This window comes from Bactrocera neohumeralis, chromosome 2, assembly GCF_024586455.1.
Source record: "Bactrocera neohumeralis isolate Rockhampton chromosome 2, APGP_CSIRO_Bneo_wtdbg2-racon-allhic-juicebox.fasta_v2, whole genome shotgun sequence".
NCBI lineage: Eukaryota > Metazoa > Arthropoda > Insecta > Diptera > Tephritidae > Bactrocera > Bactrocera neohumeralis.
In genome coordinates, this window is record NC_065919.1 from 69,897,950 (window position 1) to 69,970,038 (window position 72,089).

The following is a 72,089-nucleotide window of genomic DNA, read 5'->3' on the forward strand; positions in this document are numbered from 1 at the left end:
GTAGGTATATTATGACTAATAATCGGTGGCAGACGCGAGAGACTGGTGTGTGAAACTCATCAGCTGTTAGAAGAAAACTTCAGCGGAGTGCAACGAAATCTACATAGAATGTGAACACACATAATTAAAGGGATTTGAAAAGATTTAATTTCTAATATGAGTGACAAGAGATTTGAAATAAAATGAGCATTATTCGATTAAACAAAAACTCGGCCCAAATCCGTCAATGCTTTACACGTTGGTATATGCTGAGCTAACTTTTCGATATTATTAATGACGCTGATTATCATAAGCTGTTAAAATTGCTTATTTTCCGTTGGCAATGTAAACAATTAACTACACTAAATGAGCGCCAGGTATTATGTCACTTGAAAGAAGAAACCATTTTTACTTTGGCTGCACGGAAGCTGGAATACCCTTCACAGATAGAAACTTTGCAGCAGTTAGGTAGATGATTAGCGATTATAAAATAAGAACGATCCGACTATAGAACAATCAGAGAACGACAGACCGGTCAACTCGGCTAGTAACACTGATCGTGTATATATGTATGTATACATTTCACAGAGTTTCCTTGTGTACTGTTGCAAACTTCGTCACAAACTTAATATACCCTCTGTTCAGGGTATAAAAATTAAATAATAGCGTATCTATTTCTTGGTGAACACCTACAGACATATGTACATATGTATATATATATATATGATGCCATTATAAAATTAATTTTACATCACACAACTATTTTTATGACTATAATAAACAAAGCAAATTTTACGCTACCAAACTACACACTGAAAGCGACAAACAAAGAGTCTCCCAAATAATGGCGAACAAAATCAAAAGGAGTTCGAAACACAAAAGATGAAACAAAGACATTTAACAACCTGACATACATATACATATGTATGTATAAAACTATGGCGTCGTAAGGGAAGTAGCTGGAGATGACCAAAGTGAAAAACGATAAGTTGGAAAGCAAAACATAAGTTTGCTCGATTATCAACGAAGGGATTGATGATGTTGATATCTGAACTCTCACAAAAACTTATCATACGAAGTGGATGATCGAATGTCAATTAGTCAAAATTTTGAGACAAATTTTTGAAACATTATCATTAAAGATATGTCAGATTCTTAAAAAATCGGGAGAGAAATGATTGACAAACAAAGGTCACCTCCTAACCGTTTTTTCTTAAGCGCTCTTGTGCTCAAAACATTAATATTCAAATTCAAGAAAAAAGATACACAACCCGACTGAAACTCTGAAGTTATCAGTCTTACTATTAAGTGCGCAACTAAGTTCTCACTGGTTTTTTTTTTAGCAAAACGCAATTTTATTGTAAGAAAATGGTAACAAATGAATTATTCAAAGTATTGCTCATCGTTAGTCACAACTTTTTCCTATCTTTCTGGCAAAACTCGAACGCCATTACGGTAAAACTTGTGATGATATCCAAGAATCAAGCCATTTTTCGATGTCGTCTTTTGAACGGAACTGCTTCTGAGCTAGATCATGTGCCATCAAACGGAACAAGTAACAATCGCACGGTACAATATTTGGGGAATATGGCGGGTGATGTTGGATTAAAGTGTTTCCAAGTTGGTTTTAACGGGTTTGGCGAAGTACGGCCGAGAGTTGTAATGCAGCTGAATCACTTCGTGCTTCTCCTGGTATTGAAGCCAGTGCTCATCATTCCTAGCGCATGCATTCGCTCTAAAATGGTTCACCGGGTGACTCCCAATGCTGAAGCAACCTCTTCTTGCGTTTGACTAGTCTTGTCATTTTAGAATTTAACGGGTTTTAATAATAGAAACCGTGTTTTTATATTAAAATGGTTCTCTATCCTAAATACCATTCCTAAATTGGTGTATTTTTATTCCGCATGAATGTACTTGTATGTTGAGGTCACCCATTCAGTCGCGTCCTTTTGTTTTTTTCTCCATCGTATGTGTATTCGTAGTTTTGCGATTTTATACATTCCTCAAAAGCAATAAAAAAATTTTTTATGTTCAATTTATTATGAGTAATAAAATTATTTTTTATTTTATTATCTAACTTATTCAAAGCGCTTATTAACCAATTCTCAATTTTTTACTTCTTTTCAAGCTTTTCACAATTCAGTCACGCCGCGTTTACGATCTAGATAATTTTTTTACATTTCCGTTTTGTTATGAATTGCTCTAATTTAATATTGAGTTATGCAAATTCATACGACTAATTCAAGAATTCTTATCGAAACCATGATTTTACAATCGATATTAATAATTAACCAATGCGATAATATCTTGAATTTTTTATGCTTTTGTTTTAATCGTAGAACTCGATTCGGCATGCCATTCGATTTGTTTTTCAAGGATTCTTATGTTTTCGGCTTTTTGAAGCAGTTATATAAATATGTACGGGCGCTGGTTTCTAAAAAATAGTTTTATATTTCCAAACTTTGATTATGTTCAGAATTCTTAGTACTATAGTTCAAGATGTTCTTTCTACATCACCCAAAAATGAAACATTATTTTGTTGAGTAATTTTTGGTGTCTTTTGACCAATTTTATCTAATTTCAAACAAAATTAATCAGCTCTTAATACTTTATGGAATAAAATTTTGACTTTACTTAACGAATACTTTTATTGTTACACGAGATGAGAGGAAAAATAGATAGCTTTCTCTTCTGCTTTAGCTCATTGTACGATTTAAGATCAGTGAAAAGTAAAAATTATAAATAAGTTCTGTGCAAGAAATGGAAAATAATCCAAATGTAAGCTAACCGTTAGATTATTAAGTATCTATTGCATTACATTAACATACGATTGGCTTGAAAGAAAATTATATCAAAGTCCTTAGAATCTTTCATGTTTCAAATTCGGAGGTTATCAAAGAAATCTGAACGAAAAGTTTGGATATTTCAACCGACAGTACTGTTATATTGATTTTAAAATATAACGGCGAGCTCTGTGTGGGAATGTGTACTGTAAATCCTTTCAGCTTGAAGTCAGTATATGCTGTACAATAACTGTTACTATATATACAAACATATGTACATACTTGTATATTAGTAATATTTGGTATGCTCATCTCCCCTACTTGTCTATGCGTAACACGACTAAACTCACTTTCCATGCGCTGCGCTCTGTTATCTTTTAATTCCGTGACGTAGCAGTCGTTAATAGCTGGTGCCAGTACGACGCTTAACTCGCTAAGCGGCATTTAACTCGTTGTTATTAAATTTTGGTTATAACCCATTATCATTTACATATTAAATATATACATGTAAATCTATAATTGCTGCGGCATGGCCTAGTTATTTTCCAAGACCTTGACCTATTAACTAATGACAACATATTTGAATGAAATATTTGTTGACAATTCGAAATTTGGAAATTAATGTTAAGTTTCATTTGTTGAGCGTAGGTAATTAATAATGAAACCAAATCTGTTGGGACAAACCCGCAGTCTGCAGCGTCAGACGATTTCAGTTAACAAAAAGTCAAAGTAAAGTGGGGAAATTGAAGAAGTGGAATTATAGTTGAATTTCGAAATTATTTGGAATATAATGCTTCAAATATATATGCTCTTAGATTACTAAAAGAAGGATTTTAATGAGAATGATTAGTTTTTAGTGGATCTGATCCCAATCATCCATTTCCGAAGACAGATTTGGATATCTATAACTGAAACCCTATTTTCCAGAAATACGCTTGGAATTCGAGGTAGTTTAGATATTTATTTACCACCTAAGCTTAAAGATAATGCTTCACAGATTCGAAATAAAATATTTATTATCTGAAATCTTATATACGAACATCTCTAAGGGCGAAACAGTTTCATCAGATGAGACAAATTAAAGCATTTCTTCTATAACAAAGTAAAATTTTATTCTAAAACCTTTTAGTACATGACAACAACAACTTATAATTTCTAAAATGAAATCTTTTATTTATGTATATCAAATTAATAAAAGTAAAATAAATAAATAAGTAAAACTCTTGACGTCCAAGCCTGAGTGGGTCAATATACTCATTTCCATTTGTTATAGACAATTATAATCCGCCTCTGAACAAGCAATTCACAACGCTAATTTACACATTCTTACTAAACGCCAGTCTAACTAATCATAAACACAATTTTGTTTCATTTTGTGCTTGACATTTTTTATTTATAGGTGTCTAGTATCACATGCTAATTAACATCTTTAATATATTTATCATTTGCTGGATTGGGTTTTTTCGTCGGCTTCTCAACGTTTGTCAACATTCTTGAAAAATTTGCTTTATAATTTATGACAAGACCCATAACTAAAACGATAATAATCTTGAATTTATGTTATGGTTAAGCTTCTAGGCAGCTGTAGAGTTCATGACTCAGGCGCTAGTTTGCATAATGCGCTCGAAATTTGAATTACTTTGATCTCGGATGAGAGACCATTAAAAAGGTCAGTTATAATTGGACACTAGCCTAATTAGAAGGCTTAGAGATTGAAAAACAAAAAGACATGCAGACAATGTAGTATTGAAAAAACACCAAATTCAGACAGTCTAAATTTGCCAATTTATATAAATATGTATAAAAACGGTTTTTGTTTTTGTTAATAAATAACTTTTAAAAAAGATTTGCATAAACGCGCATAATTAAACAACATAAGTATCAAGTCAAAATTAATGAAAGTGAGCAGAGTTTTAAAAAATTTAACTTACATTAGGGTGATGTTTGAATTATGAAAGAAAATTATATACTCGCATTTGATAAACGGGTTTCCAGTAAGAAAGATATGATTATTATATGAATTTCAATTTATTTTTATTATTTAAGTACAATTGATACAATTAAATTCTTATTACAACATCATTCAAATAGCCTCCATGACTTCTTTTGCAAAAACGAATTCGATCAACCCAATTTTCGAGTGCTTTTCCTACTAAATCAAGTCGATGGCATGAATACTAACTAAAGCTTTAATAGAGTCTGATTTATTGCTTAAGATCAACGACTTCATATAATCCCACAAAAAGTAGTCTTATGGCGTTGAATCACAACTTCTGAATGGCCTTCAATGTCACAATTTCTTGAAATAATTGAATTTGCAAACTTTCCTCGCAATAATTCGGTTGTCGTACGTGCTCTGTGAACGTAGCTCCGCCTTGTTGGAAACAGATGTTTCAAGATCAATTTCTTTCAACTGTGGCCAAAGAAAGTTGGTTATAATCGATCTATACCGCTCTCCATTGACAGTAATTGTGTCAACAGCTTCATTTCGAAATACATAAGTTCGGACCGATGATTTGACCAGACCAGAAACCACACCAAACGCCCAGTTTAGGTGAATGTAATGATTGTTCATGTATAATTTGTAGATTTTCTTCGCACCAGAATCGACGGTTTTGTTTAATTACCGCAGCACTCAGATGAAAGTGAGTCTGATCGGAGTAGATGATTTTCTTAAAAAAAATCATAATCGTTTTCAAGTTGTTCCAAAGGGAAATCAGCAAATTCACGACGTTAACGGTAGTCTAATGGCTTCAGTTCTTAAGTGAGAACGTTTTTATACGGATGCAAGCCCAAGACTGTCCCAGTTTTTGAGAACGTCTTGGAATCGACATATTCTTCAGCAACACTTGCCTGAACGTCAGCACTATTTTCATTATTTCCAGCGATTCTTAACCTTATTGGCACTTGAATATTATATTGTATAAAGAAAATGTACACTCGAAATTTTCAACATTTCGACGAATAGCGAGCACAGATGGACGATTATTACGACCATAAAATGACAAAAGCGCACGAAAAGTTGCAATTGGAGAACGATTGTTTTGATAATAAAATTGAATAATATGTAAACGTTGTTCTTGCGTATATCTTTGCATGATGATATTGTAAATATTACTGAATACATTATGTTAAATAAGTTCCCGGAAATTCTCATTTTAAATTTTCCAGCTCAGAATATTTCAAAAATGTTTCCCCAGGTTGGCACAACTGTCAGCCACTACTCTGCCAGTTTTTATTGCTATGTGTCATTTAGTTTGTTTACGGCGTCACTAGGAACGAGTCAACAGTTTTGTGTGCGTTACGATTTTTTTTTCGGTTTTGGCTCATTTTTGTCGCGCCATTCCGATGATTGTTGACAAATACAAATTTGAAATATTCTCAGCGGGAAAATTTAAAATGAGAATTTCCGGGTACTTATTTGAAAGAATGTAGAATAAAAAAATATCTTCGACGTCAAACTTAGCGGAACGGAATCGAGGAAACCAAAATTGCACATGTTCGGTTATTAAAATATTAGAACCAGAAACACTATTTACGTTTTCAACTAGCGGGCTGGCATTTTCGCCTATATCTTTACCTCCTTATCTTCCATTTTTGATTATGTCTGTTCTTTGGCTTGCCTCGAAATTTCAGCATAGTCTTATCAGAAATAATGCTATAATATTCAGCTTGAACTGGAAGTAGCCCTTGGAGTTAATTTCAGTGTGGTGCCGCAATACTGGACCCACAGTACTCAACGCATTATTTTGAACTATGTATGTATGTATGTGCTTTTAAGCACCGAGAGACTAGGCCGTCGACGGCAAGTATTCACGTAAATTATAACGACTGTTGTTGTCCATCTTCGACGCATTTTCGAGCAATAGCGAGTCAAGCAATTAGCGTATCTTTTGTAGCCATTTTTATATTATTTTTAAGCCTAAAATAGTACCCATTCCTCTTAGTAAATTTATTTATTTTTTATTGTTCTTTCCGACTGTCGTAAGTTTGATTGAATACAAAGCAGTGCCAGGGAATGAGAGGAGAAACATGTTACTTTTGTTTTCGAAGGACTGGCCTATTGCAACAATGTATGCATCTAGTAGTTCGAGTAGTATGTTATGTGAAATACTGCAAATATGCTGAACAAACTAAATGACATACGAATATTTATAATATAATTAAATACAATATATAATTAAAAGCACAGTGGGACGTGTCTGAAGAAAAGCTAACAAAATTTAAAAATTTTCATTTATTAACAACAAATAATACTATAATTACTGATAATAATTTTGCTTTTTAAGGAGTTTCATGGGTTTCCTCGGGTTTGTCCCATTCAAAGTATTTCTCATCTGATAATACGCTTTTTAGCCAATGCTTTTTCCGGTACAGCCTTCAAGACCACCTTCTATTAGATTTTTATCTTCTCAGTCATGTGAAAATGGTGTCCTTACATGGTCTTTTGAATTTGTGGAAAATCCAGAAATCGCGCGGAGCCAAATCAAACGGATACAATGGTTGTGGAATAATAAGAGTCTAGTTCTTGACGAAAAAGTTTGGAAGAATCAATGCACTATGCTATGTGTGATGAAGGAACTATCACTTCGTAAATGAAATTTTGACGTAAACGACGTGTTTGGCTCATATTCAATATTCTTTGTGGACAGATTGGCCTGGCGGATGAAATTCATACCGCACCACATCACGACAATCACTTCACTTTACTCTTTGATCACAGTAGTATGGTAACAAAAATTTTTTAGATTTTTGAATATGAGATGATTTAGGCAGGGTAGAGGTCCTCTTTAAAATCAAATAAAACGCGTATTCAAAACAAAAATTATATTAAAACGCGTTTTTACTGTAATGAAAATGGAAAGGTTGTATCCGTAAGAGATTAAAAAATAGGAAACGGTTAAATCATAATTCTTTCTTATTTTCTTTAAAACCATTTGAAGATTTATTTACTTTTTCAATAAATTACTTTTCACTAGGCCGTGTTAAAGGCAAACGTTTTCTTTGGAGCAAAAATTAATATTTTCCATAATCACATTAAATTTTTTTAATGCAGTGCGCACTTAAAAAAAACATTTATTATTATCTCAAGTAATTCATCTACCAAATATCTATCATATGGTAGATTACAGTATGTGTGGTTTGATGATAAAAAAATACATAAGTAAATAAATTTAAAAAAACGAGTCTTCTTAACACACTGTGCCTTGTGAACAACCAAAACACCAACACCTACAACAGACGACACTAAAATTGCAGACGACAGTCACGAGCGGCGCTAGCATTTTCGGAAAGCCACAAACACATTTGTATGCAAATAAACGAATATATAAATTGTCTACGCACACACATACAGACATGTCCCTAACGAAGGAGAAGAAAATGTTATCGGCAATTAACGTTATTTTGTTTTGATTGTGACAGCTGGCATTTAAGACAACTATAGCTTTAAATAACATATTCCTAATAGAGATCAATGTTGCAACAACAGCAACACTATGCGATGCGGCAATGAAACCGGAATATTCACATTTGCATAATTCACAAGCAAAATTGGCCTAACGCGAGGAATTCCGTAACAAAAACAAAGCAATATCACCTATGAAATACACAAACGGAGACAAAAATGTTACAACAACAAAAGTAAAATTACTTTATCACAACAATGACAATCGCCGAAAAGACGGCAAGCAGACGAGAAATTGGATGCTGACGTTAATCGGGCAGTTAAGGATTGCCAGCATATTTTTATTTAAAAAATAGAAAACTTAAATAAATCAATTGTAATTACGACTACGCAGACTTGCAGTGACTTTTGCAGTGGAGACCCTAAGGACTACATAAATGGATATTGAGACCAAAAGTAAATTTAGTCCATTTGCCCTTAATTTTGTCTGACCGTAAGTACGCATCACAGCTGATGGAAATTTTATATTTGTCCTCAGGAATCAATCCGCTATATTCTGATCTGATTTTGACTCTAAATTTTTATAAAAATTAAGTGTTTTCATATCAAAATCGAATGTGCTTTTTTCCACAAATGTAATTATTTGATGTGATATGTCTCTTCTCCATTCGGAATTCGGCGAAGTCCTAGAGAAGAGGGGCGGTGAGCCTTTAACGGATGAGTCGCAAGCGAAGGGAAGTTTGGAAAAGGTGTTCTCTGTCGAAAGTGCTCAAATAACTTTACCTTCAGGCTACCAGTCCACAATGCTTCGAAGTGCGACTCCATTTGGGGAGATGTGCACATCAGCAGAGCAGAAATACTGACCTTGCGCTCACTAAAAGTCCGTTCAAGTTTACAGGGTTTGTCCGGAAAGTAATAGGACTGAGTCGATTTAAAAAAATGTATTAAACCAATCGTAACAAAACTTTCAAAATAGGCTCCTTCTGCGCCGATGCAATGCAGCCAGCGCGATTTTCAAGCATTGAAGGCGTCCAAGGCATTCTCTGGAAAGCTTTGAAATCCGAGATGCACGCTGCTTAGATCAAAATGCTTGCCTTTCATCGGCCTTTTCAGATAAGGAAACAAAAAAGTCAGGGGGCCACATCTGGGCTGTAGGGAGGCTACACAAGCGTTGGGATGCCGGCCTTGGTTAGGTAGCTGTTTACGAGAAAGGCGGTGTAAGCCGGGACATTGACACTTCCAGAAACATGTCGCATGAAAATGTTTGTCCTCACTCGCCAGGTGTTCGGAGACCACTGACCAGTCACACGTTCGTTAGCTAGGAACGCCCTCTACCGAATCCAGTCAGTGCACGCACACTCCAAAGTATAGTCGCGGCAGAAGAAAATCAGTCCTATTACTTTCCGGAAAAACCCTGTAGTAAAAGGGTAACATCAAGTTATTCCATGTTACTATTCGTTGGCCTCTTGCATCCTATATTGGATCTGTGGGCCACTTTATGACTCAGTAGAACGTAAAGGGTCCATTGCATTATTTGCTTGGAAAGTAGTTTTAACTGAACCTCTTGGTAAGCATGTGGTGAGGGCAGCGATTTTTTACGACGCAAATATTCAAAGCTGCGCAGGTAAAGATGAGTTGAGGACACCTTAACGACTTCTCTTCCACTTTCTAGCTTTAATTATAAATAGTCATAAGAAGTACAGAAATTCAGTATTATTTACAATGTATCAAGAAATACAATCGGATTTGAATTAAAAGCTTCCTCAAACCGCGAAGCCAATATTTTCTTTTACGAACTTTTCAATATTCTCACAAAATTTCGCGAAGGTGGCAACTCTAAGCACTTACATATACTACGTATAGGTTATAACCGCTTTCACGCCCCCAACAAACTATTTCATAATTGTTTCTTCATTTATACATATGTATGTGTGTATGTAAAATATGGCGAGCATCATTAGTTGTCCCAACGCTTCGCCTCGGTTGATGTGCGAAGCTTTGACGCCGCAAAGCCACACGAATAACTGATGGCTTCGTCAATATCTGCTCACCCTGCATCACATTTATCATTTCTACCAAAAAATATTGGAAAACGTTTATTTCTTTTATAAAATTTGTCTCATTACTGTTTTGCACCATAATTTACGAACTTAGCTTAATGAATTTCTCTCAGAGTTAACAATTTTAATTATTGCCACCTTTTCAATGTTTTCATTGTGAACTAGTTTCGAGCTCTGGTTAGCTGATCGCTTCGGCATTGCATATTGTGGAAGGTTACGGACTTTCCTCTGGTTTAGTTTTAACTATTTTTAATTCATTTTTTATGTTTTCGTTTCGATTGACGTAAAAAGTTAGCAATGTTGTTTACCAATTCGAGTTTAACAGTATTTGGCTCAAATTAATATATACGGATAACATATGTCTAATAATAGCTCGCATGATTCACAAGGCTACAAACTTTATTAATTCGAAAGTATTTTATGAAAGTTTATTTAAAAATGGATGAATAAATAAAAAAATAGGGTGGTGCCGCTTTTAGTATTAATCAAATAATCTTCATCAAACTTTCTCACAAATGTGGCTCATAAATCTTTCGTAGTGATTTTGCAGATCACATCTTATCACAAACCACTTCAAAAGAAAGAGATGATCTAGATCTTCAGACGTGAGCTTAAGCCATAAAGACAAAGTTCGATGGTCCTTTTCCACTAGCAGAAGTCTCCACTTTTATTCGCATCTTCATTGTACTATAAACTCAAGCCCTTTGTAAACAATTTTTGCATACATAAATTTGAAGTGATAATAACTTAATTCAATTTTCGTAAATTTCAACCGAAATATGCAAACAATTTCGAATTCAATTCAGCTTCAAATCAATTATACGCTTCGTTATCTTCCTCCTAATGTATTGCAAAAATCAAGTTCATTGTCTAAATTTCTATAAACGGAATTTCCGCTGATCATAACAAGGGAGTCGAACAAAAACAGACATAAAATAAACACGACTTCCATCGTTGCCCTTACGCACATTTCGGCGAGGTTACCCAGCAATTCACTCAGCATTGCTGCCCTGTTGGAAAAATATTACACTACTTCAGCATTTTTTTAAATTTATTTTATTTGCTTGAAAATAACCTATCGGTCTTAAGGATAAGATTGAAGATTATATCTGGTGGAAATGAAAAGCTTGTTAGAGTACTGTAAGAATATTTTTACACAGAACAAAAAAATCAAGCCACGCCTGAAAGTTTCTCTAAAAGCTGCTACTTCGGAGTTTTTTTTTTTTAATATTGCAGAACTAATTTCTTATAAATATTAGCAATACTTTTTAGATTTTCAGTAAAAAAACAAATTTTTCATAAAAAATTAATTTCGAAAAAATATTATTAAAAATTCTTGTAATTCTCTCAATTTTTTTGTATATCAGTGTTTTATAAAATGCTTTCGATCGTATGAAATAATGCGTCAAAAATGATTATGAGTAGCACAAGCAATTAACTTTAGCACCGTCAACTTTTTCTTTATTCGCCTAGACACCGCTCTCGGTTATAACCGAGTTCACAACAGCGCGCCAGTCCTTCTTTCTTTTCGCTGATTGGCGCCAATTGATGATTCCAAGTGTAGCCAGGTCATCCTCTACTTGGTATTTCCGACGGAGTGAAGGTCTTCCTCTGGTTCTCCCGGCGGGTACTGCGTCGAATACTCTCAGAGCTGGAGTTATCCATTCAGACGACATAACCTAGCCAGCGAGGCCGGTGTCTCTTAATTCGCTGAACTGTGTCATCGTTCCAAAAGTCCATATATATTCCGCAGAACCTTTCTCTCGAAAAATTGTAATGCTGACTTATCACATGTGGTCATCGTCTGTGCCTCTGCACCATATCGCAGGACGGGGACCTTGGTCTTTGTTCGTCGATAGGCTTTACCTCTCAATTGTCTACTCAATCTGAAGTAACACCTATTGGCAAGAGTTATTCTACGTTGGATTTCGAGGTCTAAGTTGTCGTTGATGTTAATGCTGGTTCCAAGATACACAAAATTTTGTACGTCGTTTAGCACCATCAACCACCTAATAATAGCCTAAGGAAAGCTATTGTTCCGACTCATCCAAAGGTTAAAAAAAGGCAAAAGCATTCAAATATATAAATGAAGCACGCAGACAAAAAGTAATATCATGGACCAAGAAAGATCAAAAGATCTTTGGAGCAATAAAGGATAATAACGAGTGACATATAAGCTAAACGAACTTAAACAGGGTGAAAATGTAATACGCTTTATGAAATTTTCAAAGATATTTCAACCATGTGCCGAGAATGGACAACAAGAAAGCGCAGAAGAAACTTGTAGAGGCCGCACAATGCACCATTAAAGCAAGGGGAAGATAGATTGATGAATTCGAGGAAGACATGAAGAAGCTTGGCATACAAAATTGGAAAGAAACCGCTCCTCAAAAGGAGCCAAAAGATAATGATGAACTTTGACTATTGTAACTCTGGCTTCGACGTTAGGAAACAGCGGTAACGTATATCGAACAGAGTTTGTAAATATGAATAAAGAACCTAAGAATGAGAAACTCGTAGTACAAACCTTTTGTCATGCTAAGAAACTGAAAGAAAATAAGAAAATTTGCCAAACCGAATTCTGAATGCTGAAAATTCTCCAGTTTCGTAGCATTTTTTTCCAGACTTCAGAATATGAAATTAAACTCCTATAGCGGACCACGAAATTCTCCTATAAGTTCTTAACTGTGCTTAGCTTAACTTACCTCGCCTAATTATATTTTAGTTTTTGCCTACCTGAAAAATCATGAAAATAATTGACTAAGTTGGTTTAACTCACGATTCAACTCAATTTTTTTGCCGCTACGAACTTTCTACAGTCACTGCAGGCTCGTCTGCGGCTTCAAGACGGTCTGCGAGTATTTACAACAAGATTTTGTAAACGTTGCAATAAAAGCTTCAGATGGCGCTTGGAATACTGCCAAAAACCAAATTACTTAATTTTCCTCCAGGGTCATTTAAATAAATAAATATTTGTCACTTCATGCGTATAACTGTGCGATCTGAGATTATTTTTTTCGAATTTGCATTGGTAACTTTCTATGAAAAAATGTTAATCGTCTCCTTTGAACAAAGAGAATCAAGCTATTTTTATTATACTAAAATATTTTAATATTGTATCGATCGGCGTATTTTCAGTAAGATTGTCTTTGGAAACCTTCGTGCCACCAACAGCGCTACTTGTGTTTGTATTTTACACAGGTTGAATCACAATATCGAACTTACTGCTATGACGTCGATCAAGATAACGCTTGTGCAAAGCCTGAAGCGGCTTCAACGCTGGTATTTGACAACACCGAAAGCTTGTTGCATTGGAGAGCTAAATGGTATAAAGATCGCGACGCGAACGAAAACTAATCATAATCAACTCGACACTCTTTCAAAACTGTACTTACTGCTGCAAGCCTGAAGATGCGTACATTTGTGGTAGGTGTACCAAGGATACATTCAAAAGGATTCTACCAAAACAGAGTCAACGAAAAATTAAATAACTTTTTTCATTTTAAATTTGCAGGTTTTGTGCTTTGTTGCCGTCGCTTCGGCTCAATACAGCTACCCCCAGCAAGGCGCTGTCGATCTCTCCGCTCCTATTGGTGCCGCTCAACTCTCCCAACCCATTCAGCCTGTGAATGAGTACAACAAGGAGTTCTATAGCTACTCGGCACCTGAACATGAATTCGACGATGCTGGCGATGCAGGTCAACTCGCCAACTCGCTGAAGAAGAACTTGCGTGTTGTCTTCATTAAGGGACCCGAAAACACCGGACTCGAAAATGCTGCTTTGCAATTGGCTAAATCTGCTGGTGATGAACGCACCGCCATCTATGTGCTCAGCAAACAGGCTGATATCGGCGATTTGGCAAACAAATTGAACTCGATCAACCACCAAACCCAGAAACCCGAAGTACACTTCGTCAAGTACCGCACCCCAGCTGATGCTGAGAATGCACAACGCGCCATTCAGTCACAATACGACTCATTGCCCGGTCCATCCACTAGCAACAATGGCGGTGCTGCACCAGTTCTGAACTTTGCATCCCAAGCGCCAGTTGCTCCAGCCCCAGCCCCAGTGGCACCAGCCAACTCGTACATCCCACCACAAGCGTCGTATTTGCCACCCGGCAGAAGAGTCTAAGCTTTGAAACGCTCGATTTGATTGTTGATTAATTTTAAAGAATTGTTTTTTACTTAGATTATTTTTAGCTCTTAATATAAGATCACAGCAGCATCACAAAATACTAGAAAAATTTCCTGATCAATTTAGAAAATATAAACATAAAGAATTGTAAAATGTGAAGCCAAGTTGTTTCGTATTTAAAATTTATTAAGATACCAACTATGAAAGTGTGAAAGTTTCGTGGCTCCCTTACATCTTTACCAAATAAGTTACAGAGCTGATCCTCGTGACAAATGTCATGATGAAGCATACTTCCACAGCTGTTTACATCGACTATTAGTGATATCACGAACACCTTAGTATGAATCCAAAGATCTTTAAGTTAAAATGAAGCGCTTTGAGCCTATTACGAATCTGTTGAGGCGGCTTATATTAATTCGAAGTAAATGCTTAACACTGTCGGAGAAAATGTCTAGAGTCCAGTTAGAACTCCTTCAAGAGTGACTAGATGAACTTAACACTCTACTCTGTGGGTGTGTTCGTTGCTAACCAAAGTTTTTCGAAAAAAGCCAAAAGTTTCAAAGCCTTTAGATCCAGCGTTAGAGCATGACGGAAGATCGACTATTTGTTTTATATAATTTTGTAATACGGTGACTAAGTGGTCAGCAACTGCTTGCTGAGCTCATCTGGTATTATGTCCTACCGCATCAGTTAGAACTCACATATCTTCACAAGACGTAAAAGTCTGCCGAAGGCTACAGGCACAATAGGGAAGGAAACAGAATTAGGCAGAAGTAACAAGTTTTTCAAGAATTAATAATGAAATTGTTTATTCCTGTGAAAGTACATTTGATGTCATTTCGCTGGCTTTTTGCATAAACCATAGATTAGACGTAACCTCACAGGAAATACTCTAACGGCGTCAAATCGCACGACCAAGGCAGCCTGACTGGACCATTTCGTGAGAAAACACCTTCACCCAACTTGGTTTTCAATAAATCGATTGTGACATTCGCTGTGTGGTTTGTAGCACCGTCCCGTTTAAACCAACTATTGTCCAAGTCCATATTCGGGCCAAAAATATTCGATTATCATTGAGCAGTTGCGATTCTCAATCACAGTAAAAGGTCTTGTTCATCATGGCAGACGTATGGCCCAATGACGCCGCCGGCACATATGTAAACCGCACCAAACCGTAATATTTCCCGGATGCAATGTTGACTCATGGAGTACGTGTGGATTGCTACCTGACCAATAACATATATTTTATATTGATGAAGACATTCAGCCAGAAATGAGCCTCATCGCTGAAGATTATTTTTCGATGAAAAACCGGATCATTTTCATACTGTTGCTCACCCAATTCACGAACATACGACAATTTTGTTGGTCAAGCGGTTTCAGTTCTTGCGTTAATTTGATCTTGTAAGAATGTAGGCCAAGATCTTTTCAGAAAATTTGCCACAACGACGTCACAGGGATGCCCAACGCTTGAGAACGACGCGTGAGAGACTGATTTGGGTCTTCCTCCATCGATGCGTTAGCGGCAGCAAAATTCTCGACACTATGTGCACACTGCCTTTGGATTCAAAATTTTCCACGAGATTCTCATTTGTCTCTTAAAGTTGAGACCACTGATTCCTAATTTCGGTAGTCAATTTTAATAATTTCGATTCGTTGTTGGATTGTATATCTTTTTATAATTAAATGGCAAACCTTACTGAAGAGAAATGCCAAAAGAGCGGAAAAATACTATGACGTCATTAGCTGCCCTTTTCTTTTATAGCGTTCGTATTGAAAAACCCGTTATAATAAATACCATACTCTTGTATAAAGTATCTCCCATCTGTGGGCACTTGACGAGTACGCCAAAATAAGTTGACGAAAAAGGAACCTTAAATTAAAGAAAGATCAGGCGGCTTAGAAAAAAGGTATATGCAATATTTGACCAGATCATCAGAATCTTATTTTGAAGAGGAGGCGATATTCTCAATTGATTATACAAGTTTTCTTACTTCATTTTAATTTACGTTAAATTCTTAACATATTATTTTCGGAACTAGCATTAATAATATAAAAGACTCCAGACTATCCAGATTGTGATTTTTTTATGTTCAAGAACAAATCAAAATTTAAAAGTTTACATATATGAGGACTCGGTAATATATCCGACTAGTCACTATAATACACAAACAATCCCTAAACTGATCAGAGGATTATATTATATAACAACAACAAAAACTATAACAACAAACAAAAAGAGAATTGCTTGAAGCAACCCCTACGTTCGCTAGTTAACCGTGACCAATTACAACCATTTCGTGGGCTCATTTCTACGCGGTCGTAAATACATATTAGCATAATTACTTCTCTCTCATAAATAATGACTGAAAAGCATAAAATTCGTACAACTTGTCGGAATGCGCCGCCACACATAAAAAAGAAAACTCAAAGCTGACGCTTTCTTTTGATCGTGGGGTAGACGTTGGCCAAAGGGGCTTAGGTTTTCTAAAACCTCCCAACACATTGTCAGCTTAAAATGGGGAAATGTCGGTTAATGTGGTTTTTTTAAGCGTTGCTAAGACATATAAATTGACACATAAAGCAGCCCCCGCAACAGTAAAAACTAAAAATAATTTTTAAACACACACATTGGCACATCATGCTTGGAGTGCTGTGGAGTATGGTCTGAGATCGTGGAATGCGCTAATATTTGTTGTCGCTATGTTATTATGTGGTTTTTCTTGTTGTTTTAAGCGAGAAATTCCAACGCACTCATAAAAATGCAAATCAGAGCGAACAATGCAAGAGCAAGCAGCCACCATCCAGCTTTTATTTAAATGTATGTGTGCGCTAAAAGGCCGCGGGCCTAAAATATTATGCACAACAACAACCAGTAAATGTTCCAGCACTCTCGCAGCTTTTGCATAAAAACAATACCGGTAAATTAAATAAATAAGTTAAATGTTGCGGATACATATTTATTTTTTCTTTTCGAATATGATAAAATTAAGTCTAGCGATGGACAAAAGCGATCGATGAATGTCAAAAAATATTACAATTAACTAAAAATATATATTCGTACATAACCAAATTTCCTGTTCGCTCAAAGAGCGTATGAGACCAAAAACACCACCTGATATACTAAATCTGTGTTCTTAGAACCAGTCAACGCTGGAGGCGTTATTTGTATAACAGGTACCGTCATGTAACCTTAATAATTCCTCCTATTATGACTCTTTATTTTTATGTTTTTTGTTTCATGGAGAGTTGAGATCACGGTGCTGGCGATGAGATTTCCATTTTTTGTACCTACTTGTATTCTTCAAATTCCAACGAACATTTATAAGGATTGTAAGCATGCTATTTTTATTCTTCTTTGACAGATCACGAGTGAGTCGGGTCAAGTTATTTTTATTCAGTATTGTTTGGCATTTCATTATGGAACGACGTACGCTCAACTTATGGTCAACATAATCGCTCTACTGAGCCAACTATTCGCAACAAAATCACCCATCTTGAGAGCCGGCATTCATTATTGGATAATATTCGACCAAATAGACTACGTCCAGCATGCAGTGAAGAAAATATAGCAGCCAAAGCTGAGAGTGTACACTAAGGCCCTGAAGAGGCGATTCGGCGCCGTTCGCAGCCAGTCGAACTGACGTGTGGAACGACTTGGCACATTTTACGTCGAGATCTTATATTTAAAGCTTACAAAATACAGCTTGTACAAAAACTGATGGGCTCTTGAAAAGTTCCACGAAGATCTGACGTTTTCGAGCCAAATTTTGTTCAGCGATGAGGCCTATTTCTGTCTCAAAGGGTATGTAAGCAAGCAAAATTGAAAGTTTTGGGACGAAGAGCAACCTGAAGAGATTCAAGAGGTGCCATTTCATCCAGAAAAACAACGGTTTGATATGGTTTGTGGGCCATATATCTTCAAAAATGATGCCGCTGAGAACGTTATCGTCAATGGTGACCGTTATCGCGCCATGATAATCGACTATTTGAAAGCAATGAAATAGAAGCTCCTGACCTCGGCGACATTTGGTTTCAACCAGACGGTTCCACCAACGGTTCCAACACATCGCATCAACCGATGGATTTATTGAGGGAACACTTCGGTGAGCAGATAATTTCACGTTTTGGGCAGTTGATTGACCACCACGATCACACCGTTAGACTTTTTCCTGTGTAGATACGTAAAGTCTTAAATCTGTGCGAACAATCCTGTTTCGATTAAAGCCTAGAAGCAAAACATCACGTGTGTCATTCGCCAGTTTACCAGTCGAAATGCTCGAAGGAGTCATCGAAAATTGGACTCAACGGATGGACCATCTGAGACGTAGCCATGGCCAAGAAAATAATCTTCAAAAAATTAATGCCAATGAATATTCTTTCGAATAACAATAAATATTCCCCATTAAATTGTAAGTGTTTGTAATTTTTCTTTTAAAAAGTAGGGAACCTCGAAATAGATCTTTCTATACTACCCATTTTAATTACCCCATTAGTTGGTCCTGTGTTTTATACTCAAATTTCAAATTATTTTTCTTTTAAGTCTTCCTAATGGATCTAATATTTGTGTTGTTTACAGTAACTAAAAATATTTTTCTCAGCCAAATCGCGAAAATTTAAGCGCCTTTATTTTCTTCAACTTTCGCCGTGAATTAGGTCAGCAACAGTGCATCAATGAACTTAATTCAAATTTTGGCGATGAATCTCAACCAAGAACCAGTGTTTATTGATGGTATGGTCAGTTCAATTAAGTTCGTAGATGACTTCCAAATGAAATCCGTAACGATCGTCAAAATCGGTTCTTATTCCGAAAACTACTTATTTATGCTATAGAGCACTGATATTGCAGGATCGTCATGTGACTTATTTTGACAATTATAACCTTTGTCGTATTTAAATATTTACGAAATTTCTAAATCTCTCCAAAAAATGTACGATTGATGAAATTTCCTATTCGTCAGCCTTTTTATTAACACAAACAAAATTATTCCATTTTATTAGCACGGAGAATGTCGATAAATTTCAATAATCGATAACATTAATAATTTTCGATAACGATTAGCCACCACTAGTAAATAAAAATCCGCTATTGTACACACCAAATGTGGGTCAAACAAACAAATTCACCTAAATTTGATTTCAACAATAAAAACTTCACCATTTTTATCTATCTGCGATTAATTGAATATTTATAAGCCATTAACGCATCCAAGTTGTACATATGTATGTATCTATATATGTTTGGAATCATGTCGGTAGAGGTGTATGTTAAAATGACACGCTCTTGTATACATATGTTCATGTTTAGTAATTGTTTTGTTGTTGTCATTTGGAAAATCAAAAGGCATAAATATGAGCAATGAAAATACTTGGTGTTAAATTCAGCATTTTTGTTGTAATTTTATTTTATTTGAGGCTTGACGGCCGTTGAACTCATAAAACGCCGCGTAGCAGAACTCATCTGTATAAATGCTAATTTGTGTTTGTGGCTATGCACATAATTTTTAACATTGTTATAGAAAGATTTATGCAAATGAAAATCAATTTTAAACGCCTGTCATAATACATAACATTTTGCATTAGCAATTTCAGATCTTATCGCAAGCCGATTGACAAATGTTTAACTACTTCCGTTTGGCTTTGTTCAACAATTATAAATGTTTAGTAGCGAAGCTAATTATGTGTATGTAGTTGATGATTTTGTGATTTGTTTGGCATGTAGAAGCTGGCAACTAGTAGAAAAATGTATAACAAATGTAAAAAAATGTATAAAAAACCTTTTTAAGGAGAGAAATGTTAGTGCCAGTGTTGCCACTATATAAAATATCAAAACTACACTTTTATTTATGCAAGTTTAACTTGTCTCCTCGATTTGAGTGACACCAAGCATTCAGTAAGAATCGTGAAGTCATCGAAAACTTGCCTCGTGCGGATCCTTCATCCATTTCTGTTAATGAGGATAACATAGAAAAAGTTAATGAAATAGTTCTTGAAAATCGTTGTTTTGTCATCAGAGGGATAGCAGAGGATATCAACATCTCTTATGAATCAACTCAAAGGACTATTCGTCAAACGCACCATTACTGCTGACAAGGCATGGGTTTATGAATATGACGTTGAAACTATCCAACAGTCTAACGAATAGCGCTCCAAAATGAGACAAATCCAAAAAAACCAAATTTTCTGAAGGCACAGAATGCGGTTCCAGCAGATGCTTATAACACTTACTTAGTATATGTACAGAAAATGTAATTAAACGTTGACATATCATACTTCTTTTGGCTCAGGGAATTTGAAGGCTATAGGTGTTCCACGGAAAGTGCACGTGAGTGTACCCAACTTCGCCCATATTAAACTGTACAGAGAAGACTGAAAATGTTTTGAAATAAATATTGTGCAAGCGTAGTTGGTAAGATATAACATGTGTCCAAAAATAAGAGTAGACCAAGTCAGTTCGCATACCTTCAAGTTAGGAAATATGTTCATTAGAGCCACTTATTATGGATTAAGGTTGTACTCTGTGAAACATGTTGAAATAGCAAATAACGGCAGACGCCGTGACATTGTGGAGAAAAGCATAAGAAACTTGTGTTCGATCTTAGACCCCACCACATAAAAAAAGCGCAATATCGATTACCTCTCGGCAGACAAGAGCATATTCGTGGAGTGTCTGTTTGACGACGCATCTACGATAAGGGAAAGAGGTCCATTGTGAAACCGTGGGACTAAAATTCCATTAACATGTTGTTTTCTCTCTGAACCATTCCATACTTTTGAAGAAGCTCACCACTACAAAAATTTTTCTCTGTGCAACTTCAGAGACCGTCGACGGATAATTGCGATTCCTTTCCTATAGAAAGCTTTACACTCACATTGAAAATTTATTATAGTCTTATTTTCTACCTCCTGACAGCTTCTCATTATATAGTGTTCCATGTCTGCTATTTACATAGTGACCACTTCCACTAGAGTTTTTAAAACATTCCTTTGAGTTTTAACAATCGGCATGTGCGGCCAATTTCATTTCATGCCACATTTGCTTGCTTGTTGAATAAGTTAGGGCTTGACTTCACCGACTCTGTTATACTCATATTTGTCGATTAATTACCCATAAACAGCCAAAGGCATATACATTTTCTGGAGTCTAATTATAGGGTGGTGCCTGTTCTTGCTAATACTTCTGCTTTATAGCCATAAGAAAGCTTATAATAAACCCCAGTAATCGTCCGTTGACAAAGACATATGATCGACTGATGAGACAGCACTTATCTTGACAGAATGTAATTGTTTTTACAAAAGGATACACAACAAAAGCAATGAAAAATTGTAAGAATTCAACAGCACATCAAGTAATGGAATCCCTGTAAGGTGCCAAACTATTCAACAGTGTGATATAACCGTACTACAAATTTCCTCAAAAGGTAGGGTAAACGTAGAACAGATCAAAAAACTTCAACTTTTAAGCAAAGGGAAAGAAAGGAATCATTACGGTGCATTTGCTCTAAAGGTCCCTAGCAACTATACACATGGTAAAGACAGCAGAATATGGAGCATGTTTTGATTATGACGAATTATTGAGCATTGTCTTTATGACTATCCTGTTTTCAGCCGATTGCCTTATTAGCCTTACATGATGGTGTATTAGATTAAAAGGCTCATCAAATCCAGCGAGTTTTTATATAGAGTTTTTAATGCCACTTCCACTCCTAAAGGCACAACCGACAAAATAAAAGTGATTTAAAATCTTTCTCTTATGCGATAGTCAAAGACTGAGGCATCATCAGTAATCGCCTCTCAATTATAAACTAAAAATCTGAATACACACAGCCGTCATATACTTATGTATAATACAAAATATTCGAAGAAAAATATATTAAATGACCGTCTTTGGAATTCGCTTCATTCATTTGCATGTGTAAATAAAAATTTCGTTTTCCTCTTTCATAGGTATTTTGACCAAATCCGCCCACCATTGTTGCATAAATTTGCACCCGATTTAAGATGCAACTTATTCAATATAACCGAATATTAATGAAGTGTTGTGGTTTTGTCAATCAAAGTTATGGCGATGACGAATGCAGACAAACGTCCAAAGAGAGAAAAATGAGTCCAAATGCAAATTTTGACGCCAAATTTGAATGGTTCCGTCTCTTGATGACGGCACTTGAGCGCTCAACAACTTACAACACAATAAACTGCGCATATTCAAGAAAACATATCTAAAACGCTGGGCGACCTTTAAAGGCAGTTCGTGTATCGGATGTACATACATATATGTATATAAATAGATATTAGTTTGAATACATTTTTTTTATTTATACTCTGCATTATTGTTTCAAAAGAATTTTGGAATTTTCTCTTTTCGGTTATGATTGGGTATTTTTGGCAATTTGGATCATAAAACCTTAATTACATTTTGAACACTTTTGCATATTTTCCCACAACTTGGTTTTGGTATATAATTGTCTGTAGAATCATTGACAGCAACAGAAAAGACTAGACTTTCAAACTGTAACAACCATCAACCGAAACAAACTACAAAATGCGTGTATTTTTGGTAAGAGACTTGAAGGTTACAACCACAACAAAAAAACACTCATTGGCAATATTTACAGGTACTGTGCTCCGTCATCTCAGCGACATACGCAGCCAGTCTCGGCTACAACTATGGTCCAGCGCTTGGTGGTGGATTAAGCGGTGGCCAAACTAGCGGCCCAAGCTACGGTGGTCAAGCTCTGGGTGGCCCGAGCTATGGCGGTCAAGCTCTAGGCGGTCCGAGTTATGGTGCTCCCAGTTATGGTGGTCCCAGTTATGGCGGACAAGCACTAGGTGGTCCCAGCTTTGGCGGCTTTGCTCCTGCTGCCCCAAGCTACAGTGCTCCTGCTCCCGCTTCCGTTGAGGTTAACAAGGAATTCTACACCTACACAGCACCCGAGCATGAATTCAGTGATATCGGCAATGCCGGTGACATCGCTAACGCCTTGAAGAAAAACTTGCGTGTTATCTTCATTAAGGGACCTGAAAACTCTGGACTCGAGAATGCTGCCGTACAATTGGCTAAATTGGCTGGAGAAGAGCGTACCGCCATCTACGTACTCAACAAACAAGCTGACATCGGCGATTTGGCTAACAAACTCAACTCGCTCAACAATCAACACGCCCACAAACCCGAAGTACACTTCGTCAAGTACCGTACCCCAGCCGATGCTGAGAATGCCAAGCAAGCTATTCAATCTCAATATGATGGTTTGGGCGGTAATACTAGCCGTTACAATGGCGGTGTTGCACCAGTGTTGGACTTCGCCTCAAAGGCACCCGCACCAGTCGGTAGCATAGAGAACACCTACTTGCCACCAAACTAAGTAGTGTAAATATTCGTGTTGATCATTTACCTTTTGGTTTGTTGAATGTTATTTAGTTCTTAAAGTTCCTGTTCATTTGTTGTTAATTCTAACCAAAAATACATAAATAAAATACATAAATTAAAAGTTTAATAAGTCTCGTGCAACTCAATTTAAAAAGAAATTAGAATTTCGTATGAAATCGGAAAGTGTTTGAAAACAGTCTGTCAGATGAAGGGAAGTGAGTAATTTGAGTGACTAAAAACAAATTGAATGGATTTAAGGTAAAAAAAAAGATCTACAACTCTTAAAGGTTTTCGTCTAATATATTTGAACGTATGATATAACGTCTCGTAAAAGCATCCTTCGATAACTTGCTTGCCCCAATAGACTTTTAAAGCTTCTCATGAGTCGACCTTTTTACAAGAAAAATCATTTCACATACACAAAAACAAGTAGTAGTAGGTCCGGACTATATGGTGGATGCGTAAGAACTTCCCTTCTCGAGACATACAGGAGCATTGCGAAGGGCTGGTCACGTTTGGGCGATTGCTGGCTCATAATTGGCCATAACAACCGCGCCGTTAGTTCTGCTTTCTGCAGGTTAGACAAAGAAGCGAAGCAAATTTTTCTGGTTCTGAACGAGGGCAAGACGAAATATCTCCTGCCATCAAACAAACAGTCGATGCATTTGCGACTTGGCTCCCACCTCACTGCTCACAGTCATAACTTCAAACTTGTAGATAATTTCGTCTATTTTGAAACCAGCACTAACACCAACAGCAACGCCAGCCTTGAAATATATCGCAGAATATGTCTTACCAACAGGTGCTACTTCGGAATGAGTAGGCAATTGAGAAGGAAAGTCCTATCTCGACGAACAAAAACAAAACCCTATAAGTCACTCATCATCCCCGTCTTGCTATATGGTGCAGAGACATGGGTGATGACAACATCTGATGAGTTGGCATTACAAGTTTTCGAGAGAAAGGTTTTGCGGAAAATCTATGGTCCTTTACGCATTGGCAACGGCGAATACCGCAGTCTATGGAACGATGAATTGTACGCGATATACGACGTTGTTGACATAGTTCAGCGAATTAAGAGACAGCGGCTGCTCGGGGTAGCTCATATCATCCAAATGGATGTACACACTTCAGCTCTGATAGAATTGGAAGCAGTAGCCGTTGGAGAAAGCGAAGGAAGTTGAAGATCGCTACTCAGTTGGAAAGACCAGGTGAAGAAGGACCGAGCCAAACTGTGAAAAGGAAAACTGACTGGCCCAGTCATTTTTCCTTTAGCCGCATAAAGGGTGTATACGCCAATAAAGAAGAAGAAGAATGTTTAGCTCTAAGACTGTGGTGCTTCTATGAGACTAAAACTACCGAAACGGAAGCGACTAAACCAAATTTCGCGATATCAAGTCTGTAAACGCTATTCACTTTTTCAAGTAATAGCAAAACTTTCTGAGAAGATTTTTTCTGACTTATAGCACTACCGGAATATGAAACTCGCAGCTTAATACCCCGTTCTTTAAGTCCAATGAGGACTCCGTTGCTTAGAAGCCTAGGTCGCTACATTAACCACCGAGCTTGAACTGCTAACAAACCACAAATTAGTTAAACGCAATCAAACTAATTTACAGATTGTGTAAGCTACCGAACTAAAAAAACGCCTACACTCGCTGCCGATGATGCGTTCGCTTCAATAGCCAATCGCTAGATGCAGGGAGAACGAGCTCGACGTGAGCACATATATGATATAAATATATAATATGTAAATCCAAGCCAAAACTAAAAATAACTGTGTAGGGATGAAATTTGGTTATGAAAACAATTACTTTTTATTATTTTACATATTTGGCACCAAATAAACCGCGAATATTTACATCTGATATTTTATATAAACATATTGGAATAGGTTTTGAAGATTTCTCTGCTTGTGGTTTTCTTTGCAAAAAATATTCGTCTGCCGAACGAGTTCGCTCAACCGATTAGTGCCAAATTTGAATTGTTTCACTTTCGAATAGCATTCGCGCATTTGAGCATTTACAATCGAATAATGCAAAAATCGCGGAATGTATTTAATATTTATATTTTAAAGAGTGTGACAAATAACAAAATATGCAAACTGCTCGATTTTACCGCCGAAGACACGACCTTCAATAGGTAGTCGCTCATAAGTGAATTTTTAATGCGAATTTCGCATTCATATTTTCATAATTTTTGCAAATATTTCATAACTTTTCATTATACTTGAGTTCAAATATCATTAAAATACCAAATTTCTCGCAAATAACTTTTTTTATTTTTGCAAAAAATTCGCATTTTTGCACAGAAGCAAAATTTGTATAAATTTGTCGAAAAATTTGGAGAGATCAACAGTAAGCAACTGATTCGCAAACTGAAGCCACAACCAAATCTAAGCTACGAAATGCGTGCCTTTATTGTAAGTCAGAAAAGTGTTTCGACCTCTGGACCAAGCTAATCCGCACTGTTCAATAATTTTACAATTCCAGATCCTGTGCTCAGTCGTGTCTGCGACCTACGCAGCCAGTCTCGGCTACAACTATGAGATCAGCAATGGTCCAGCACTCGGTGGTGGATTAAGCGGTGGCCAAATTGGCGGTCCAAGCTACGGTGGTCAAGCTCTAGGCGGTCCCAGTTACGGTGGTCAAGCTCTGGGTGGCCCCAGTTATGGCGGTCAAGCTCTAGGTGGTCCAAGTTACGGCGGACAAGCTCTTGGTGGTCCCAGTCTCGGTGGTCATGGTGCTTCGGGTCCAAGTTTAGGTGGTCACGGTGCTGTGGGTCCAAGTTTCGGCAATGTGGGACACGCTGGTCCAAGCTACAATGCACCCGCTGAGGTTAACAAGGAGTTCTTCACCTACACTGCACCCGAACATGAATTCAATGATGCTGGTGATGCCGGTGATCACGCCAACTCATTGAAGAAAAACTTGCGCGTTATCTTCATTAAGGGACCTGAGAACTCTGGACTTGAGAATGCTGCTTTGCAATTGGCCAAATCGGCTGGGGAAGAACGCACTGCCATCTATGTGCTCAGCAAACAGGCTGACATCGGTGATTTGGCCAACAAATTGCATTCACTCAACCACCAAAACGCACACAAACCCGAAGTACACTTCGTCAAGTACCGTACCCCAGCCGATGCTGAGAATGCCAAGCAAGCTATTCAATCGCAATACGAAGGTTTGGGCGGTCACACTAGCAGCCACAATGGTGGTGTTGCACCAGTGTTGGACTTCGCCTCGAAGGCACCCGCACCAGCACCAGTTGCTCAGCACTATGGTGGATCACCAGTCGGTGGTGTGGAGAACACCTACCTGCCACCAAACAAAGTCTAACGCTTTGTTGGATGAGGGCGGCACGCCATTTCTGTCAATAGTTAGGTTGTTGAATATTTTCTAAGCTCCAGTGTTCCTTACTGATTACATTTATATTTGTACGTAGTTATGTAACTGCAAAAAATCAAAAACCAAAAACCAAAAATAAATGTTACTAAAATTTTAAGTATAATTCGAAATAACGTCATTTTATTTCTATGGACGATCGATTTTCTATCATTCAGCGATCAATCACCTATCAATCAGCGATGAAGGCATACTTTACATACTTTTAGGCTGAACAAAATGCAATTTGGTGTTAACACAAGTAAGATTACTATGAGTAATCGGTTGCCAGAAAGAAGTCATAGAATATTTTATATAAGGAAAAATTAGGTTCTCTGTGAAATTGGAATTAAAGGATTGTGAAACATTTTAGATGCTGGAGGAAAAGTATTGTTATAGATGACCGATTTCGAGACCATGGAATGATGTAATGGTTGAATTAGTCTAACATTAGTTTATTAAGAGTATGTAGATGTAAGATAATTTCATATTGATATCTCACAATAAGATTTAAAATTCATTATTAATTCAGACGCAGTATTAGAAAGTTTTGGGAAATTTTTACACTCCTAAGGATATACTTATTTGAAATCTTACAAATCACATAGTATACATATGTAGGTGATATCAGCCAAGTTGTTTCTAAGTTAAGATATTTATACCAATTCCTTTGATATAATTTCAGCTGTTTTGAGATATCGTACATTAAACTTAATTGAGCTCATGCTACTCATTTTATTGTGGCTCTTTATATAAATCTTAAGTTACTATTGAATAAAGCAAAGATTTGTTTTGATTCCGGATAGAATAACAGATATTGAATAAAGAATAAATAGGGAAAATGGAGTAAAGGTATTTTGAGCATAACATTTTGTAAAGAAATGGAAGAGTAGAGAATTATATGTTCGGCAAGATTTTTTTTAGCTTTCTATTGAAAATTCCGTAGCTTCTGAAATTATTAAATGGGCAAGGCTTATACATCTGATCGGTTGTGTGTTTACAAACCAAATCGAGTGAGATGCCCTACGTACAATGAAGTAGTTATCTACAGGTACATATTGGTATATCTAACTTAACAAGGCTTAGAGAAGAAGAAAAATTTTCACAGGAACAGAACATAGTACTAGAGTACGGATAGTTTGTAGATATACATAGGTATACAAGGTGTGTTTAAAAAAATAGATATTAATTCGTCTACATTAATATTGTTGCCTTCAGAATAGTAGTCATTTGATATTATGCTTATGCCAAAGCTACTTGCAATCGTCGAAACTCTTCTCAAACTCAATTTATGGGATAGACACAAAATTTAGCTCTTTTTGCGATTTTCCATCCATGTATCTGTCCTTTAAGGTTCTCTTTATTTTAAGATATAATAAAAGGCCACACGGAGCCATGCCAAACAAGCTTTTTACAAATGTGTCCAACCTTAACGGATGGTACAGACAAAGTAAACAGTGACTATACCAAAGACGAAAAATTTATCGTACTTCAGTGGCCTCTAGGGATGACGTGATTTTGACAGCTCGTGGCGTCCATGTTTTTTACGGATTTGTGTCAAATTTTTTCAATGTTTTTGGTATAATTTGCCATTACATCACGCCATGTTAAACCTTCGAACAACGCTGGGAATAGGTCCAAGATGATTTTCCGGCGGCACATATAGGAGCTATTCGTGTCAAACACGCTCTTCTCAGATGAGGCTCATTACTAGATTGATGGATTCCTCAGCAAACAAAAATGTCGCTATTGCAGTGAATCACATTTTCATGTGGTTCAGGAAACACAATTCGATCCCCAAAAAATTATCGTTTGGCCATAGATTGTGATAAGGCGGCATCATTGGCCCTCATTTATTGCGAAATGAGACAGGAAAAGTCAATCTATTAAATAGCGAGAACGATTTTTCACTGAAATTTGGTGGAATTTACAACAAGATGGTGCGCCGTCTCAGAGTATAAAACGGTTTGAATGGGAATAGAAATATATATTTAGGAATAAGAAAAGGAAACATGACACCTTCTTTCTTAAAAGGAATGGAGATGATGTTAGGGAGGGATAGGGAATAAAAATCATTGAAAAATAGGAACAGGAATGAGAATAAGAATATTAATATAAATAGGAAAAGAAATAGGAAGAGGAAAAGGAAATGGAAAAGGAAAGGAAAAGAAAAAGGGAAAGGAAAAGGGAAATGAAAAGGTAATGATAATGTGAAGGGGAAAGGAAACGGAAACGAAAAGGGAAAGAGAAATATAAAGACAATAGGGAAAATGAGTATGAATAGCGAGAAAGTTAGGGACAAATATAAGGAATAATCATAGTGATAGGGACAGTAATATTGTTAGAAAAAAGAGATATAAATGGGGGTACGAAACGAAAAAAACCTGATGGTTGAGAAAAGGGATTGAAAAAATATCACTCGAAATGGTTGCAGGAAAAATAACAGTAAAATGAAAATTTGCATATATTTTATTGGAATGATGACTCCCTTATATTGAATTAAGTAGACCAAACTCTACAGTAATTACTAAATTAAGACAACCCGATCGAACTGTTCCAATTACTTCCGCATATAATTTCCAAAAAAAAAATTAACTGAAAAATTCGTACACCATTTTCCTACTGAGAGTGTCAGGATAGGTCGGTATCTGGACCAAAAAATATTACTTGCTACAAATACTCTTTTCAGTACTACTTCCCCTCTTTATGTGTTCATGTCAACAGTCAAACACCATCTAAGTCTTCGCGAGCGTTTAAACTGTATTTATATACCCCGATTTAATTAAAAGACAAACCAATAAAAACATTATAAAATAAGCATTCAGTAAACAAGGATGATATAATATAATACACACGTTTTCAAATTAATATCTCTAATACATTCTCCATCTCTGTGCGCATAAATTGGCAATCTATTTTGCATTGCAATAGTGACCTGAAAACAATGTTGAAAACTACTTTTTTCTTTGTTTTATTCATTAATTGGCAACGCGTGAATATATGCTTTGTTGTTGACAAATTTGTATAATCAAGTCAGATGTCCAAAACTAAACTAAGTCAACGCATCTGCGAACGACTGATTAAAGCCAAATATGAATGGTTTCACTTTGAAATTCATTCGGACGTTTAACGACTTACAGCGACGATCGTACAATGAATATTTATAACGCCTAACGAGGTTCAGTGCAGATAAACAAGTATACAGATGGTTGTCTATGCGACAGTTTGACACGGAGATGCGACCTTGAGCCGATGGTTTTTTGGAAACAGTCCAGTGCGAATTTCGCATATTTGTTATCAAATATATTTACAGAATATTTGACGTTTATGTTTCCGTTATGATGATTTTTATACTCAATTTGCAAACTAGTTCAAAAGTGTATCGTTGCATTTCAAAATATTTTGCTTTCCTACACGAAACTATTTTCGTATAAAATTGACTGCAGTTTGGCTGAAACAAACAGAAAGCAACTGAGTTGCAAGCTAAAACGATACCAAACTACAATATGCGTTCATTTTTGGTGAGATAACTTCAAATAATACCCATCATAAAAGAAACGGCTAACACTCATTTTTCTCTCGTTTGCAGATCCTTTGCTCCGTCGTCGCTGTCGCCAACGCAGCCAGTCTCGGCTACAACTATGAGGCCAACAGCAGTCCAGCGCTCGGTGGTGGACTAAGCGGCCCAAGCTATGGAGGTCCCAGCTATGGTGGACCAGCATTAAGTGTGCCCAGTTATGGTGGACAAGGCCTTGCTGGCCCCAGCTATAGCGGCCCTTCGGCTGCTGGTCCCAGCTACAGTGGCCCTTCGGCTGCTGGCCCAAGCTCTTTCGGCGGCCTAGCTCCTTCTGGCCCTAGTTACAGCGCTCCCGCTGCTGCTCCCGCTCCCGTTGAGGTTAACAAGGAATTCTTCACCTACACTGCACCCGAACATGAGTTCAATGATGCTGGTGATGCAGGTGATCACGCCAATTCATTGAAGAAGAACTTGCGTGTTATCTTCATTAAGGGACCTGAAAACTCTGGACTCGAGAATGCTGCTTTGCAATTGGCTAAATCCGCTGGCGAAGAACGCACTGCCATCTATGTGCTCAGCAAACAGGCTGACATCGGTGACTTGGCCAACAAATTGCAATCACTCAACCACCGCAATTCCAACAAGCCCGAAGTGCACTTCGTCAAGTACCGTACCCCAGCCGATGCTGAGAATGCCAAGCAAGCTATTCAATCGCAATACGATGGTTTGGGCGGTAACACTAGCAGCCACAATGGTGGTGTTGCACCAGTGTTGGACTTTGCCTCGAAGGCACCAGCTGCACCAGCTGCTCAGCAATATGGAGCCGCACCAGTTGGTGGCGCTGAAAATGCTTACTTGCCACCCAACAAGCGCGTGTAAATGAATGTGTTGGAAGAATTTTCTAGAACTAATTTGTTAAATATTGATTAAGCTTTAATGTTCCTGCGCAATTCTTTTGTGCAAATTGTTACCAAAAACAAAACAACAATGTTAAATTGTAAATAAATGTCGGAGTGCCGAGCTCCAAAATAATTGAAAGTAACATCTTTTAATTTCGAATATTTCCTTCCAGATACTTTTGAGTTTCTTGTTATTGCTTTTATATTATATGGACATTTCGAATTAGTTGGCTCTTTGATAACTTCAAAAGTAGATCTCAAATTATGTTTGGTGATATTTAAATGGAATTATGATCATAAATGATGCTACCCTTGGGTTCTAATTCTGGCAAAGCAACCATTCGTAAGTGGATTGCTAACTACAATACAATGACGTCGAAGCCTATGGACAGTGGACGTCCAAAAGAAATAATTATGGATAAAAAGGTTAATACATGACTTTAGATTACCTTAAAATAGGGGATGTTATCAGAGGAACATGTTGAACATAGCGTTCTGGAAAATTTTGGTAAGCGAAAGCCCTCTGCAGGTGGGTGTTACGTGAGCTCATAACCGACGGATTCCTCACGTTATAAATCAATGAATTTGATTTTAAACTACTACCGCGTACACTATATTCTCGAGATCTGATCCTCTGCGACTTTATGCTATTCTCAGTCTTTAAGGGGTTCCTCGAGTATAAAACAGCCTTATTTTAACAATTTTTTTCTCATATAAAACTTTATTAGAGTTTTTTATTATTACAAACGTACACTATTAGCAAAGAAATTCCGATATTTTTCCAAAACAATATTTAAACTCGGCCATTACGACACCATTTCCGGTGACCCCTCGCAAAAAGGATGCGCCCGCGTTGACATGACAACTCCTTATAGGATCATCTAAAGTGAAAAATTCGTGTTTTAGTTAAAACCTTAACTGAGAACTTCGACGAAGGAAAAAACAAAAACTGAAAATTGGATTTTTGACAGTCATTTTTTCAAAAATATGAAAACTTCAGTGAAAATTTCGCGACTTTTTTCTTTCAAATAATAGCAATTGAAAAAACATTCCTTCATTCAAGTCTTTAAGAATTGTATCTCAAAGACCAGCGGAAAATTTCATGAAGAACGGTTGAGTAGTTCTAGAGAAATCATGCCAACCGACTTCAAAAATACAGTTTCGAGAAAAACGCGCTTAAAGACGGCGCCAAGCCTAGCCTAGCCTCGAGCGAACAAGTTCTCAAGGCTGTATCTTCGAAATTATTACTCGGATCAACTTGAAAAATTAGGATAACCCTAGACTATATTGTAAAATTTAATAAGACAATAAAAAGGTTCATTTTTTGAAACCGATAAAAAATGCTCTCTGTATAGAAATCGCCGAGACGGAGACTTTTACATAGTTGTCATGTATAAGTTGTAAATTGGAAGGTGGTTCTTCCATGATATCACTTATATTGATCGCAGAATCGGGTCTTGCAAATAATTTTTTTTTATAAATAAAATGGGATTTTCGTTAAAATGTGACAACCCTGCGAGATATGTATATAATAATACCATACCACTTCCGATTAAAGAATCTTTGTTGACAAGAGGACGTCCGTTCTGATCTTACTAGAAAAGCCGTAGTTTCTAAATAAGTAACTTTTGTCCCGAAAGTGGCCGATTCTTGGTAGAGAAAATAAAATCTAAAAATAATGAAATATAAGAATGAACCATGGACATTTCAGTCCAATTTTGGATATGGATAAAAATTTTATAAAGAATTCCCAAACTAATCGGAAATCTGAAAATCATCTTATTGTTACAGTTGAATTTATATTAAGAAGAAATAACAACTGCTAAATAATCAGGGTAGCGTTTGGCATCGGAAAAGATCGGGATCTATATCCAACCGAAAGCTGTTATTTTTACAGAGATATTCAATAAATAGTAAGACTTTTTAATTAAAATTTATATCGAAAATCCATTCGTCGAAAGATTTTTTTTGTTGGTATGGCTGTCAGTGACATCTACATGTATGCCAAGTGTCATATCAAAGTAATCTTTAGTGTTTAGTGTATGCTTGTCTTTCTGAAGTACATAAAGTGCATTCGGCGATTTCTACGTTGAGTGAAATTATTCCATAAAGAAGTTCTATTAAATTTTGTGTGCGAAATCAAATTTCTGATGCCGAAATGTTCAGAATGTTGGAAAAGGCCTTCGGTGATCATTGTTTGTCGCGAAAAGGTGTTTTGGATTGGTACAAAGTATTCAAAGAGGGTCGAGACGGAGAACCCCGTCTAGGACGCCCATAAACATCAATTGAAGATCAACACGTCAGTAAAATAAAGAAATTAGTGTTTGAGATATCGTTGGAATATCGGAAGGATCAGTGAAAACCATTTTGAAAGATCATTTGGGCCTAAGAAAAGTGAAGGCACGATTGGTTCAAAATCACTTAATTTTTTCTAAAAACACCCTCTCGTTAAGATCTGTGAAACATTGCTTTCCGACTACCAGGATGTCACGAAACATATTATTACTGGCGATGAGTCTTGGATATATGCTTACGACCCGGAAACAGACAATCAATCGACCTCATATCGTAGCAAAAGTGAGCTGAAGCCGAAAAACCGCGTTGAAGCAATTGAAAAATCAAAGTTATGTTGACATTTCTCTTCGATTATCGAGATGTGGTGCACTTTGAATTCCTTCCGACCAACCAAACTGCTGAGTCGATTAAGTATATATATACTCGAAATAGTCCCTTAGTTTTTGAGATACCGTATTTTCATACATATTCCCCTCAAAAAACTACAAAATTGGCCCATATCGGCAAATAGATGCCATGCAAACTGAATCATCAAAATGAACTAAAAGTATGATGTTTTATATTTCACAAGACATCTTCATGAAATTGGGAAAGAATTGTTAGTACAATATCCGAAGAAATCGTTTAGATCAGAACACTAACGTATAGCGCTACCATACAAACTTATCGGTGCAACCGTTGTTAACTTTTTTTCTTGGTGACTCGGCTACATTACCTCAATAAAGAGAAACCAAATATACCAAATACAACACATAAATGGACCAATTTTCACGCTTAATATACTTATTTTATAATGTTTTAATACTAACAAATAACAATACTAATTATAAACAACAACAATAATACTAAAGTAACATATGTATGACACTTAAACGAACAAAAAGTAAACGGCACTGACGCTTGCGCAATAAGTCAATTAATCAAATCGCCATGGCGCTAAACCAATTTATTCAAGAAATTGATTCGCTCCGGTTTTATGATGAACACAAATTGATTTATGGTGTAAGCTTTGTCCAATTGATCGCGCATTTGATAGAGCGCTCGTGCGTTGGTCGGGTTTCTGGCATCTGTAAATAAATTACATCAACAAGTAATTAAAATAAGTGAGATTACAACAGTTTCGCTTGTGTGCTGCTACAACAAACCTTTGGCCAACGGCGCTGGTATGATGTAGGCGTTCTTCTGCGATTTCAAGATCAAAACATCGGTGCTGTTGAGCTTATTTGGCAGTTCCAAGGCGCTGGGATTCGACAGCGGCGCCAGGCCAGGTGTTTCTAGCGGCGCTTCACCATTGGCTTCCAATAGGGTGGATGCTAAAATACGCGCTGCCTCCAAGGTGAGATTTTGACTAGGCGTCAGCAGGGACGATGTGGGCTCTTCGACCATGAGCAACGGTGTATTGGCGAGTGGCAGATCGCTGGTTAATTGCTTCGTATAATCAGTGTATAACGATTGCTGTTGTTTTTGTAGCTGCTGTTGCTGCTGTTGTTGTTGCCGTTGTTGTAGCTGTTGCATTTGCATTTGCGTTGGCGTTTGTGCAGCTGGTGAGAGGTGCTCCACCAAGGACTTGGGAAAGAGCGTGGGCAACGGAACTTGATTGGCGGCCAGCGGTTGCGAGTATAAAAATGGTGCCGAGCCGGAGGCCGGTGCTGCATATGAAGTGTAGAGATTTTTTGTGGCTTGCTGTGTGTTACTTAAGTTTTTGCTGGCAAACTGTTGTGTTGGCTGGTGGATTTTGTTCGCTTGCTGTGTTTGGTATGTGGTAGGTGGTCGGATTGTGTTGGAACTGTAGTTGATGGATTTCTCAACTGAAATGTAGAATGAATGAAATGTATTTTTTTACAATTAAAATAACTCGTGTTGGAGCAAAGATAGTTCTGGTAATGAAAAGTTAAAAACAAGTGAAGAACTTAGCATCACAAAGCTTCTACGGCATAGCAGAAAAATGAAGGGAAAAATTAATAAAAATAGAACTGTTATAAATTTTTCGGGAATAATTCCAATTTAGTAATAATGAAATCAGTTTAATTTTTTCAATAGGTGGCAACTCTGTCCGAAAATATATCTGCATTCAGCATCTGTGAGCTTTATCTGAATGATTCTCGTCAATATTTTCCACACATTTGCCAATAATTTGCTCAGTTCTAATTTTTGGGCAATGTGGCAACTCTATTTCAATCTATGTGTTAATTAAAAGCGAAAGCTTTTTAAAAAGCTGTCTCATCGCCCTATGTTTGGTACACATTTTAATTTTTTCGGTTTAAAGTTTTCAATAGATGGCTACACTAAATTTTAATTTAAGTTTCTTTAAATAAAGCTGTCTTCGATTCTCAAATCGCTACTCTTCAGCGAATCGAACAAACTATACCAGATACTCAAACAAATGGACAGCACTTGGAATGCAATCCTGCGCCAAAATATCCTATTATGATTCTTGACGATCTTGAGATCCAGTATTCATTTTTGGGTATTACTCGACCGAACAGACAAAGACCAACACACAGTGAAGAAAATACACCAGTTGTGGCTGAGAGTGTACACGAAGACCGTGGAGACTTGGACTGATATATTGAACGACTTGACGCAGTTTATGCCGAGATCTAAAATCGAAAGTGTACAAAATACTGCTTGTGCAAGAACTGAAGCGGCTCGACCTTCCTAAGCCAAGAAGATTTGACGTTTTCGAGACAAATTTTGTTCAGTGGGTCTCATTTCTAGCTCAATTGCCGCATTTGGGACGAAGAAAAACTTGAAGACATTCAGGAGATGTCATTTCATCCAGAAAAATAACGAATTGGTGAGGTTTGTGGGCTGGAGGACATCGATATTTCTTCAAAAATGTTTCGGCGGCATTTGGTTTCAAAAAGACGGCGCCACCTCCCACATCTCACATCAATCATTGGATTTATTGAGAGAGCAGATACTGAGCAGATAATGTCACGTTTTGGGCCGATCGATTGGCCACCAAAATCGCATGATATCACACCGTTATACTTTTTCCTGTGGATATACATATGTATACTCTAAAGTCTATGTGGAGTCTCACGCGTGTCATTCGCAGTTATTATTCGAAATGCTCGAAAGAGTCATCGGAAATTGGACTCAACGCATAGACCATCCACGTATCCGCGGCCAACATTTGAAAGAGATAAACTTCAAAATATAAAAGCCAAAGAATCTTATTTCGAGTGATAATAAACATTAAATCCAATCCACTAAATTTGGAGTTTGTGTGCGTTTACCTTAAAAAAGTAGGGAATCTCGAAATGGATCACCCTTTACAACTTTTCATTTAGCAATAGGTGACAACCTAAGCTAATGATCTTTCAAATTTGCATCTAGCATTCTTAAAATAATATACTTTCTTAGACTTCTTTAAAAAGTGCCTGTGGTGCTACATATAAAATTGCAAACATAAGTATCAAGGGCCCATTAAGATTTCATGTAGTATCCTTGAAGTCGAAAGTTCTATGCTCATTATACATATATCAATACAGTTATAATCGACAACTACGATTTTGAAAGATGTTTGAACAATTTTTTCGTACTATTTGCTTTCTACGGCTAGAAAATTATCAGAACAGCTAAGGGTGTGGGAAATTTTGATCATAATAGAAAAGTTTTAGAAAGCCGTACAACATACTGTACTCAGAAAAAATATCGCAATTTGTAAGGGCTATTCTTTTAATTTCAAATATTGCTAAATAATTGAAGCCGACTACCGATTGAATTATGGTTATTTTGGTTATTGTTTAAAACGAATGACTTTTTCACTGAATTTTATTCCTAGGGAATGGATAATCTCTGTTACTTAAACTTCTCCAAATCACTTCACAAACTTTTTGCAACCAAAATTTCAGTTCAAACTCACCAATATTTTCCGCCTCCGTCGTGAAGGGTGGTAGATATTCATTATTTCTTTGTTGCGATTTCACAGGATGACTTATTCGCAGAGGAGAAAGTGTAGCGCCATAAGTAATCCATAAATTCTGGTAGCACAGACACATAAACAGTAAAGCTTGCACAAGAGTGGCCTAAAAGGATATTATTATTACTAATTTTTTTATTATATTTTGAAATATTTTTTATTTATTTCTTTACCATTTTAGCGGAGGATTAAAAATTTATTTGTAACTATTTTTTTCTTAATTTTTTGAAAAAGCACTTTCGTATTCAAAGGAAATAACTGTATCAACAAACAACGTAAACAGCACACGCGACCGAACCATAAATCATACTAAACAAATTTCCAATAATTACAAAGGTTTATAAAACAAACAGAATCGATGCGCCAACGCTCATTAATCTGGTTAGAGGAACTGTGGCCAAGAGGCGCGTTCACTGTATCGACAACTGAGAAAAATGATCTTCATCTGTCACTTACACAGTCGCCTTGTCCGGCACCACTTAACTCGAGGTAAAGCAGCAATTACCGCTGTTGCAGTACAGCAACAGCAACAACAACAATGGCATAGGGTTAGTAATGTTTGTGGATCGAACACTTAAACCAAAAGTTAATAAAGCAATTGCACTCGTCTACGCCAAGATCATTAAAAACAATGAAAGAAATAATCAAACGAACGCAAATAGATCAAGCAACGCAATGCTACAGTAGCTGTGAGGTAGCAACAAAAACGGCACCAAAGTGTAACTTTTACGGCCCTGGCATCCATTCATCATACCAACGTACATGTTATACTACAACTGGCTTACCAAGAAAAGCTCATCAGCGGCTAGTTAGCGAAGCATGCGGTGGAGACTTTACGTACTTAGGTATGTGTGTAAATACATACATACATACAGGTATCCAAACTATTCAATTTAAGCGAAGTTCGACCGCGAAGACGAGCAACTGCGGCGTTGCGAGGCAGCGGCTTTTGCGGACGTTCATTGATCTCACTTGAAGCGCCGCATGCAGTAATCGAGATGCTTGTATTACTTGTACATTAGTAATTGAAACACTATCTTAATATTTTTTTCACTGCTGGAGTGTATAGTGACCTAGCGTTGGTGAACAGTTTGTAGAGCGCACGCGTAAACACATCATTAATAGCAATCAGTCAACGGCTTAATGTATTCATGGCGCGAGACTCAAATGCGCCACAACACAATTGCTTGTCTAAGGCTAAGTACACAGCGGAGCACAGGGCAATCATTATAAAATATTTGATTAAAAAAAGAAGAGAATAAAACTCTATTTAAAGCTGACTATACACTAGCTTGGGTTGAGGTTACAGGGAGCCAAAAACAATGGAAAAATCACGTATGCGTGAAATTTTCTATTGATCATCATGAACAACTTTGCATAAGAGACTATGGTTCTAAAATCGATTTCAAACCAGCGATTTTTAAGACGAAGATATTTAGGGATCATAAAAATTTGTTCGCCCGTTTTTGAGATATCGGAATGAAATTTAGTCCGTAGGTGCATTTTTCTATTCTATTGATCATTTATCGGAATCAATCGTATCACGCTACCATATCACATGTCTCTCATACAACCACTCGTTTAAATTTTTAAACTTCGCCTTAAAAATTGGTGACTGAAAATCGGGTTTAGATCCATAGTTTATTAGGTAGAATTGTTCAGAATGATCCGTAGAACATTTGATGCGTACGAAATTTTATGAAAAAAAAACGACCCGCTGTATTAACCAAGCTTGTCAGTTTTTTTTCATCTCCACTCAGCTTAGAGTAATCATAAGAAACTTCTTCCATCAGTCTGTTTCTAGCGTAATTATGTCCAGGTCACATCAATACGCATGCGTTTATTGTTGGCAGCTAAACGTTTGTATTGTTTTGCCTTCAGCACTGGCTGCTTAACTCAATTGATTGAAGTGTGCCTTCAGAAGAAAGAGAAAGTATAACTTAAGTCAAAAAGAAGAAAACACGTTGACTTCTGCTGCACTGCAGCTATAATACCCTTCACAGGTATATTGCTTATACTTACTAAATACATATATAATTTAATTTGAAAATGTAACCGTCTTATTTTATTTCATACATTTAACCGGTAATTGTAAATAAAACGCAAAATATTCAATTATTCATCAATATTTATTTTGTCGTCTTCAAAGAAATCCCCACCGGATGCAATACACTTATGGCACTGATTTACAGTCCTCAAAACACTTTTTGGGATGCTCTTCAACACCTTAAGCGAATTTTGTTTATCTTTTCGCTCTACTAAACACGAGTTCAATATCAGTTGGGGGAACAAGAAAAAATCAAACGGAGCCAAATCTGGTGATTATGGTGGTTGATCGATGGTATTCATTGCGTTTTTGGCTTTAAATTCGGGCACAGTTGTGGCTCGATGCGATAGTGTATTATCATCGTGTAAAATCAAGAATTTTTTTCCGCAATTCTGGCTGTTTTCGGCTTATGTTCTCACGCAAACTCCTCAGTACGGCCAAATAGAGCTCCTTATAGACGGTCTGTCGCTCCGAAACAAATTCATGATGCACCGAACCACGAACATCGAAAAAAAACAATGGGAATCACCTTGATTATTCAGCGGCTTTGGAATTGACTTCTTTGCATATCGAACTCATAAATCCATGTCTCATCGGCAGTTATACTGCTCTTCATAAATGTGGGATAGGTTTTCGCACGGTCAAGCATCATTTGAACGGACTCGCAAGAGATGTCGAGCTCTCTTGCCATCTCTCTAACTCTTGCCTGACGATTTTCATGCACCAGTTGAAGTGGTCGATGGTCATCCAGAACGAGCAAGTCTTCAATGATCTTTCGACCGTCTTTGAACCACTCGAAATCTTGTGTTTTTGATAAAACTGAATCACTGTAAGCCTTTTCCAACATTCGCAACAATTCCGCATATGAAATTTTGTTAGAAAAAAAGTCATTGCTTTTTTGAATTATTTGAATAACATTTCCAAAAATAAACGGCTCGAAAGGATTTTTTTTGGCCACTTGAATTGGATTCGTATGTATAATATGTATGTAGATATGCATTGCTGAACATTATAATTACATTCATTGAATTGTTTCGTGAGTCATTATCGTTAGAGTGGAGCAAACAGCATTATTACCTTGCACATATTTACTCAACCTTGATAGAGAAGGGGAAAAAACAAAATATTTGTGAATAAGAAAAACCCCCTTGGCAGTTTTTGGATTATTGATAACATAACATAATATTGACGGGTCTTTCCAACAGTGAGAGTTCTAGACAGAAGCAATGTGATGAACTTTGTACTAGCCTAAATCTAATTTTTTAACGCACATTTTATAGTCATTAAAATAGTCATTGAAACAGTTAGCAAAATGTGAAGCGTCAGCTAACCCAAATGAACCGAAAATATTTAACAATCTCGCTGATTATACATAACACTTTATATAGTGCAGTTGGAGCGAGTCTAATAAAACTCTAAAAAAACGGCTCTGTACTAATTTTCGCCTGAATTTTGATCGATACCAAAGCAAAAGCATACAATGAAAAAGCATAATTAAATTAAAGGCAAAACAAAAGCAAAAGCAATATGCTTGTTTTCTACGGACCTAAAGCCAAAGTGTAGCCGGCGGCCGACAATACAGAAGACTCCGCGCATTAATTAGTGCCAAAAGCGTTTCAATTTAAACAAAACTAGTAGGTTTTTTAATTAGAAAATGAACACGAAGAACACGAAAAATAAACTACAAACCAGACTCGTAAAACTATTTTTGTTTTAATTTTCGCAACTTTAATGAAACACAAATCATGCACTAAACAATGAAACATGTTGATCAACATGAAATCTACATTTTAATGTTGCATTATGAGCAGCTGAACGAACAACTTTAGTCATTAGTACATATGTACATAAATCGGTTGCTAATTTGTTTGCGGGTATAAAATGAAGCTTTGATGTCTGGAGGCGTCTTAGTTGGCGGTGAATTGGTGCTTGGTGATAAGTGTGATAACAATTATATAATAGCAAAATGAAATCCGCAGTGGTAAGTGGAATATTTATTTTTGGAATAATTATGTGTTCCATAGAAGAAAGTTTTTAAATTCGGAAAAAATGCTTTAAAAGAATAGAATTTTGCGAAAAATGTGTCAGTGGGTCAAAATGTGGGAAAGATTTCAACCAAACAAGTTTGAATTACATAATTAATTTTGAGAAGTTTTTCTTGCAAAGTGTTGAAGTAATGTGTATTACCCAACCCTAAGCTCTTGAAAAAATTTAGTTGAAGAATTTTACTAGTAAAGAGTTTTCGAGTTTCAAGATTAAAGATTGTAATTTTCTCAGTCAACCAGCATTTTTTTTTCTGTAGTATAATTTGATAATTTTTATTAAGAAAAAAACAGGTATACAAGTTTCTCTGACTTCAGTCTATCTATCTATGTATATACTATTTCTATACTGTCTTTACTTATCTATCCGCCCCAATTTTCCAACCGAAGTAGCTGTTTTAGCTAATAAGTACGACACCTTACGCCATGTCAATCTCTATAATCGGCTAGTAAGGGATCTCAACTTGGAGATTCAGGAAATGGTAAACCAACATAAGCGGACAAAATGAATAGAGCATCTGAAGTCGTGTAAACTCTTCACTGTATGAGTAAGCTTTGGACTACTACCAAGGCATTGTCAAATACGAAGAAACATGGCGACCGATTTGAGATTCAATTTAATGGTCATGCCTCCTCGGATCCGAAGAAGTGTGCCAGATAATTTAACCGGCTGTCAAACGATGTTTTACTCGACGGCTGCTCAAGATGCCGAAAGACTGTGCACCACTTACTTTTACCGATGAGGAGGTTCGGAGTGTCATCAACTATGCAAAATCTTCCAAATCCATTAGTCGAGATGATACATTATAAACATGCTAATCCTAAAGAATCTATGCTCGACATGAGAAAGCTTCCTAACCATGGTCCTCAACCTGTCGCTGTCCATTCTTCAAATACCCGATATGTGGAAAGCTACTCCTGACATTCACTCATGTGCTAAGTTTAGCGCGCAGCATGAATAATCATATTTCTAATTAGAATCTTAGTACTGGCTTGGAGCGATATTCATTTTTAAAGAAGATCTTATCATTTTCCATTACCATTCTTTCCTGAGAAAGTTACGCTTTTATTTCTTTAACTTTAAGAATAATTCAACAGAGCTGACAATACGAATTAACCTTCAAGTTGATGGTGGAAAATCAACGATTGCACGTTATTAATAACTTTTGGCAAAATTTCAGCTCAAACTAATATTCGAAATTTGAGATGCAACCCACCATCAATTTTTGGTACTCGCTTCTACAAAAAGTTAGTGACCTACCAAAAAAGTATTTCTGTCTTCAGATTATTAGAGTCGAAATGGTTCTTACCCAGTACAATGGGTCATTTACTTCTTTTATGACGATGTATATGAAATCAGCAACATATTTCAATGCTTGCTTAAAAATACTAAGCGAAAAACTAAATTCAATATTCTCTAGCTCATCTTCGCAATCTTGGCTTGCTTCGTGCTACTGACGACCGCAGCACCAGCTAATGAACCTGGCGTACAATTTCTGAAATACAGCAACGATCAGGAGCTTGAGGAACTACAAAAACAAATCATCGGTAAGTAAAATGTCCAATAATTCTCCATCATTAAATATTAAAATTATGTGGCTTATATACATAATTTGACCGCATAAATCAAAGCCGTTGTCGATATTAAAATTAACCAGCTGAAAACAACCGGTTAAGTAGATTTTTCGTTCATATATGTATATTAATTTTAATCAGATGTATAACACAAAATTATTAAAAAATATGAGCACCTCTAGTAATTATACTTGAAAATATATATATGTATACATATATTGCTTTTTTCGTTTCAGCTCAATACGAACACCTTGGAGGCACGTCGCAATTTCATCAAATTCAAAGCGCCAGCGTTGTTGATCCGGCCACTTTGAGAATCAGTATCTAAAATGTAAATTAATACAAGTGTGTATATTTATACTGTTGTTGTTGGCTTTTGGAAAATCAATAAAAGTCTGTTATACTTATGAAACAAAACATCCATTGATCAATTAAGTAACATTTCCACTATGATGCATATTATCGGTACTTTGAGTGCCAATCTTTCGAAGTAAAAACATTTAAGTTTAAAGTAGGTTTTCTACAAATTCAAACGAAAGTCGGTATTGAAAAACTTTCTGTCTCCATTGTCATACTATTAAGAAGTAAAATACTAATTTCGGATGAAAACGTATGTTTTAACGGGTGGTCCAAGTAGAGGTACTTTTTTTAATAGCCTTTTTTTAACAGATCACAGTATTGTTTGGCATTTCATTATGGAAAGACTTACGCCTGAATAACGTTTACAAATCATTCAACTTTATTTGACGTTCTGTAAAGAATGTGTTTTGCGCGCTTCTCTCTACTTATGGTCAACATAATCGGCATACTGAACGAAATATTCGCAACACCATCACCCATCTTGAGACCCAGCATTCATTAATGGATAGTATTCGACGAAAAAAATGTAGCAGCCGTACACACAAAGACTGTGGAGAGTCGATTCGGCGCCGTTTGCAGCAATTCGGACCGACCTCTGGAACCACTTGGCGCCTTTTACGTCGAGGTCTTAAACTGAAGCGTTCAAAATACAGCTTGTGCAAGAACTGCAGCCGCTTCCTTCCCTAGCGAAATTGCTTCGCTCTGTGGGCTCTTGAAAAGTTCCAAAAGGTTCCGACGTTTTCGAGCCAAATTTTGTTCAGCGATGAGGCCCATTTCTGGTTTCATTTGTTTTCAACAAGACGGCGCCACATCGCATCAATCAATGGATTTATTGAGGGAACACTTCGACAAGGAGATAATTTCACGTTTTGGGACAGTCGATTGGTCACCAAGATCGTGTGATATTATAACTTTAGACTTTTTCCTGTGGGGATATCTAAAATCTATCCATTTGAATAAATATCCATTAAATTTGAATTTTTTGAATCTTTTCGTTGAAAAAGTAGGAAACAACGAAGTGGATCACCCTTTTAAATTGATCAGCATGACGAGCTGAGTCGAGTCTGAGTCCCTCTGTCTCTCAGTTCTTGAGATATATTTTCGGAACGGCCGATATCGGACATATAGTATACCTTCCAAACACACTGAACGATTGGAATAAAGTGCTTGCATGGAAAATTTTTCATATGACGAGATGTCTAGGTTCATTATCAGATTATTTTTTTCTTATGCTTGCGGCAATTGTAATACCAGCCATTGGCTATAATAAAGAGATTAGAATATTACGGCATGCCCAATCCAATGTTACGAAAACAATTCATTAAAGAATAAGATCCTCAAAGCAAACCGAATCCATCGAGAAAAGAAAGAATAAATAATAATAAATAATTCAGTTGATACACACCTCATGATTAACAATATGCTCATCGAAAGAGTTAAAAATTTCAGGTACCTTGGTTGCAAGATCAACGAAAATTGGGATTCTCAAATACAAAACGTTTTTTAAAATACAATTTTTGTTTTGTTGTTGTTTTTGTTTGCTGCGATAATTAAAAACCTGTGATTTTTTGAATATACAATAGATATATTTAACATGTAAACATTACATTATTGTATTATTATTAATTTTATTAATATTGTACTTATTACTAAATGTTATACTTGTATGATCATCAATATTCGAATACGAATTCGCAAATAAAGAAAACAGAATTAAGTTGGACAAAATAAAAAATGTTAATTTTTCATGTTATAATATTATATTAGGAGCACTGTGCTTTTGAATTTGTCAAAGAAGACCAACCGACATTAAAAATAAATAAAATTAAATAAAAACAATACAAAAGATAGAAAATATCAAAAATACAAAAACCCACAAAATGTTATTTATTATCTTTTACTCTCTAAAGCTGCCCTCCATCCTAAATAAATACACATGTATGTATGTATGTATGTTTCACTCCATAACCGTATCTACTCGGAACAGTCATCCGATAAGAAAGCAAGCGACAGAGAATCACAAATTTGTTTACTCCACACAGTTCAGTGTTTCACTCACTACAGAAGCGCGCGGTTTGCAGATCGCTTAAGAACGTCTTTGTGCTATAGCTTTAGTCACGCTGCAGAGCTTCGCGTCAATATTTGTCCATGAAGTAACCAGGAAATGTGTTTTCAAACGGTAATTTGGTTGCTCATAACCGCAACGATTTTGAGTCAAGTAAATGCGCAAAGACGTTTCCCACCGAAGCCACCACCACCAAACGATATCTTCGAAGAATCGGTAACACGCATCAAAGACTCAACTTTTGAAGTTGACATTGTGTCTATAGTGAGGCGACCAAACGTCGGCTTTCGGCAACCAGATGGCCCATCACCAAATTTTAATCGTAGGGAAGATAATGTGAGAATAATATTTCCGGGCAATTTAGATAAGCAACCCAGCGAAAGTCGTAGATCGGAGTTCGAAAATAATAATCGCGAATTTAAACGTAATGTGGGTCAGGATCAAAGACGAAGAGAAGAAGAGCGTGAACGTGAACAAGAATTCCGTCGTAAAAACGGAAATGAACTTGAACCTGTTAACATATTTAATCAGAACGCAGAACGGAATTTTTACGGCGAAAATGTAAGCAAACCGGAAGTGTTTAATGGCGATCGTGGACAAAATAGCGAAAGTTCACAGCCACCCAATATGAATCAACAAAAGTCAGAAGTTAATAACCGACGACTCTGTGAAGTAAGTAAGTATACCTTGCAGTACACAATCGAGCAGATATTATAAGTGAGCCTTAATTATTATTTTTAACAGAGTATAATGAGTATATTGCAAACATATACAGCAATGATGCAGAGACCACGGCGGATGCGAACGATACAGAGTTCGATGGTCGTGTTTTGGCAACACCCGGTGAATACCCGCATATGGTAAGCTATGCACTTATATACCATACATTCAGATATACATGCATACATACATCACATTTATGAGCCGAAAATATCGCTCAGTGAACTAGAATTCGAGTGGAAAAAGTACCGCAGAAACAAAAATAATATGAAATCGTGGTAAATACTGATGACAGTGGAATGCAATGCCATTCAAGAGCAATCGAAAAACGCTATACGATTGTTCAAATCAAGATCAAGTAACAAAAAAAAATAAAAAAAAATATGAGACTATAGTGATTGATCAATATCAAGTCTCTACTACTATGAGCATAAAATAGTAAAACTCTTTAATTTCAATTTTGCGCGAAAAAACAATTTTTTTTTTAAATGGCAAATCCAAATAAACACTAGTGTTTAGCATAGGCTTGTCTTTCTATATGGTCCAAGACGGCCATTAACATCAAGTGATGATCAACACGTCAATAAAATAAAAAAAATTGATGAGTAACAGTCAGAGATCTTACTGACATCGTTGGAATATCGAAGGATCAGTGAAAACCATTTTGAAAAATCACTTGGGCCTAGGAAGAACGAATGCACGATTGGTTCCAAAATCACTCAACTTTTTTTTTTTAACTGTGTCGCATTAACGTCTTTGTAACAATGCTTTTTGAACCAGGATGTCATTAAACATATTATTACTGGCGCTGAGCCTTGGAGCAATGCTAAGGACCGGAAACAGGCGATCAATCGGCCGAATATCGTGACAAATGGGATCAGAAGCCGAAAAACCGCGTAGAAGTGAAAGTGAAAAATCAAGGTTAAGTTGGCATTTTTCTTCGATTATCGAGGTGTGGTGCGCTCCGAATTCCTTCCGGCGAACCATCTGTCAACAAATAATACTCTTTGAGTGTTATGCGTCGTTTGCGTGAAATTATTCGTAAAAAGTAGCCGGAATTATGGGCCGACAACTCTTGATTTTTACATCACGATAATGTACCGTCGCATACTGCATTGATTCTTCGTGAGTCTTTTGCTAAATTTCCAACCGATATCGTGCCACAACCACTGTATTCGCCGGATTGAGCTCCATGTGAATTCTGGGTATTCAGCAAACTCTTACTACTGACTTTAACAACTGTTTCGAGGTTTGGAAAAATGTTGGCACAATTGTATTTTGAGGGAAAAGACATGATTCTTAAGAATAAATTAAGAATTTTACAATTATGGTGTCTTTTTATTTTTATACAACAGCTCTAAATAGTCTAAAGGTCCCCTGGCACTGGGAAATGGAATCCATGACAATGTGCTTAACACAGATTCAGCAATGAAATTGTCACTGAGTCTCTGTTAGACAGAACCTTTAGCTCCCAATTTTTTAAGGAATTTTTTGCCAAATGTGTATATCTGTCGATTCTCTTTTGATTTCGAATTGATTTGAAGTTGCCATTAACATACCATCCTTAGAAACTACCTGTCTTCAGAGCTGATGAAATTATATGATATTATATTACCAAAATAACATGATGGTAAACAGTTAATTGAAAGCTATTTAAAACCTTAATTAGGCCTGGCTGTTCTTGTTTGAATGAGAAATAATGAAATGGAACAAAGACACTTTCTATCTTAGCATTTTAAATTCACTCATAAACCTATTGACGTAACAGTGAAGTCAATTTTGCTGACTCATTCATAAAGCACTTATCATTATCACCAATATATTTAATAGTAATAAAAGCTTGTTCGACCACTTTAATCTGGTAAACAATGAAATGTCAAGCTTAAAATAAACTCTAAATTTATTTATATCAAAATTCATTATAATTACGATTTTCTCTTTAAACACACTTAATTATTCGATGGCATATCAGTTACCGATCCACATTCTTAGAAAAATTCCCACAATGCATCAAAAACGATTAGCCTCTTCCATTTACTAAATTATGTCATACTTTTTTCATATTAATATAGAACAAACAATGTTTTCTAATCAAACAATATTAATTAGAACAAGTGATTAGCTAATTTCAGTGTTAATTTAATTCTCTCACTCTCTTATTTACAGACAGCGCTGGGCTTTGAAAGGGAGGACCACACATACGATTATAAATGCGGCGGCAGTTTGATAAGTGAGACCTTCGTAATAACGGCAGCGCATTGTACCAATATAACAGAGTGAGCTAAAATTTACATAAAATTCATACTTATACCATTTTTGTAATTATTTTGGAATCTTAAAACTCAATTATTGGCTGTTATACCTTTATATACAAAAGTTATTCAATAATTGTTTATCTGCATATGAAAAGCTTTTTATTTTTTTTAACTGACAGTTATGTTTGAGGTAATAGAAATTTAATTAGATTTAGATTGCTAGTTACAAATTTCAACACCTCACAATTACCCTTTGTTCATTTTTGAAGCAAATTGTACTACTACAGGTCAGCGATTTCATCCGATCTTCGCTCGTGCTCGAAACTTATATCAATAGTGTGAAAAGCAGAAGAGTTTTATAAATGAAAACTCTTTCGACCAACACTTCGGCGTCAAAATGGAATTCAGTTTGACGACGAAATAAGTTTATCACTTTTTTATCAACTTTTTGTTTAATATTTCCTTAATATACTATCCCATAGGAACATTCGATCATAGCAACTAAAGAAATCGGTATCCTATTTTCCTATAGAGCTAACTACATAGAAATAGAATAGAAATTAATTTAGGTTTGAAACGCGACCTAAGCTACATTTTGCCTTTACCTCTTTTACATATATTCCCAAAGGTCCAATACGCTGATGAATTCCAGAAACTTGCTAGGAGCTATTGAAGTGATGTGAGCTCTGAGACTGTGTTTTGAAATTGCTCATCATGTTGGACAGGTGTTTCTAGAACCTGCAGTGCTCAGTACAGAGAGCGACTAGTAGCCGAAATTTGTTTCGGAGAAAGTTAATCATGTCTTTAAACCTTGATTGGTTGTGACATCCCAATAGCAGGTTTGCATGGCGCATACCTATTGCTTGCTGCCAATACCTTCCTTTGCGGACTCTCTCTTCCGTCCAGATCAACGGCTTGCGACGCCCCACCGCAATATAGGGTTCTGGTCCCATAATCCTAGAAGCTGAAGCAGAGTGGGTGAGTTCATCGGCCAGCTCGTTGTCGGCTACCCTTTTATATCCTGCAGCCTTCCTATGCGAGAAGTGCCAATAGCGATTTAATCTCATAGGCTGAGATCGCTTTTAGTGCTGCTTGACTATCGCTACCTACATAAAATATGCTGATCTATGTCAGAATTAAATTCCGGTCTCTAACTTCGAATAATATTTTGACAATTTCGTACATATTCTCTCTGAGTACATTATTATTTCTGCAAAGAACCTACATAATAATATTAACGAGTGCACATATCCATCATAAATGTACTAAAACCTGCCGCATCCTTATTACTTGTAAGAAATTTACTTTACTGAGAAGCTCTCTAGACCCTGGACCTTATATGATTCAACCCGCACTTGGCGACTGGAAAAGTACTTAAGAGTTTCCAACATTCGCTCGATGTACGTGATATCCAGCTATTCCAAATACTCACTAACTCTCTGTAGAGTCTTCATTTCATCTCATATGCTGAATGAAAATGGGCTTTCTCCAAAAGCTACTCATATCTATTCGCGATTTGGAGTCGAGATGAAAATTATAGATTCTTCTAGTTATAAAATAGCTTCCAATATATTCGAACCCAAAGCAAAATCACCATATTTATCACTCAAAATACGAAATAGTTTCTCATTTTAAACAAAAATCCTTTCAACATTATTTTGCCTTCCAGCGAAGTCCCGACGGTGGCGCGCATCGGCGACATCAATCTTAAGGTGAATGCACAACATTTTGGACCACAAATATTTGGCATACAAAGTATATACACGCATCCACAATACGACGGCGTGACCTATTACAATGACATCGCACTTTTACTGTTAAATGCGAGTGTTGTGTAAGTAAAAACAATAACACTTGTATATAAAAAATAATTTTAAATATACTCACATATTCGCACTTTTCCAACACTTTTCAAAGATTCACCGAATTTGTGCGTCCAATCAGATTATGGACACATCCTGATTTACCGATACACACCGTTTTCGCCATGGGCTTTGGTGCCACCTCGTTTGCGAAAGCGCCCACTCAGCTACTCACCGACTTCAATCTGACTATTGTGGAGAACAACGACTGCAATCAGCGTCTGCCACAGTTGGACGAAGTGCCGCGCGGCATAATAGAGAGTCAAGTTTGTGCGCAAGATTTTATAATGCAACGTGATACTTGTCAGGTAAGCCGAACCACATTTTAGAAGGAAGAATAAAGAACTGACATTTAATTCAAAAATTTCCCCTAGGGCGACTCTGGCGGTCCGCTGCAGTATAATATTAGAGGAAGACGGCGCAGAAAGCGTATACACTATCATCTGATCGGCATCACCTCCTTCGGTTTGCTTTGCCGCAGTCAAAACCCAGGAGTCTACACGCGCACATCCTCGTTCCTGGACTGGATTGAAAACACAGTTTGGAGGAGTTATAAGAACTAGGCAGTAGCGAAACTCATATTTATAGAAAATAATTTTATAAATTTAATTTACATTATAAATTACGAAACATAAAATTTTGAAAATATAAAAAAACATTTGTATCAATTCGGCCAAACAATCGGCTCGATCCAGTGGAGATATTTGGACACCCTTGTATAAACGCCGGGCGCTTCCGTGGCGCAACCCAAACCAAAGGATGTTATACCAACCACATAGGGTATGTGTATATTCTTCAATATCAAAGGTCCACCAGAGTCACCCTGTAGCGGTTAAATTTAGAAAAATATATCAGCAATAATACAAAAAATTTTAACTGTGGTCATTTGCACCAACTTACCTGACAGGTGTCACGTCCAAACTGTTGATCCTGTGCACAGAATTGAGTATCCATAAGTCCGCTTGGCAACTCAACGGAGTCTTTATAAAACTTTTGACACGCTTTAGTGCTTACAACCAATAAATAAGCTTTTAACAGATCATCGGATGAACGACCACCTGGAAGAAAGTGCGTAGAAGTAAAACTGAGTGAGTAATAGTTACTTATATACAAGGTGTGTTCAAAATTAAAGATTGTTTAAATATTTGCATATTCAAAGGAAGTAGAGAGAATTATGTTCTATAAAAAATCAAATCTATAAAGAATCAAAGGTGGTTTCCAGTATTAATATTGGGAGCATATACAATGGCGATACTATAAGAAGCACAGAGAAAAAGAGAGGAATCAGTAACCTATGTATATAGTATATTATGAGTAAATTTCAAAGATCTATGTTTTTGCTCATATATCGAATGTAACATCCGAAAACTCTAAGTTGATAAAGCCGCCATTTTGTCAAATGTAAAAATTTTGACTAACATAGGTAGATATGAAGATTGAGTGGATGTTTGATGGCACACCTAGTCCTTTGGGGAGACCATTATCAAGCCACTGAAATTAAAATCCACTCACTGTATTATCCATCTCTGAACCATACTGTGCTCTTGATGGTAGGTAGGAAGATATAGTGACTGTTTGACGACACGCCTAGCCCTTTCGGGAGGCCGTTGGGAAACGGAACTAAAATCTGCACATTGTATTATATCTTCTCTGAACCACTCTGTGCTCCTGATGCTGTTCATCTATACAAAAACTTTTATCTGCGCAACCTTCGAAACACCATCAAAAAACCCCGACCGTTAGTTGCGATTCTTTTCCTAGACAAAGTCTCACATTCGCATAGAAGATTTGCTATAGTCTCTTCTTCTTCTAACTCTTAACAGCTTCTATAAGACTACAATACAATTAACCAAGGTAACTATTTATATAATTCGGACTTACCAAACTGCGTGTGACCATAACCTATTGCCGTAATGTTTTCGTTGTCCAATAAAGCATTTTCGCCGAGACAAGCTGGTTGGAAATTTCTTTGAAAATAGTTTAAAAATATATTTAAATCAATTAATTATACAAATATCTAGATATATACATTTTCAACTCACACTATCGCCTGTTTTAATTTGAGCAGTGCTATGTCATTGTACGCTTTCTTCGGATCATAATCCGGATGTATTAGAACATCGGCAATCTCATGCTTTTTCAGCGAGTAGTCAGTCAGACTGCCGCCACCAGGTAGTACTACCGAAGGTGTGGCGCTAAAGTGAAGGAAGAAGGAAAAAAATTAAAAACATTTTAGAAATATAGGTCTCTGAGGAATAATTAAAAATTGAGATTTTTAAAAAAATTTAATTCAAATATTTATTTTAAATTTTGAGTTATTAAAAACGCTGATATGATGATGATGTGGATTTATTTTGGGGGCGAGAAAAAAAAACCGTATCGAGACATAAAAAATTTGAAAAAATAAAAAAAAATTCTTGAAATAAGAAATATTTTGTTATTATATATTATTTCAGTTACAATTATCATTACATACCCGCCAATCCGCGCACAATGTGCTGCGGTTAATGCAAAATTAGGCGCTATCAGAACACCACCACATTTGAACTCATAGAGATCAGGCAACATTGTCTCGAAACCCAAAGCAACCTACAGATTAAAGGCACTTATATGTATATAGTTTAAATATGAGCCTAAATTCTTAGATTATTTATATTGTTACTTACCATATATGGAAATTCATTTGGTCGCGTGCTAAGGCCGCTAACCATTTGGTCGACTATGGGATAATAACTAGAACATGCTGAGAGAAGTAATATTCAGAAATACATTTCAAACAATTTTTTTTTTGATATTTATACAAATGTCGTCTGTAACTTTACCTAAAGTTGTCAAAAATAAACATTAAATACCTCTCGTCGTTGCATATTCCTTGGGCACATCGCGACAACAAACGATCTGCTCGGAGCGTTCAAAATAACAGGTTTTCACACGCTCTCTGGAATCTAAGGCACTCGGACAGTATCTGATATTTCGACACATGCCTTGCTCTCCATCCGACAGAGTGCATTCACTCTCGAAATCATCAATATCAGGGAATATGATGCGATCCGGCATCTGCGCTGAAATTTATTATTTGTTTTTAAGCATCTTTCTGAACGTTATAGGTCTTTTAAGTAATAACCTAGTGTTGTGGCACAAATTCCTAAAAGCAAAAGCACTTCCAAACGCATTTTAAAAACTCTTCTGAATTATGACTTATAGAATTGAGAAGTAAAGTTAATTAATACGATGCAACATTTGCATGACACAATTTCAGTGAGACTGAACAAGCGTATGGAGCTAAAGCGTGGGGCTTCCAAATCAAAAATATGATAAGAATAATATAAAACTGACACCAATAAAATATTTATTATAAACAAAATTTAATTATTACATATTAACATACATAAATAGTATGTATATATAAATATATTTCATCTATGTTATCAGCGTTTAATGTACATCTTTACACAGTGTTTAAGAATAATGATTTTATAGTCGAAATATTTGTAGTAATGTTTCAAATCTATAACAGTAATATTTTCTACAAATATTAGAAGTCAAATACTTTTAGAAAAGTAAATTCAAATAAAAGTTCTAGACATTTATAACTCATTTTACTACTATTCAACCCTTAATTATGTATTTTCTCTTTTCTCTTCACTGGATAAATCATTTGGAAGAGCTTTCGTAACACCTTCATTCAAGGAATATCCTTGTACACACACCAAACTTAAAAGGCAAAGCTGCTGTCCTGCTCTTAAAGCTTTCAGGATGTCGAAATACCGATGTCATCAACCGAAAGTTCAAAGTGGATGCTAAAACCAGGGCAACCCTAAAAGCTCACACGCATAGTGTAGGTGAATCCACAAATCCACAAATTTTCTAAACTGTACCAGTAGTTGTAAATGATTATGTTAATGTAGTTGTGGTTCCACAACCCAGTGGTCAATTGGGAACTTGATTTTGAACGTTCAGTGCCAACTATACCAAACAGTGGTTCGATCTGAAAATTTTTCGCAGATATTGTTGAGTTGTCGTAGAAAGTAATCTGTGCCAAATTTTTTAAGATAACTTGTCAAACACCAAAGCTTTCCATGCAAGTACTTGATTCCGATAGTTCAGCTTGCATGGCAACTTTGTTTTGTCGATATCTGATGAATGAGGACTTTCGGAAAAATTTATTTTAAGCTCGGTCACTGCAACGTCATTTCCGCTGGGAAAGTTGATGCGCCCGCGTTGACAGAATAACTCCTTACAAGATCATCTAAAGTAAAAAAATACGTGCTTTGGTTAAAACCTTAATTTAGAACTTGGAGAAAGGAAAAAAAGGAAAATTTCGCAACATTTTTTTCAAATAGTTGTTACCGAAAAAAACAAATCCTTTCTTCATGTCTTTAAAAAAAGTATCTCAAGGACCTGCGTAAAATTTCATGAAGATCGGTTCTTGCCAACCGGCTTCAAAAAACACAGTTTCGAGTAAAACGCGTTTAAAGACGGCGTACATAACCTAACTAGCCTCGAGCGCACAGGTTCTCAAGGCTGTATCTCCGAAACTATTACTCGGATCAACTTGAAAATTTAGGAAAATATTTTAGAGGTGTTCTGAAATTTAATAGGAAAATAAAAAAAAATCGATTTCTTGAAACCCGCAATCCCGTTTAACCTTTAAGTAAAGAAAATAAAAAAAATCATTTTGGTTTCGTTTTTTCTTCCGAATTTTTCTATAGCTGGTGAAGGAGGAAACTGGTGTAAAAAAATAAATGTGACGTTACAGTGCTAAAGCAATGATGCAATCCTAAGACTAATTGCTCAGATCAGATTTAAAGCTGGCGTACAAACTGAACGATCGGGTTAAACTGCTCGCATGGAAAACTTTTTCATTTGACGAGATATCTTCACGAAATTTGGCTAGGCATATTCTCAAAGGCAATTATGAAATATTGAAAAGTTGTCCAGATCGAGGTACTGTAGCACATAACTGCCATACAAACTGACCAATCAAAGTTCTTGTAAGGAATTTTTTGTGTTTTTACAGCGCATTGTTGCTTCAGTTCTAAGTTCACGTTTTTTATGTTTTCTTTAAAATATTTACTGTTATGTTGATTTCTGCTATAAAAATACGCTTAAAATTGAAATGGAATCTTTAAATGGTTTGGTTGGTCTGTTATTAAATCCCAAAAATGGTCTTTTTTAGTCTGTTACACTGAGTGTAAAATTTAATTTTTTCATTCATACAACAACAAACAAGTTGTGACAAATTCATTACAGCATGTTCTCATTACTCAATATAACACTCAACTCAATATAATACTCAACTCATATACAAAAAAATTCGAATCCATTAATGAGAACTGTGTTGTATGTAATTTAGAAATGACAAGCTAACAACAGTGGGGATTTACAAACTACACAATGGAACTAAAAAATAACACGCTGAAGCAGGGTCACTTGCTATTGATTGACAAATTTGATAGCGCGATGAGCTGTAAATGAATAATTAATTGCTATAATAGTGCTTTATAGCGTACAAAATATATTAAGGGTAAAACAGCAAATCATACAACAAACTAAAATAAACAGAAAAATATTATAAGAAATATTTATGTTTAGATATTTTAATAATATTGTTAATTATGGTATATTTATCGAAATAATCTCACTAAAAAGTGTATTAGATTTCTTTTAATCATAGATTTCCACATTTACTTCTTCCTCATAAGCTCTACCCGTAAGTGCGCTTAGCCCTCATTCTTTCTAATAAAATGTGGCCATAGGATGGGTTCAATCCAATCCAAATATTTTGCCACATTCGTATAAATCCCCGGCGCATCTGTGGCGCAGCCCAAACCAAACGAGGTGACACCAATCACAAAAGATTCCGCTTTCCCCTTCAAAACCAACGGACCGCCAGAGTCGCCCTTTAAAGTTAAACAATAAAAAAATATTTCAGTATAAATTCTAGCAGAAGACAAACAAATCGCTTACTTGACAGGTGTCTCTATTGAATTGCAAATCTTTTGCACACAAATGTGTATCCAACAGCCCATTTGGCAGCGCATCTTGATCAGTGAAAAAGAATTGGCAGAGAACTGTTTCAATTGTTTGCAAATACGCTTTGAGCAGCTGATCGGATGGTTTGCCGCCTGAAAAAAATTAAAAAATTAGTTAAATATAAATATTTGATTGGTGATTAACTTAAAATTATTTTATACAAATATACATACATTTATAATTGTCGCCACTTACCGAAAACGGTGTGTCCATATCCCACAGCAGTTGCATTTTGACTAATTAATGGTAAATGATCGCCAATACAGGCTGGCACGGTCTCATGTCTGTTTACAAAGAGTTTATATGAACACATGTCACTAAAAATTTATGTTCCGTTACTCATACTTACGGTACATCAGTCAGTTTGATGAGCGCTATGTCATGGTACGATATTTTGGGTTCATACTTCGGATGTATAATAATATTTTCGATTGGCGTTGGTGGGAATCTGGTACTTGTCAACTCGACACCACCTGCTAGAACGACAGCCGGCTCTTGACTGTTAGATTAAGCATTGAAAAAATTATATGATTATGAACCATGTTCATATGTAAATTATATAGAGTAGAAACTCACCCACCGACGCTGGTACAATGCGCAGCGGTTACAACCCAGTCATAGCTGATCAAGGCCCCACCACATTTGTACTCATAAACGTTTGGTTTGGTTGTATTCCAGCCAAGAGCGACCTGAAATTTTAAAAGCTATTTAAAGAGTGATGATACAAAGTGTGAACTTGGCCTTATTAGTATACAATTTTGATGTTTCTGTAGAAAAATAAGACTATAAAAAAAACTTTTACCAAAACTCACTAAAATATTATATTTATTATATCAGAACTGTAGATTGATATTACTGGAATTTAGAAAAAAACGTTCATGAGGGATTACCATAAACCCTCTAAACATAAAAAGTTACACTATATATTCAACTGCTGGAAAAAGTCTTAAAAATGCGTCATCAGTTTTCCCTAATGGAGAGTCTTACCATGTAAGGAAATTCATTAGGCGCCGTTACCAAACCATTAATTACTTCTTCTCGTGGGTAATAGTATTCAGAACAAGCTAAATGTGAAAATAAAATTTTGAATAATATCCACAATTGGTCAAAGTTCAACAGTCATATAAGAAATTAAACCTAATTCTGATGGCCTTGGCACACGACAACAAACAAATTGCTCTGCGCCTTCAAAATAACATGTTTTTGGTTTCTCATTTCTCTCAGCCACTGCAGTGCCACAGTCCATAAATTTTCGGCAGACGCCCTGCTGGCCATTCGGTAAAGTGCAATTGTTGTCGAAAGTGTGATCCTTTGGAAATGTTATGCGCGCCGGCAGTGCAACTACAAAAAAAGAACAAAATTTATGCAACTGATCACCATTTTTCAAATTTAAAAATCACTTCAATGGAGGTTCCCATTCAGTATTATCTTTGTTTGCTGTAAAGCACACAATTTCAAATTGTTTCGTTAAACTTTTTGCTAACTTCACACCTTTAGCCTCTACCGCAGCCCAAATCAAAACCAACACTGTAATTTTAAGCATTTCAAAACCGTTTCAGTCTATATCAAAGTAGTATTCAAAGTTGTCAACAGTCGCAGTTCTTTACACAAACGCGTTTTGAATGAAACTGTGTAAATCATTTCTCCGGTTTACATACCAGGCTCACGTTTTTTGTTATTCCCCGTCGGTAAAAAAAATACGCTGATACTCGCGAATAATGCAATGTGCTATACGTATTTAGAAGTATCTTCTTCATTTTATTTTTGCAAATGCTAAAAGCTCCTCCGAAACTTGCTTAAAAATTACGCAAAGCTTTCCTAGCGAAGCTCGATGGTAGCTTTTAATACTCAAGTAGTCGTTCAACTAAGTATAATTTTAAGCTTAAAGCAAATTTTTTTCAACCGGTTCGAACAAACCGTCAGCAACGACTCCGTTCTTTTAGCTAGTAGAACACAATATCTCTAAGCGCTTTACTGTATTGAGTAGTTGTATATATTTTTACATTATTTGATCAAGCCCAAAAACACTCAACTGATAATAGAAACAAAAACCATAAAACGTTTGACTAAACTCCACTTTTAAATTAAATGCACCGATGAGGTCGACACATATTGCAAAATTTGCATGGAAAAGTCTGTTCATAAGTCAAATAAAACCGAATTCCAGGTAACATACATATATCATTCTCTAAGAGCTAAATAATTATTTTATTAATAAGAAGTCCCAACTCCACTTAGGACAAACAGGGTTTGTCCGGAAAGTAATAGGACTGAGTCGATTTAAAAAAATTTATTGAACCAATCGTCACAATTCTTTAAAAACTTTCAAAATAGGCTCCTTCTGTGTCGATGCAGCGCTGCCAGCACGATTTTCAAGTACTGAAGGCGTCACGGATGGCATTCTCTGGAATGGCCTTGAGAGACGAGGTGCATGCTGTTTGGATCCCCTCAGTCGTCTCAAAATGCTTGCCTTTCATCGGCCTTTTCAGGCAGGAAAACAAAAAGAAGTCCGGTGGGGCAACATCTGGGCTGTAGGGCGGCTGCGGAAGCTTTGGGATGCTGGCCTTGGTTAGGTAGCTGTTCACAAGAAAGGCGGTGTGAGCCGGGGCGTTGTCGTGGTGCAACTTTCAATCCGCTGCGATATCTTGTCGGACCCGACTGACCCTTCGTTTGAGTCTCTTGAGGACTTCCACGTAAAACTTAGCGTTGCCAGTTTGTCCAGGAGGAACAAACTCATGGTAGACGATGCCTTTGATGTCAAAAAAGACAATGAGCCTCGTCATTGTCAAAGGCGCAGGTCTCCCAGCACGGACCTCTTACCGGCCCTCCAAAAAGGCCTGGTACACCACTTCTTGCTAAGGCAACATCTGGGTAAGCCTGCTTGATCACATCAAACGTCTCTGTCACAGATTTACCGAGTTTCACACAGAATTTAATCGCGTACCTCTGATCTAATAAACTCTTCAATTTCGGCTTGCACAACTTACAGAAACACGTCGTGCAAAATGTTTGGCCTGACTATCCAGGTGTTGGTCCTATTACTTCCCGAAAAAACCCTGTAAGCACAATCCGTCGAACCTCAGTAAGTTAAGTTTAATTTGTAGAAATTATTTCTTTGTTCGAACACGATACACACGCTGTTTAGTTAGCTCTAACCTTCAAGAGACGAGTGTATAAACTTATCAACTGTGGGATCATTGGTGCGAGAACAATATCATTTTGAGTGGAGCAACTTTTGTTATTGTGAAAAAAGTGGTTAAAAAGGAGCCTCGCGTGCTGATAAAACATTCATTTTTGAAGGAAAAAAATGTAGTTGAAAAAAATGATTCCGAATTTTCGAACGCTGCTCCAAGAAAATTAACCATCAAGAATTGGCATGCAAAATTGAGACGTGGTGAAATGAACACCGCAGACGGCAAAAGCAGTGGACGTCCAACAGAGTTTGTTACTGTCGAAAATATCAAAAAAGCCCACAAAATAATTTTGGATAACCGTAGAGTAAAGTTTTCCGAGATAATAGGCACTGTAAAGATATCAACTAAACGTGTACATCACGTGTATATCATTCAAGAATATTTGGGTAAGAGAAAGCTCCGTGCAAAGTGGGTTCCGCCCGAGTTTATTTTTGACCAAATATAACAACCAGTTGATGAGTCGGTGCAGTATTTTAAAGCATAATAAATCCAAGTTTTTGCATCGACATGTGATAACTCATGAAACACAACTCCATCGATTCACTCCGATTTCGGAAGTCCTTTCGAAAACTAGAATAAGAATATTGACTTAGGCATCAGCCATGGATTCTGAAAGGTTTAAATACAATTACTTGTAGTATTTATTTTATTGTGTATTTTAGAAAGAATAAAATAAATAAATACTAAAATCCATAAAATCAATTAAAACACATTCATTTGGAAAATATATAGATACAGTTGCTTCTTATTTAGAAATTTTTTGAGCAAACACATATATTCATTTGTTTTCAATAATCTGTTCTTAAGAAAGCGTCATTGAGATTTTATATGATTTATATTTATTCGCCCTAGTTGTTGCTTTAATTTTGCTATCAATGCCACTTGTTGCACTTTTTCCAGTATTTTCTAATTTGCACCGGTTATACGCAAGGGCTGGTTAAGAGAAAATATCCCCCTTTTATCTGAGAGAGTTTGACGAAACGTTCGTAGAAACGATGTAAAAGCTCAATATCCACACAACATAACATACTTGTTTCGTAATTTGTGTCCCGCATTTTATGTGCTCGTAATTAACACTTTCCTATAAATAAAGTAAGTTTAAGTTTTGCTATAAAATGTTATATATTTCGACATCGGTGTATATTCGCAGGACCTTTGATTCCTTTAGATCGTATGTAATACCAATTACAGAAAAATACTGAAAATTAAAATGAACAGGCTCAACGCTCTGTTAGTGAAGGTTCATGGTTATCATTCTTCCAGCGCTGTTACGAAATAACGTTATGTATTGCTTAAAGATGTCTGCACTTAAACGTTTAACAGTAGTTTTTGTTTAAAATTTAACCAAAAACAACTGTACTGGCATTATAACATTGCAGTAGGAAATGTCTAAGACCCTTTAAAATGTATATGTATATACAATTATCAGCAAGCCGAGCTTACTAGTTTTAGCCATGTTCGAACCATCAAATTTAAGTTCTTGTATGAAAAACTCTTTATTTGTCGAGATATGTTCAAGAAAATCGGCATGGATTATTGTTCAAAGCAAATTTGCATATCGAACCACTACAGCATATGCCAAACTGTTCGATCAAAATTCAGTCTTTGTTTAGAAAACTTGTTCATTTGACGAGATATCTTCACCAAATTTGGCACTCATTATTGTTCAAGGCTATGGTTGAATCTTCTAAGAAATTATTCAGATCAGACTACTGTAGCACATAGCTACAAACTGACTTACTCATCAAACATTCACTCATAAGCACAAAAACTTCAAATAACAAAGAACCTAAAAACTGTCCATCATTCAAAAAATTACGAATGTGTTATGTTCTTCGTCATGGACTTTGCAAGAATCGGCCCTAAATCGTGTTGTGTATATATATTTTCATATTCCAATATTTATATAATCCTTTCGCATCGGCCAGCTCTATTATTCATTCCATTTATTTCTATTTCGTAAAACTTTTTTTGATAAAACATTTAATAATTTTTATTCCATTTAAAAAATTACAAATTATTTCCATTATAATTAAAACACAAATGTTAAACAAGATTTTCATACTCCAACTATGTAGCGTAACATTGAACTTCACATTTGAGCGTAGAATTATTAACATTGAACAAATACTCCAAAAGTGTTCACTAAGCGAAAGCTGTTGCTCTGAATATTGTTTACGACCGACAACGACGAACAAAATTGAGTGCGATTTAACAGTGAAATCATCAACATTGTGAGTACTCTCACCAAACGAATACTGTTAATATTAAAATAATGGCTGTTAAGTTACCTACATCACTCTCTAGGCAATTAGACAAGCCTTTCGCACTCACTCGCATAAAAACAAAGAAAGCAACAACAGCTATGAGTGTAAGCACTTCTCTTTTGACATGGAATTACACATGTCACCGAATAGGCAAACATACAAATTTCTAGTAAATGAACATGTTGGTGTATGCCCTTCATTTTGTTTTTAGGGACGCCAGCAGGCAAAAGCCGGAAATGCTCGACAATAACATAAGTGGTGTTTACACAAAACGGAAATAACTTACGAGCCACTGAGTGGAGCACTCGGAGTGTACAGTTTTTCGTTTGTTCGTTCTTTCGGCTGTTCGTTGTGTCTATTGTTTGTTTGCTCATCGGCGCTCTTTAACAGCCTGTTTGGTTAGTTAGTTGGTTGGTTCGACGGTTGGTCGTTGGCTTGATTGGTTAGTATGTTGTTAACGTCGCTATTTTAATTGTTGAGTGGCTCTTTGCACTGTTAGGAGCAGTACTCCATTTTCATATGCACTTATGTTGCATTGTTCTTGCTTAGTTGTTGCATGTAAGGACTTGAGCATTGTGCCACAGGTTGCAGTGGTGACATCAAAGTCTTTACTTATAGGTATATGTATGTTCGTAGTAGAATTACATACACACACGCGTATCTAATGATTTATGATTATTCAAGTATTATGATTTGGATGAGAAAGTAATCACTCTTGAACTTTTTGCACTGCCAATTATGATATCGTAGATGGACGTAATCTGACCACTACCACGCCCATAAAACGCCATTAAACAACAATAGATAAATAAGAAATAGAACTGCAATTTGGCACAGGAAATAACAAGTAAGGAAGTGGGCTGAAAGTTTTTAAAACATGGTCGTGGCCCCGCTTTTTAATATCTTCTAAACTACTAAAGCTGGAATAGCTAAACTCGCTCAAGAAAATGTTTATAGGAACTTTTACCGTCGGTTTCGACAATGTCAGCCTCAAAATCCAACGAAGAATAACTTTTACCAAAAGGTGCTACTTCGGACTGAGTAGGCAAAAGAGAAGTAAAGTCCTCTTTTGACAAACAAAGACCAAATTCTACAAGTTACTCGTCATCCCCGTCCTGCTAAATGGTGCAGAGGCATGGACGATGACAACATCTGATGAGTCGACGTTACGAATTTTCGAGAGAAAGGTTCTGCGGATTATTATTTACCACTTTCAAAAAAACTATTTGCAAAACAGTAGCAGGAAATTTTTACCTTACCCGCCTTATAGCTCTTCTGAATAATATTTGTTTCATCCTGAGCTGAACATCTTTAGCTTTTCGCATTCAAAATGTCCAATATTTGAGTCTAAACAAACTTTAATTTCTAATCCTGCAAATATTACGATCTCCAGTGTGAACGACTAAACCATGCTCAAATAATCTTAGGACTATAGTATTTGAAAACAAAAACATTTATGTGACAGAGAGCGAGTTTTCAAAAGACACAAAACTTCAATGTGCTGTGGCGGTTGACTTTTTCCAAATAGAATTCAAAGCACTCACCCTTACCCCCACTTTTATGAATGTATCACCTCAAACACATGCCTATGTGTGGTATATAAGACTATTTGTGTGGACATGTATGAACATTATTTCTCTTATTGTACGAATTGGCCATCCAACAAGCATTTTTAATGATGCAGCCATCAAGGAATACTGCAGCTTGGTACCAGTGCAAGCACTTCGCTGCACAGCTGGGCATCCTCGAGCCATTGCCACAAGCACCGGCATCAAGACGCAGTAAATAGGCAGTCATTGTTCTGAGCGAGTGTCCGCTAGTAAAGAGCACAGCAGGGCATCCGACTAATGGAGAAACAGAACTCGCCAACTGTAGTCATCAGCAGCAGCAGCAGCAAAGGTACCTTGGTCCGTCTTCAACCAAATTGGCCATTTTAAGTGCGAAGCGAACTGGTCACTTAATCATCTCCATAAATGTGCAACTGTGTGCCCGCCAGTTGCATTGCAGGCAACGCTACAAATGCCAATGCCACACAATGGGCGAGGATCTTTGCTGCGCTTGTTGTTGCACACACACCTTTACACATGCAGGTGCTTTGAAAAAGCTGGCATGCACTTCCGGCTGCCAGCTGAGCGTAGAGAGAGGAGTGAAGGCGCGCCTACACACTTCAGCAACAGCTAAGTGACCATATGTGTCGGCTTGTATTGACGTATGTTGTAACGGTGTAGTGGAGAACATTGCGTTTTCAAGCTTTATTTAACGTGATCATCATCATTACCGTTAACAGCAACTCTTTCACACATGTGCAACAACAACAAATTGCAGACATTCATCTCCGAACCGCTGCATTTGGCAATATCTCTATACCGACACCGTTACATGGCCTTGCGAGTGTCGAATGGTGTATGCCACCTGAAATATGTGCCACAAGGAGGTAGCTCACGCGGATGGACGCAGCACTTCTACATATGTGTGAGTGCGCTTGTTCATTTCGAAATGTTCGTGCACTCAAAACTTTATTGCATGTGTATTACATATGTAACGGCACAAATATCTCCCTTCTTACATATACATACATAATCATTGCAAAATGTATACGAAGTTCGTGGCAACACACTTGAGAACTTGCAGTTCTGTAAGAAACCCAACAATTGAGGTTATGCGCCAAATTTAGTTGCCACTTAGCATGGTTACGAGTCTACAATAATAACTCAAATCAGTTGCGATTTCTATTTCTACAACTTTTTGTCAAAAAATATTAGATTTATTTATTTTGATATTCTCTGTAATGTTCTATGGAGTTTACTGTGCGAAAACTTAAAGACCTCTGTCATCAAACTAATTGGACCTTCTTTGTCAGTGTGGCTTCAGGCTATGCCGCTATGTCTGAATTTGGTATACCCGTAATACTAATACGGCTGTGTAAACTGACATTAAGCAATACCAAAAACTTCATCAGGATCGGGAAGAACCTCTCCGAGCTGTTCGATATCAGACGGGGTTTCAGACAAGGCGACGCCCTATCGTGCGACTTCTTCAATCTGCTGCTGGAGAAAATAATTTGAGCTGTAGAGCTGAATCGAGAAGGCACAACGTTTTATAAGACAAGATAAGATGTTACGCCGATGATGTTGATATCATTGGCATCAACAACCGCGTCATTAGTTCTGCCTTCTAATGCTGAAACCGTCAGGATAATTTCGTATTTTCTCGAAGCCGTAGATAATTTCGTCTATCTTGGAAACAGGTGTTAATACCAACATCAACGTCAGCCTGGAAGTCCAGCGCAGAATAATTATTCCCAACTGGTGCTACGATGGACTGAGTAGGCAAAATGTTAAGTCCTCTCTCTGCGAAAAGGAAAAACGACTATACCGCTGTTGTAAACTCGGCCATAAAGGCGTAAGTAGTGGTTACGTCAAAAAAAGAACTTCGGGCAGTATCTAGAAAAAAGTTGTTAAAGATTAAAGAATGTAGTATTTGGATTTGGATTTCACTTAATAGAATTTAGCTTTTTTATGAATATATTCAAGCGATTCTTCTTCTTCTTAATTGGCGTAGACACCGCTGACGCGATTATAGCCGAGTTAACAACAGCGCGCCAAAACGTGGCGCCAATGGATATTCCAAGCGAAGCCAGGTCCTTCTCCACTTGGTCCTTCCAACGGAGTGGAGGTCTTCCTCTTCCTCTGCTTCCCCGGCGGGTACAGCGTCGAATATTTCAGAGCTGGAGTGTTTTCGTCCATTCGGACAACATGACCTAAGTAGCCGCTGTCTTTTAATTCGCTGAACTATGTCAATGTCGTCATATATTTCGTACAGCTCATCGTTCCATCGAATGCGATATTCGCAGTGGCCAACGCGCAAAGGACCATAAATCTTTCGCAGAACTTTTCTCTCGAAAACTCGCAACGTCGACTCATCAGTTGTTGACATTGTCCAAGCCTCTGCACCATATAGCAGGACGGGAATTATGAGCGACTTATAGAGTTTGGCTTTTGTTCGTCGAGAGAGGACTTTACTTTTCAATTGCCTACTCAGTCCAAAGTAGCACCTGTTGGCAAGAGTTATCCTGCGTTGGCTGACATTGTTGGTGGTGTTAATACTGGTTCCTAAATAGACGAAATTATCTACAACTTCAAAGTTATGACTGTCAACAGTGACGTGAGTGCCAAGTCCCGAGTGCGACGACTGTTTGTTTGATGACAGGAGATATTTCGTCTTGCCCTCGTTCACTGCCAGACCCATTTGTTTTGCTTCTTTGTCTAGTCTGGAGAAAGCAGAACTAACGGCGCGGGTGTTAAGGCCGATGATATCAATATCATCAGCATACGCCAGCAGCTGTACACTCTTATAAAAGATGGTACCTTCTCTACTAAGTTCTGCAGCTCGAACTATTTTCTCCAGAAGCAAGTTGAAAAAGTCACACGATAGGGAATCGCCTTGTCTGAAATCTCGTTTGGTATCGAACGGCTCGGAGAGGTCCTTCCCGATTCTGACGGAGCTCTTCATGTTGCTCAACGTCAGTTTACACAGCCGTATTAGTTTTGCGGGGATACCAAATTCAGACATCGCGGCATAGAGGCAGTTCCTTTTCGTGCTCTCGAAAGCAGCTTTGAAATCGACGAAGAGGTGGTGTGTGTCGATTCTCCTTTCACGGGTTTTCCAAGATTTGGCGCATGGTCAATATCTGGTCGGTTGTTGACTTTCCAGGTCTGAAGCCACACTGATAAGGTCAATCAGTTTGTTGACGGTGGGCTTTAATCTTTCACACAATACGCTCGATAGAACCTTATATGCGATGTTGAGGAGGCTAATCCCACGGTAGTTGGCGCAGATTGTGGGGTCTCTTTTTTTATGGATTGGGCATAGCACACTTAAATTCCAATCGTTGGGCATGCTTTCGTCCGACCATATTTTACAAAAGAAGCTGATGCATGCTCCTTATCAGTTCTTCGCCGCCGTGTTTGAATAGCTCGGCCGGCAATCCGTCGGCCCCTGCCGCTTTGTTGTTTTTCAGGCGGGCAATTGCTATTCGAACTTCTTCATGGTCGGGTAATGGAACGTCTGCTCCATCGTCATGGATTGGGGAATCGGGTTGGCCTTCTCCTGGTGTTGTGCATTCACTGCCATTCAGCAGGCTGGAGAAGTGTTCCCTCCATAATTTAAGTATGCTCTGGGCATCGGTCACTAGATCACCTTTGGGGTTCTACAAGAGTATGCTCCGGTCTTGAAACCATCCCGCACGTGTAGTGGTCGCTTATCAAGCTCTTCGTCCTCACGCATTTCGGCCTCCTGTTTTCTCTCCGCTGCGGCGCGGCACTCCTCGTCGTACCAGTTGTTCTTTTGCACTTTCTGAAAACCAAGGGCTTCGGATGCAGCTGTACGTAAGGAGTTTGAAATGCCGTCCCACAGTTCCCTTATACCGAGTTGTTGATGAGTGCTAGAAAAGAAAATCGTTCGGCAGTCTGTTGTGATTGCAGCTTTTCGACGTCGAACCTTCCTTGTGTTTGTTGGCGTGCGTTTTTGCTGCACAGAGGCGGGTGTGAATCTTAGCTGCAACAAGATAGTGGTCCAAGTCGATGTTAGGACCTCGGAGCGCACGCACATCTAAAACACTGGAGACGTGTCTTCCGAGGTCCGAGTCGATGTTAGGACCTCGGAGCGCACGCACATCTAAAACACTGGAGACGTTCAGTCTAGCTAACATGATCGATCTTTTAGTTTTCGACCTCGCCGTCTATCATAACATGATCGATCTGTTGGTAGTTTTTTCGATCCGGATACAGCCAGGTAGCTTGATGAATTTTTTTTTGTGCTGGAATCTGTTTGGGGATGTTTCCTCGTGGAGGCTGAATTTACCGACCGTAGTTACCTTCTTTGCCAAATTGACATCGTGGCATCGGGCATCTTCATATGCGTTCCAAGCACTCATAAAGGCATCTTTGGTCACATCGTCCTTCTCATCCGTCGGAGCGTTCAGCGATATGTTGAAGAACCTCGCTTTGATGCGGATTGTGGCTAGACGTTCATTCACCGGAGTGAATGATAGTACTCGGCGACGGAGTCTCTCTCCCACCACGAATCCAACACCAAACTTGCGCTCCTTTATATGGCCATTGTAGTAAATGTCACAAGGACCTACTCGTCTCTGTCGTTGTCCCGTCCAACGCGTTTCTTGGACGGCGGTGATGACCCATTTAGATGCATGCCCTGATATCGTTGTCCTTATTTCGTTTGCCACATCAAAAGAGGGTTTCTCATCCGAGGCTGTTTGTCGTTTTTCATTGGGGTAGGCTTTTTTACGTGGCGGGTCCCAAACCCAGCGCACAACCCTATGCAGGGGATGTTTCGCCTTCTCACTTTAGCTCACCTTCGAACGGATGTTCTTAGGCTACCCAGAGGATACTTGGTCAAAGACCGGAAGTCGTGAGCTGCTTGGGTCATATGTAAAAGAATCGTTTCTGGCCACTCCCAAGTGAATGGCGATCAGAGAACTTTCCTCACTTGCGTGAACTTCTACACATGACCCCATCCTCCCGATTTTGGTCTTAATTAAAAGGGGAAAGAGTATGCTATAATGATCAAATTGAAGGGTGAATTTTTAATTTATACTTCGCGTGTTTTTCGAGTCGGTAATCTTTTTTTGTAAGTTGGTAGCACTGTTAGTGACATCTATGCTAAATTTCACGTTAAAATATTCTTTAGTATTTGGATACGCGTCCGTTTGTGAGGTTCTAAAAGTGAAATCTCCGATTTGTACTGTGTCTGAATTTATTGAACAAAGTAACAAAGGCTTAATGTCTTCAAGAGTTTATTCTCTCATACTACCGTCATATCATCTTCAGTAACATAATTTCTGAAAATGTTGGGATCAAATCCTTAAAATCGCCTTCAAATTGGCTCCTAAGTCAACATCAGCATGCCAACGGATGATGCAAATTTTCCATAGATTTGTTCTAAACTTCAGCTGGGACGGCCTTCAATGACTTCACCGAATTTGTGGTTTTTCGGTTTCGGATAACTTTTGGAGCTATAAGATACGTTGTTATCTGTAATTTCTCTGATACCAACATGAAATAGGAAACAAACATATAGGAAACACATAACTTCGAGCAATATAAAGTTTTTTTATGCTAAAAATTACCAGTGAAGCTCTTCGGTTCGTAATAATATATCTGCCAAGCGCATATTAATTGATAAACGGAGATCAAACTTCACATGAACATAGAAACCAATGTACCATACCAGAAAAAAAATAATCGATTCGATTTACCCGCACACCTTAAATGGAACAGTCTGGGTCAAATTGGTATATCTACAGGGGTTTTCAATCAAATATGATATTATTTTTTTAACTCGCTAATTATTAGGAAATACAGATGTTTTTTATTTAATATGAAATGCAATTTAAATAATTAATTACATCATTCCATGGCCTCCATCACTTCACTTGTAGGAACAAGTTCGATGAACCCAATTTTCGAGTCCTTTTTCCTCTAAATCAAGTCGATGGCATGAATAGAGCGTTCGATATTGACTTCTAAAGCTTGAACAGGGTCTGGTTTTTTAATAAAGATCAACGACCTCAAAAAACCCAATAATAAGTAGTCTAAAGGTGTTAAATTACAACTTCTTGGAGGCCATTCTATGTCACAATTTCTTGAAATAATCTAATCTCCAAACGTTTCTCGCAATAATTCGGTTGTTGCACGTGCTTTGTAGCACATAAACCCGTCTTGTTGCAACCGGATGTTACCAAGATCAGCTTAAGGGGTCAGTATGGTAATCTGGCCTGTTTTTTTGACATTTTCTTTCCTAGAAATTTTTATTCTACAATGGAACTTTTTTCACATATCATGAGGTATAACGTGGAGTGTATAAACAAATTTTTCTGAATTTTTTGATGACAACTGTCGGAGACATGGCTCTGTGAATGAGATGCGTTTTTTCACTGGCGGACACGATTTCTCATGTTTGGATCAGCTGAAACACAAAAACCCAATTTATTCTTAAAAAGTACATGAATGGTTATCGTCCCTACTAGAATCATGAAAAAATGTTGATAAAAAAATTCTTTTTTTAATTTTTCCCCATGTTTTTTACATAAATTTTGTCATAACATTGTCAATAAATTGTAAAAAATTATGGAGGGACGATAGCCAGGCGTTTTTTGAACATTAGAATAAAATTAAGCAAATCGGTTGAGTAGTTCGAACGGAAAAAATATGTTTTGAGAAAAACGCGTTTAAAGTTTGAGGTAAGGCATACTCTGAGCGCTCCGAAAAGCAAGCAGTATTATTATTTTTGGGCCTTTTTCGAAACTTTCCAATGGTAAAGTGGGCTTCTACGTTAACTTTAAGCGAAACGAAAATGGAAAAAAAAGAAAAAATTTAACCCTACAGACCACTTAATTCCATTGTCGCCATAAAAGGTTGGTAATCATCTGTACCGCTCTCTATTGACAGTAACGGTGTCACTAGCATCGAAAGAAGTACGGACTGATGATTCCAGCAGACCAAAAACCACACCAAACTATAAATTTAGGTGAATGTGGTCGTCGGTCGTAAATGCAAACCCAAATAAATTCTCAAAATCCGCTAGGTTGTGCTATAAAACCGTCCTAGTTCTTGAGAATGTCTTGGAATAGACAAATTGTTGTCTTCCTTCAGCAATGCTTGCCTGAACGTCAGCAATATTTTCATTACTTCGAGCGGTTCTTTGTCTTATTTGTTCTTGATCATTATGTAAAGAATGGAAGGTTCTAAGGATTGGTGGTATAGTATCAGTATTTATTTCTCACTCTTTTTCTCATTGTTATTTGTTCTTTCTTTATTTCGCTTCTACTCTCCATACCAGGATTACGGATTCTTGGTCCACGTTCAATCGCCTTTTCGGCACTCACCTTAGTCAAACATTTTTTGCTGCTTACTTATTTACCCAATTCTTATATTGGCCACAGTGCGTCGCTTAGCTTTAAGAGTCGTTTTTATTGTTGTTGTTTAATGCGCAGTAATTCTGGCAGCAGCAGCAACCAAAAAGTTGCTCTTGGGAGCTGATTTGTTGCAACCACTTTTACTTTACTTACTATCGATAAAGTAATCGCAATTGCTTTTGTTGTTGTTCTTTGTTGCTACCATTGTTATTATACACCATATTATGGCACTTGGAAGGGTTCCTTATATTGCCTCGGTCGCTTCAAATGCTTGCACATGTAAATCCAGCTATTTACATAGACACATCTGCATATATATTTGTTGCATACAGCACGTGCACTTGCCACTACTCGCCACACACACATGCGTATTTGCCTATATGTAAATATCAACAACCTTGAGAGGTTAAGTATGTTTTACTTGTAAGAAATTATGTTTCTCCAAGAGAAAATGCGAAAATGGATTTTTTATTTGCACTTTTCATAGCGCGGTTACAGGCGCACGCACACACAGGCTCTGAAATATGCTTGTATGTGAGTATGAGAGCCAAGCGGTGGCTTCAATGCAGCACACATTTGTATGTATATGAGAAAGTGGTTGCAAGAAACATTCGGTTGTGGATGCAAGCAAGTGCGTTGTGTACATATATATGTTAGATGTATTTGCGTGTGTGTTGAACACCTACATATATGTGAATTTATATATGTGTGTTTGCAGGGGCAAAGTTTTTTGGCATTCGCATTATTCAGTTGGCATTAGCTGCCGCTGCAACTTAATGCAACATTAAAGCACACACTGACACATACTCGCATAGGCACACACACAGTCAAAAGCTCACACATACTCACATATCTACATATGTACTATATGGCAGTTGTATGGTCTCGCATGCACTTTGTTGAGTAACGCTGGCTTTGTATGAGTGCATGCAACGGTTTTTACATGTGTGATCGTATGCTTGCGCGCGTGTGTGT

At 37.0% G+C, this 72,089-nt stretch overlaps 8 protein-coding genes across 8 annotated transcripts; 6 read left to right on the plus strand and 2 right to left on the minus strand.

Moving 5' to 3' along the window:
- The first annotated feature begins 13,640 nt into the window (after positions 1–13,640).
- On the plus strand, positions 13,641–14,393 carry LOC126758343 (uncharacterized). Its single transcript, XM_050472596.1, has 2 exons — positions 13,641–13,655; positions 13,744–14,393. Exons 1-2 carry the CDS (start codon positions 13,641–13,643, stop codon positions 14,362–14,364), a joined length of 636 nt encoding a protein of 211 aa, XP_050328553.1. The 3' UTR covers positions 14,365–14,393.
- An 8,516-nt stretch (positions 14,394–22,909) lies between these two features.
- LOC126758446 (uncharacterized) lies at positions 22,910–23,729 on the plus strand. Its single transcript, XM_050472716.1, has 2 exons — positions 22,910–22,924; positions 22,983–23,729. The coding sequence occupies exons 1-2, from the start codon at positions 22,910–22,912 to the stop codon at positions 23,727–23,729; spliced, it is 762 nt and encodes a 253-aa protein (XP_050328673.1).
- A 2,412-nt stretch (positions 23,730–26,141) lies between these two features.
- Positions 26,142–27,072, plus strand: LOC126757971 (uncharacterized). The gene is made up of 2 exons (XM_050471918.1): positions 26,142–26,156; positions 26,227–27,072. Exons 1-2 carry the CDS (start codon positions 26,142–26,144, stop codon positions 27,070–27,072), a joined length of 861 nt encoding a protein of 286 aa, XP_050327875.1.
- Positions 27,073–30,623: 3,551 nt separating this feature from the next.
- LOC126758338 (uncharacterized) lies at positions 30,624–31,513 on the plus strand. Its single transcript, XM_050472583.1, has 2 exons — positions 30,624–30,638; positions 30,707–31,513. Exons 1-2 carry the CDS (start codon positions 30,624–30,626, stop codon positions 31,511–31,513), a joined length of 822 nt encoding a protein of 273 aa, XP_050328540.1.
- A 3,068-nt stretch (positions 31,514–34,581) lies between these two features.
- Positions 34,582–38,043, minus strand: LOC126760285 (probable ubiquitin thioesterase DG1039). Its single transcript, XM_050475817.1, has 4 exons — positions 37,930–38,043; positions 37,700–37,862; positions 34,974–35,636; positions 34,582–34,895 (listed from the first exon to the last, which is right to left on the minus strand). The coding sequence occupies exons 1-4, from the start codon at positions 37,930–37,932 to the stop codon at positions 34,765–34,767; spliced, it is 960 nt and encodes a 319-aa protein (XP_050331774.1). The 5' UTR covers positions 37,933–38,043; the 3' UTR covers positions 34,582–34,764.
- A 3,677-nt stretch (positions 38,044–41,720) lies between these two features.
- LOC126751399 (uncharacterized) lies at positions 41,721–43,748 on the plus strand. Its single transcript, XM_050461638.1, has 3 exons — positions 41,721–41,784; positions 43,267–43,393; positions 43,657–43,748. The coding sequence occupies exons 1-3, from the start codon at positions 41,770–41,772 to the stop codon at positions 43,746–43,748; spliced, it is 234 nt and encodes a 77-aa protein (XP_050317595.1). The 5' UTR covers positions 41,721–41,769.
- A 2,090-nt stretch (positions 43,749–45,838) lies between these two features.
- On the plus strand, positions 45,839–51,381 carry LOC126761679 (serine protease Hayan). The gene is made up of 6 exons (XM_050478039.1): positions 45,839–46,521; positions 46,590–46,705; positions 48,732–48,841; positions 50,490–50,654; positions 50,738–50,990; positions 51,057–51,381. The coding sequence occupies exons 1-6, from the start codon at positions 45,945–45,947 to the stop codon at positions 51,243–51,245; spliced, it is 1,410 nt and encodes a 469-aa protein (XP_050333996.1). The 5' UTR covers positions 45,839–45,944; the 3' UTR covers positions 51,246–51,381.
- LOC126763106 (uncharacterized) lies at positions 51,264–58,361 on the minus strand. Its single transcript, XM_050480370.1, has 15 exons — positions 58,210–58,361; positions 57,856–58,059; positions 57,706–57,782; positions 57,295–57,407; positions 57,068–57,217; positions 56,914–57,002; positions 56,653–56,810; positions 56,411–56,585; positions 53,535–53,744; positions 53,349–53,425; positions 53,159–53,271; positions 52,725–52,877; positions 52,564–52,649; positions 51,583–51,740; positions 51,264–51,505 (listed from the first exon to the last, which is right to left on the minus strand). Exons 1-15 carry the CDS (start codon positions 58,259–58,261, stop codon positions 51,347–51,349), a joined length of 1,974 nt encoding a protein of 657 aa, XP_050336327.1. The 5' UTR covers positions 58,262–58,361; the 3' UTR covers positions 51,264–51,346.
- Positions 58,362–72,089: the final 13,728 nt, after the last annotated feature.

Coding starts and splice junctions, on each gene's coding strand:
- LOC126760285 (XM_050475817.1), bottom strand. Junction 35,637..37,699: donor GACGGAGGCGGAAAATATTG/GTGAGTTTGAAC, acceptor TCTACATTTCAG/TTGAGAAATCCATCAACTAC. Junction 34,896..34,973: donor ACCAGCGCCGTTGGCCAAAG/GTTTGTTGTAGC, acceptor ATTTATTTACAG/ATGCCAGAAACCCGACCAAC.
- LOC126751399 (XM_050461638.1), top strand. Junction 43,394..43,656: donor ACTACAAAAACAAATCATCG/GTAAGTAAAATG, acceptor TTTTCGTTTCAG/CTCAATACGAACACCTTGGA.
- LOC126761679 (XM_050478039.1), top strand. CDS start 45,945: ATGTGTTTTCAAACGGTAATTTGGTTGCTCATAACCGCAACGATTTTG. Junction 46,522..46,589: donor CCGACGACTCTGTGAAGTAA/GTAAGTATACCT, acceptor TATTTTTAACAG/AGTATAATGAGTATATTGCA. Junction 48,842..50,489: donor CATTGTACCAATATAACAGA/GTGAGCTAAAAT, acceptor TTTGCCTTCCAG/CGAAGTCCCGACGGTGGCGC.
- LOC126763106 (XM_050480370.1), bottom strand. CDS start 58,261: ATGCTTAAAATTACAGTGTTGGTTTTGATTTGGGCTGCGGTAGAGGCT. Junction 57,003..57,067: donor ATCAAACTGACTGATGTACC/GTAAGTATGAGT, acceptor CTTTGTAAACAG/ACATGAGACCGTGCCAGCCT. Junction 53,745..56,410: donor TTTTATTAGAAAGAATGAGG/GCTAAGCGCACT, acceptor AATAAATTTCAG/CGCAGATGCCGGATCGCATC.